Raw genomic sequence first — 72,089 nt, forward strand, 5'->3', positions numbered from 1 at the left:
AAATTCTTGTGCCACACTTTGTATCTTACAAATGAGAATATGCATATGAACTGTGAGTGGCGAATAGTTCAATTTCTAAGAACTAGTGAATATTCAGTTTTACTAATATTAATTGCTTATATTTTTATTGTCTAAGTCCTATGCCTTGATTTCCATGTTTTCAGACTCTCTGAAAGTTCCAAGCAGAGGTGCAGAAGTCTAACGGCAGATACATCTGATGTACGTTATTTTAAATAGTTTTCATTTTCCTAAGTAGGAATGGATCCCAAGACTAATTTTTATGTCTCCTTTTGTGGTTGAGTAGGCTGATAATGGGTATGGAGGAAGAAGTAGACAGTTGAAATAAGATCTAGGAGCAAGATCAATAGAGAGATCTATCCTTAAATATCCTGCACCAATTCTTTTTGTGATTTTATTTTATTTTATTTTCATCAGAGTACAGTTGATTTACAGTGCTGTGTCAATGTCTGCTGCAGAGCATATTGACCACGTCATACATATGTATACATTTTTTTCATGCCATCTTCCATCACGTTCTATCCCAAGAGACTGGATATGGTTCCCTAGGTTGTACAGCATGACCTTATTGCTTATCCATTCTAAATGTAAGAGTTTGGAACTATCAACCCCAAGCTCACAGTCCATCCCATTCCCTCTCCCTTCCCCTTGGCAACCACAAGTGTTCTCTATGTCTGTGAGTCTATTTCTGTTTTGTATATAGGATCATTTGTGCCTTATTTTATTTTATTTTATTTTATTATATTTTATTTTATATTTTGCTCTTTAAGGCCCACCTGTGGCATATGGATGTTCCGGGGCTGGGGTCTAATCAGAGTCACAGCTGCTGGCCTACACCATAGCAAAAACAGCACCAGATCTGAGCCATGTCTGTGACCTACACCACAGCTCATGGCAACTGTGGGGGAAGGGATTGAACATGCAAACTCATGGTTCCCATAGGATTCATTTCCCCTGTGCCACGATGGGAACTCTGATTTGTGCCATGCTTTAGATTTCAAATATAAGTGATATCAGATGGCATTTGTCTTTCTCTGTCTCTTTCTGTCACTCAAACATCTTTCCTATCATCCATACAGCAAACACTACCTACTGTGTTCTGCAGGAAAACTCCACAGAGAAGGGCTTTGTGAGCAGGGAGTTTCTGCCAGCTCTCACAGGGAAGACACATGACTGCTGAGGTTGGCAGGGGAAAGCCTGCTCAGATGTATTGTGTCTGGACTCAGTCTGTCCAGGATGACTGGCTTCAAACATGGCTTTAACTCGTACTAACCAATACCACAGTAAATGTTACATAAAATGCTGTGCCTTCCTCTTATTGAAATAATCATGGGATGTGGGTACTTACAGTTTGAGAGATGATGCAGATGTACTCAAACAAGAGACATAATACACAAACCACAGAGCCCGACACTCATCAACAGTACATGATGTTTTGTTTAATGCCATCCTCCTTCTCATCTTCATCATTGCTTTCATGAGCATTTGAATTGCTAAGAGGGAAGTTTAGAGGGGTTCTTGTTCTGCTATGGTGGGAGGGATGCCAGGCAGAGACAAAGCCAGTGAGGATGGATGCAGAAGTCTGAATGTGAATTCTCACACCCAAACCACAACCAAGAACAAAAATTTCAGAGGGCTCTGCTCCAAAATTCTGTACATCGATGACCCTTCATCTTTCTATCTCAACAATCCTTTTGGTCTCTTAGGAGGAAATCATGCTCCCAAGAGTCCCTCCATCAATCACTCTTTCCCCTCAGCACTTACTGGGCTTGGATGCATCTCTACTGGACCATGACCAAGGAGTAGAGATTCACTGCCCTCTCCTGCCTGGTGTGTGATGAAGGTTCAGGCTCTCTCCTCAGAACTGGCAAGAAGTCAGACTCAGGCTGGGAACCACCGATACAGATGCTCACAATGATGGAGACACGGGTCTAGAATCCATACTCTTAGAACTGGCAAACTGAAGAGATGGAAGCACTGGCCAATTATGTACAGTGGTGTGACCTGAGGTCTCAGTGCACAAAGCTCATAATTAGCCAGTTGGTCCATGTTGTCCCAGTCTCTGGAGACTTGTTTGTATTAATGGAAGAAGTAAAAAAGAGAAAACTGAACATGCCTGGAAGGTTCTTGGTCCCTAGTCTCTTCAGGAGGATGTTCACCCATACCTTTGTCTCCTTACATGTAACATGTTGCAGAATGTTAACATAATATTCAGATATTTCCCCCCAATGTAATCAGTCAATGTATGATTTTAATCCCTGTAAACCCATTGTATTCATCACAAAATCTATGCAGCACTGGGCCATCTACAGCAAGAATGTGATACCTTTTCAATTTTCTCAGCTAATATATGTCTCCAAGGATTACTTATTTTCATTACCTTAGTTCTTACTTGGAATGGCACTTTATATTGTGGAGATTTACGGGTGTGTGTGTGTGAGGGGGGTGTTTACTAATTTCAATGAGTCTTCACTTCTAAGTTTTCCTCTAATGGAATTAGGTTTCCCTATTAGGATACTCTTGATTTTTGCCTTTATTTGGTAACTGATATTTACTTAAATATTTCAGAGGGCCTTCCAGAATGTTGCAATCTAGCAGTCAGTCAGGGCTACAGACACCTGGAGGCTTGATTGGCAGAGGAGCACTTCTCCAGCTCACTCATGGGGCTATTGTTAGGATTCACAAGTACACAGAAAATTATCCAGAGAACTCCCATAGTTCCTTGACTCATGGGCCCCTGAGGGAATACCTCACCACATGGAAGCTGTGTTCTCTCAACAGAGAGAGGAAGAGAGAGAGAGGAGGAAAAAAGGTCAGATTTTTCTAAAACTCTAATCCCTCAAGTGACACATCCCAACATGTCTTCCACATTCTCATTGTCAAAATCAAGTCACTATGTACATCCATTAGTCAATGGGAGGGAGGTGTACAAGGCATGAAAAGCAGAATTGGGGATCCATAAGAACATCTCAGAATCTGCTCACCATAGAGGCCTCAAGTGCCCTAAGAAGTTTGTGCTCCAAGCATTTTAAGACTCAAGTCCATTTGCCTGCTTTCTAGCATATTCCCAACTTCATCCCACCACCATAATCTACATAAAATAATCTGGAGCTGCTCAAGCAAATGGGTAGATCTTCCCCTCCACTGGGTTCTTCTGCAGACCACCCCTCTACTGCTTCTGGTTGCTCAATTTCAAGTAGACCCCCTGATTTCTGACCAACTAGGAGAGCCCCTCCATCCACATCAGGCCAATCTGCAGCCATTCCAATGTCAAATTGAGCCAATGTTCCCAGGGTGGACTCCATTCTCCCTGGAATCTCTTTGCTTTAGGTTTCTTTGTGTTTTCAGCTCTTGAAGCCTTTCATAAAATATGGTTGGGGATTATGTGTTTTGTTTCATTTTTTTGCTGGTGGATAGAGCAGGAGGTATGTGGATAGTGTGGTGGTATAACCTTCTCAGTCTTATCCATGCAGCCTTCCCGACACAGTGACCTCTCTGCTGATGAATACAGAGATTGGTTTGGCATTAAGTGATAGGAAAAGCTAATGTACACCAAAGCAAATTGGATACGGAGCAAAGCATGTTATTTACCTGTGTGTGGATAAGTGATGGAGAGTATATTTAGGAGAGAACACATGGCAGGTAAGTAGAGGTAGATATGAGAGGGGAGACTGGGTATTGGGGCAACTAAAATAATTAGTCCACAGGGGGAAAAAACTATTATTAAACTGAAATGATGGCATAGTGATTTCAAGGGATAAGATTCTAGAGTCAATGACAAATGCCAATTTATAGGATATGAGACGAGGAAACCAGTGGTAGTTATACTTGTACCATAAAACATCCTTTAACCTCCTGTGCCTCGCCATGGACAAAACCTGTACCTCTGCAGAAACATAAGCTGCTGCAGTCAGATCCTTAACCCACTGCGCCATAGTTGTAACTCCCTACTGCTCCATTTGATCTCTTCCCAACAAGGAAGTTAATTTTAAATGAGCATCTTGGAATTTATGTTACCTGGTATTACTAACTGTGATCTTGAGTAGCATACAAATCATCTTTCTAACATCCTCATCTGTAGAATGAAGTTAACAAAAAATTTCAACTGATAGGGTGGTTGAGATGAGGTACATAAAATTACTTATTAGAACATTTTTTGAGGAGTATGTATGATCCCCTTTTTATGTGGAATCTAAATCATTGAACTCAAAAGGAACAGAGGGTATTTACTCCCATTTCATCAATTGTGAACATTGTGGAGATATATTACATGAATATTGTAGCACACCTAGCACTGATACTCAGGTGGATACTTTCTATTATAGTATTTTTGGATTTGCATTTTCCTATTTTCACTTGCTGTGAGAATTTTATGTTTTTATTCAATTTTTTGGCTTTCATTTTTTTTATGCTGTACAGCATGGTGACCCAGTTACACATTTATGTGTACATAAATTTTTTTCTCACATTATGTGGTCCATCATAAGTGACTAGATAGAGTTCCCAGTGCTACAGAACAAGATCCCATTGCTAATCCATCCTGAAGGCAATATTCTGCATCTATTTACCCCAAGCTCCCAGTCCCTCCCACTCCCTCCTCTTCCCCCTTGGCAACCACAAGTCTATTCTCCAAGTCCATGATTTTATTTTCTTTGGAAAGGTTTCTTTGTGCTGTATATAATATTCCAGATACAAGTGACATCATATGGTTTTCGTCTTTCTCTGACTTACTTCACTCAGGATGAAAGTCTCTAGTTCCATCCATGTTGCTGCAAATGGCATTATGTCATTCTTTTTTATGTCCAAGTAGTATTCCATTGTGTGTATATACCACATCTTCCTAAAACAGGATATATATATTTAGCAGAACATAAACTAGAAATTAAACCAAACACACACAGACAAAACAACATAACTACGGCTCTTTCCAAGATGCTTTGGCTATTACTTAGGTTTGCATAAGTTGATATGCATATATAACATTTCAGTACAGTTAATCATTTCTTATTGGGCTACATCTCTTCCTAAAAACTATTAGAAATTTTCCTCTGTCAAATGTATTATTTTCTTTCATAGCAAAGTCAAGTGTATTGTTTTCTTTAATATCAACATTTCTCACAAACAAATGGATATTTTTGGTTGATAACTGATTCACTTTGCTGTATACCTAAAGTTAACACAATATTGTAGGTCAAAAAGGCTCCAATAAAATTTTCTTTGTGTTTGACATCTACGTTCATTGTAGTGAAATGCCTACCTCAATAACTTAAATAGTGAAACTTGAAGTAAATTGAACTAGTCTTGCACAGCTTTCAGAGGGCCCAGACTACTACCATTAAAAATGAAGCCTAACAAATCTAAGCAGGAATGGACACTCATCTTGTGGAGCACAAACAGGAGCCCTCAGACTTAGTTCTTGTGACAGAATACAGAATGGCATGATAATCGGGCGAAGTCCTAAGCAGGCCATTTCTGGTAAAGGTATGAGCTCCCATTTGCTTGACCACATTACAATCCTAAATAATGGAAAAGAAGATAAATTCATTGTGATGATTTGGGTGATTTAATGATCCTCAGATATCATTAGAGCCACACAGCAACTGAAAATATGACATCACACCCTATTTCCCAGTGGCGTACCCAACACTAAGACGGAGTCTTAACAACAACATAAAATAATCTGGAGGTGCCCAAGCAAATGGGTAGGTCTTCCCCTCCACTGGGCACTCCTGCAGACCACCCCTCTACTGCTTCTGGTTGCTCAATTTCAAGTAGACCCCCTGATTTCTGACCAACTAGGAGAGCCCCTCCATCCACATCAGGCCAATCTGTAGCCATTCCAATGCCAAACTGAAGCAATGTTCCCAGGGTTTCTGATATATGCTAACTAGAGTGGACTCTATTCTCCCTGGAACCTATTTGCTTTAGGTTTCTTTGTGTTTTCAGCTCTTGAAGGCTTTCATAAAATATGGTTTGGGAGTACCTGTTTTTGTTTTGTTTTTTGCTAGTGAAGCGAGTGGGATGTATGTGGATAGTGGGGTGGTGTAACCTTCTCAGTCTTATCCATGCAGCCTTCCCGACACAGCAACCATTCTGCTGATGAATGCAGAGATTGGTTTGTCATTAAGCGATAGGAAAAGCTGAAATGTATACCAAAGCAAACTGGATATGGAGCAAAGCATGATATTTATGTGTGTGTAGATAATTACTGGACAGTATATTTAGGAGAGAACATGTGGCAGGTAAGTAGAGGTGGATATGAGAGGGGGGACTGGGTATTGGGGCACCTAAAATAATTAGTCCACAGGGGGAGAATGTATTATTCACCTGATATGATTTCATGGTGATTTTAAGGAATAAGATTCTAGAGTCAATAATGAATATGAATTTATGACATGGGATATGAAAACCAATGATAGTTATGTTTATACCATTAAAAAATCCTTTAACACATTGTGCCAGACTGGGGCTCAAACCTGTGCCTCTGCAGCTATCCAGGCCATTGCAGGTGGAGCCTTAACCCACTGCACCACAGTGGTAACTCCACTGCTCCATTTTATCTCCTTGTGATAATGAAGTTAATTTTAAGTGAGCATCTTGGAAACTGTGATCTTGATTATGATACGACATCTTTCTAACTTCCTCATCTATAGAATAGCATTGACAAAATTTTTAACTGATAGGCTGGCTGAGATGAGGTAACCAATACTACTTATTAGAACATTTTTGATTGCATATTTTGAGACTATTTTCTCCAATTCTGTATGTTGTCTTTTTTTTATGGTTTCCTTTGTTGTGCCAAAGCTTGTCAGTTTGATTATGTCCCATTGGTTTATTTTTGCTTTTATTTCTGTTGCCTTGGGAAATTGACCTAAGAAAACATTGTAAGGTTGATGGCATAGAATGTTTTGCCTAGGTTTTCTTCCATGAGTTTGATGATGTCTTGTCTTATGTTTGAGTCTTTAAGCCATTTTGAGTTTATTTCTGTGCATGGTGTGAGGGTGTGTTCTAGTTTCATTGATCTTCATGTGGCTGTCCAGTTTTCCCAGCATCACTTGCTGAAAAGACTGAGAATCTGGGGTTAAAGGATGCAAATTATTGCCTTTGGAATGCATTAGCAAGGAGATTCTGCTGTATAGCCTTGGGAATTATATCTACTCACTTATGATGGAGCATGATGGAGGATAATGTGAGAAAAAGAATATATATGTGTATGTGTGACTGGGTCACTTTGCTGTACAGTGGAAAATTTACAGAACACTGTAAACCAGACATAATGGAAAAAATAAAAAGCATTTTTTAAAAGTAACATTGTTTGAGGAGTATGTATGATCTCCCTAATATGTGGAATTTAAATTATGGAACTCTTCCTAAAAACTATTGGAATTTTCCTCAACCAAATGTATTGTTTTCTTTCATAACAAAGCTAAGTATATCTTTTTTTAATATCAAATTTTCTCCAAAAGGACTAGATGTATGTTTGTGTACAACTGATTCATATCACTGTACACCTGAAATTAACACAACATTGTAACTCAACTAGACTCCAATAAAATTTGCTTTATATTTGTCATCTCTGTAGTTGGTAGAGAAATGCCTACCTAAATAACCTAAAGACTGAATGCAAAGTAAATTAAGCTGATTTTGCACAGCTTTCAGAGGGACAAGACTACTCCTATGAAAATATTTTCTGACACGTAGAAATGCATGGACACTCATCCTGTGGGACACACAGGAACCCTCTCACTTTGTTCTTGTGACAGAATACAGGAAGTCATGGTAACCAAGTGAGGTCCTAATCCGGCTGCTTCTAGTAAAGGGTAGAGATCCCATTTGCTGACAGCATGGGTCTTTACAATCCTAAATTAATCGAAGTGATGAAAAATTCATTGTGATGACTTGTGTGACTTGATGATCCATCATTACAGCCACACAGCAACTAGAAGATGACATCACAACCTATTTTCCAGTGGTGTACCCAAACTAAGACAGAGCCTTGACCACCACCTTTTTCCCTTTGAACATTTTGCAAACTTCCAATTGCAGGTACATTACAAGTTATTACATACCTTGTAGGGTATGTAAGTATCAGTTAGGATTCAGTGAACAAAAGAGAAACCAATGAGTCATTTTAATGGAGAAAATTTAATATAGGAGTTGGTTAAAGGCAAAAAAGAACAAAGCATAACACAACTATCATAAGTGTAGGAAGAAGTTACTACACCTAAGGAATGAGGGTATAAAGGGAAAAGTTGAACACTTAGGTTGAGCATTTCAGGCAAAGAGACGTTTTCTGACCATTCTTGAATAAATGTAAGATGAACACAGGATGGAAAATAGAGCAGTAATTTCAAGAGCCCCATCCTAAAGCAAAGTATAGAAGTGTGGGTTCGGAACAGAAACAATGCCTTCACAAATAGCACATAAGCCAAGCTCTAATGGTATAGAGAGACACCTTATGTGAAGAATCATAAACAGAAGTAATGGTGATGGGGTTCCTGTTGTGGCACAGTAGGTTAAGTATCAGATGCCTCCTCTGTGAAGATGAAAGCTCAAACCCTCGCTGTGCTTAGTGGGTTAAGGATCCAGTGTTGCCGCAATCTACAGCACAGGTCACGAATATGGCTCAGATCCTGTGTGGCTGTGGCTGTGGTGTAGGCCTGAAGCTTCAGCTCTGGTTTGACCCATTACCCAGGGAATTTCCATATGCCACAGGTGTGGCAGCTTAAAAAATAAAGAAAGAAAAGAATTAATGGGGAAAATAAACTGCCCGTTGCTATAGTAGACTCTTCATATCTTCTGCCTTTGAGCTCTGATCTCTTTAGGATCTTCTTCTATGAGCAATTAGAAACCAAGCCATAGAGGTCAACTTGGAATGAAAGATGTTTCTTAGATCAGAAGTTCCCTACCTAGGCCATAAACTCTAACCACCTAGGTGCTTTAAAAAAAATCCTCATGCTCCAGACACAACCCATTCAATTATCAGGAAATCTGATGTTGAGATCCAGTTGTCAGCATTTTTAAGCATCCTGGAAGATTTCAATAAAAGCCAAGCTTGAGAAGCAGTGGCATGATTCTTCATACATATCCTGCATAAACAGTTTGGAAAAAAAGTTGTCAAAAATAATAGACATTTTCAATAATAAAAAGAGAGCTGGTCATCTTTTCAGGAAGCTTGGGTCAACATGATAAACTACAGACATCTCCATAGATACAATAAGAGTTAGCCATGCAGTAATTATGATATGGAAACATCCCAGAATACTCTCCTAGTCCCATGAAAGACATATCAAATGAAGCAATATTCAAATGTGAGGCAATGATAGGGATGAAGGCCATAAGAGCTACAAAAAGATGTAATGTGAGAGGAAGACTTTTCAGGTCTAGACATTGCATTTTGCTGCATGTTCCAATCTACATTCCAAATGGATGACACGAGTACTTAGATTAGGTAGTTGTGCTGAGGAACCTCCTCATGGCTCTTTTGATGTCTCTGTTCCTCAGGCTATAGATGAAGGGGTTCAGCATGGGGGTGACCACAGTGTACAACACTGAGGCCACTGCATCCTTCCTGGGAAAATGTGAGACAGCTGAGCTGAGATACACCCCAAGGCCTGTTCCATAAAATAAGCAAACACCTGCCAGGTGAGAGCCACAGGTGGAGAAGGCTTTAGACCTCCCACCTGATGAAGAGACTCTCAGAACGGAGGAAAGAATTCGAGTATAAGAGAAAATGATCCCTGAGACCTGAGTACCAGCATAAACGGCGCCAAAAAAATACATCACTATGTTATTGGTGAGAGTATCAGAACAGGCTAGCTTGAGGAGCAGAGAAGGGTCACAGAAGAAATTGGAAATTTCCACATCCTTGAAGCACGGAAGTTGTATCACAATCCAATTGTGCACCTGGGAGTCCAAAAGGCTGATGAAAAAAGACACCAAGAGTAAGAAACAACATAGGGGTGGGTTCATGATGACCGGGTAGTGCAGTGGGTGACAGATGGCCACAAACCTGTCATAGGCCATCACAGTCAGTAGAGTACTATCCATACATCCAAAAAGAGTAAAAATAGACATCTGAGTTAAGCAGCCTGCATAGGAGATGACTCTGCTGTGAGTTTGTATGTTCACAATCATCTTGGGGACAGTGGTAGAGATGAAGCCCATGTCAGTCAAGGACAGGTTGCAGAGGAAGAAGTACATGGGGGTGTGAAGGTGGGAGTCAGAGGTAACAGCCAGGATGATGAGCAGGTTCCCCAACATGGTGACCAGGTACATGGACAGGAACAGCCCAAGGAGGAGGGGCTGCAGTTCTGGATCATCTGAGAGGCCCAGGAGGAAAAATTCTGAAACCCTTGTTTGATTTATGGTTAGATCTCTGGTTCTGTGCAGCTTTTTTAAAAACAAAAACAACAAAAAAGAGGGTTGAAAATAAGGAAAGACGGGAGTTTCCTTAGTGGCTCAGTGGTTAACGAATCTGACTAGGAACCATGAGGTTGTGGGTTCGATCCCTGGCCTTGCTCAGTGGGTTAAGGATCCAGTGTTTGCCATGAACTGTGGTGTAGGTTGCAGATGCGGCTTGGATCTGGCCTTGCTGTGGCTATGGTGTAGGCCAGTGGCTACAGCTCTGATTAGATCCCTAGCCTAGGAAGCTTCATATGCTATAGGAGTGGCCCTAGAAAAGGCAAAAAAAGACAAAAAAAAAAAGAAGAAAAGAAGGAAATATGTAGCAGGCATGCAGCCCTCTTTCTATATTTTGGCTGCAAGCAATTCATTTCTAAGGTCATATACCCCAGGACTTTCAGTAATATTTCTCAGTGTGACAAATTTTATCTGCTTAGAACATTTTCCTCATTAGTTTCTGTGTTGTTTACTTATTTCTATTCACTCTTATTTTGCAAAACAGTACCAAAGGGTACAAGGGAGCAAGAAACTTAGACAATCAAATGGTGATCTAAATTAAATACAGCCTACTCCTTTAAAATAACGTGGAATGAGAAATTACCTTTCTCTTTAAGAAAAACATACTCTGAATTTAAAGAAATCAAGGCATAGTTACAGAGATATTATTTTATTCAAACACAATTCTAGGTATTTCCTTCATTTGGAATAATTACAAATCTCTATGAACGCAGAACCACATCCTCTGGATTCTAAATTAAAAATGAATATTCATAATCAGAAAACATTTTAGGAGTTCCTGCTGGGGCTCAGGGGTTCAAGAAGCCAACGTATGTCAAAGAGCATTCTGCCTATGTTTTCATCTAGCAGTTTTATGGTGTTAGGGCTTACATTTAGGTCTTTAATCCATTTTGATTTTTTGTATGGTGTTAAGGAATGTTCCAACTTCATTCGTTTACATGTAGCTCTCCAGTTTTCCCAGGACCACTTGTTGAAGAGACTGTCTTGCTGCAATTGTATGTTTTAGCCTTATTTGTTTAGTTAATCAGAGGTGCATGGGTTTATTTCTGAGTTCTCTATTCTGTTCCACTGATCTATGTGTATGTTTTTGTGCCAGCACCATACTGTTTTTATGACTGTAGCTGTGTAGTGTAGTCCTAAGTCAGGAAGCCTGATTCCTCCATTTCTATTTTCTCTTTTTCAAAATTTCTTTGGCTATTTGGGGTCTTATGCATATTTTCATATATATTTAAAATATTTTGTTCTAGATCAGTGAATAATGTCCTTGGATCTAGTTTGATCCACCCGCTAGAATAAGGTCAGTTAAAAACAAAAATAGGAGTTCCTGTCATGACTTAGTGGAAACAAATCTGACCAGTGTCCATGAGGATAGAGGTTCAATCCCTGAATCTGGTCAGTGGGTTAAGGATCCGGCATTCCCATTAGCTGTAGTGTAGGTTGCAGACACCCCCTGTATCTGGTATTGCTGTGGTTCTGGCTTAGGCCTGTGGCTACAGCTCTAATTCAACCCCTAGCCTTCATATGCTCTGGGTATGGCCATAAAAAGACCAAAAAAAATCCAAGACCTTATTAAACTAAAAAGATTTTGCACAGCAAAGGAAACTATTTTTAAAAATGAAGATACAACACACAAAATGGGAGAAAATCTTAGCAAATGATGTAACAGACAAGGGCCTAATCTCCAAAATATACAAATAGCTCATAAAATTCAACAATAAAAAAGCAACCAATCAAAAAAAGGTCAAAAGACCTAAATAGACATTTCTCAAAAGAAGACATACACTTAGCCAGTAGGCACATGAAAAATTGTTCAACATCATTAATTACTAGAGAAATGCAACTCAAAACTACTATAAGTTACCATCTCACACCAGTCATAATGGCCATTATCAACAAGTCAACAAATAACAAATGCTGGAGACAGTGTGGAGAAAAGGGATCCCTCCTTCACTGTCAGTGGGAATGTAAATGGGTACAACCACTACGGAAAACAGTATGTAGGTACCTCAGAAAACTAAATATAGAACTACCATATGGTCCAGGAATCCCACTTCTGGACATGTATCTGGACAAAACATTAATTCAAAAATATATATGCACCCCTATGTTCATTGTAGCGCTATTCACAATAGCCAAGACATGGAAACAACCTAAATGTCCACTGACAGATGAATGGATTAAGAAGATGTGGTACATATATAATGGAATACTACTCAAACATAAAAAGGACAAACTATTGCCATTTGCAGCAACATGGATGGATTTAGAGACTCTCACACTAAGTGAAGTAAGTCAGAAAGAGAAAAATACCGTAGGAGATCATTAATACGTGGAATCTAAAATACGTCATACATGATCCTATCTACAAAACAGAGACATATCAGAGACATGGAGAGCAGACTTGCTGTTGCCAGGAGGGAGGGTGCAGGAAGTGGGAGGGACTGGGAGTTTGGGGGTGGTAGATGCAAACTATGACATTTAGAATGGATAAGCAGTGAGGTCCTACTGTACAGCACAGGGAACTACATCCAATCTCTTGAGTTAGAACATGATGGAAAATAGTATTAGAAGAAATGTGTGTATCTGACTGGGTCACTTTGCTATAGAGCAGAAATTGAGAGAACATTGTAAACAAACTATACTTACATTAAAAAAAATTTAAAAAGAACCTGACATAATGTCTGTGAGAAAGAAGTTTCAGTCCCTGGACGCACTCACTTGGTTAAGGAGCCAGCATTGCCATGATATTTAGCATAGGTCACAGATGTGGCTCAGATCCATTGTTGCCATGACTGTGGCAAAGGCTGCAGCTGTAGCTCTAATTCAACCACTAGTACAGGAACTTCCATATACTGTAGGTGTGGCTGTAAAAAGAAAAGGAAAGAAAAAAAGGAAACATTTTATGCAATATTCAGAGATTTATCATTTTTGTTTTTTCTGTCTTCCCTCCTTCTTAAAATAAGTGATTACTCAAATATAAATGTTTTATTTCAAAGTTTACATAGTTTATACATCATATTTTTGGCTTTGGTGGACTTTGAATTTAGATAAGCTTGATTTAGTTAATTGCACAAAATCACATAGATTAATGACTATGAAAATGGTATCTTCAGAAATAGAGCTTCTGTCAATGATTAAATAATAATGAAATTTTAAAAACTCTTAAAAACTCATTTTATACAGGGTATTTGTTTCAAGACAATACCGTCTCAGTAAAATCTCTGGTGCTTGAGAATATTTTACTTATCTTGGGCTCTCTTCTCTAGTATCTGAATAATATCACTTCTCTGTTTTTTCTTTTTTTCCCCCAGTTTCTTGAAGTATGACTGAAAAAAACTGCATAATATTGTTCAACTGGAAGGTTTTTATAAAGACATACAGACATTGTGAATAATTATCACAGTCAAGTTAATTAACATATCCATCACCTACAGTTACTATTTACTCTGTGTGTGTGTGTGTGTGTGTGTGTGTGTGTGTGTGTGTGTGTGTATGGTGACAGTTAAGCAGAACTATCTATCAGATTTCAAAAATATAATACATAATTGTTAACTATTGTAATCCTACTCTAAATTAGATCCCCCAACTTATTCATTTTATAGCTGAAAGTTTGTGCCCTTTGACCAACATCTGCTCACTTGCTCCACCTCTTGACCCTCATAAATACAGATCTAATCCAGATGATCCCCTGAGTTCCATTTTCTTAGATTCTACACATAAGTGAGATCATACAGTATTTGTCTTTCTATGTTTGGCGTATTTTGATAAGTATAATTCTCTCCAGTACCATCCATGTTGTCACAAATGGCAGGAGTTCCTCCTTTTATTGCTGAATAATATTCCTTTGTCTAAATACATTTCCTTTATCCCCTCATCTGTCAACAGACATGTTGGTTGTTTCCATATTTTTGCAAGTTGAATAATGCTTTAAAAAACATTGGAGGGCAGACATTTCTCCTGATTTCATTTATTTGGGATATATCCTGAAGTGGAGTTGCTGCATCATGTGGTAGTTCTAGTTCAATTAGTAGCAATTTTTAATTTTTAAGAGACTTCCATTCTGTTTTCCATAATGGCTGTACCAATATTCATTCCCACCAATCAGGTGCAAGAGTTCCCTTTTCTCCAGAGCTTCACCAACATTTGTTGTCTCTTTTATATGTAATTGCCATCCTAACACATGAGAAGAGGTATTCGAAGGGGGTTTTGACTTGAGTTTCCTTATACTAATGATGTGGAGCTCATTTTCAGACCCATAACAGCCTTGTTTTCCTGATCATAAACCCTCCTGTTTACAGTTGAGGAGCTTAGCACTAGGGGAGGTCCCAGAGCCCAGAGTATTACCCAGCCTTCTCACATCTAGCTAGCAGGTTTGCATGTCAATCTTTCCTGATACAGGAATTGCAATTCCCTTACTTTTGCTACCTGATTGTAATTCAGTTTCATTATTTTGACATGTCACTCTATGATTTGATGGAGAAAAAACAAGAAAATAAATAATGTAAACACATCTAGGAAATTTCCTTACTATGAAATTAGGATAATAAATGAAGCTACCTAATAGAACTACTGAAAGAAAGTTTGACAAAATCATTAATATTGCTTAGACCAGTGGTTTTAAGTACCACTATGTTGATAATTCATGCATACTTATTTTAAAAATACACAGACAACACACCCTCAGCCTAGAACCAGTATCAGGATCCCTGCAGGTGACTTTCTCAGCCACACTAATGAGAATCTGGGCTTAATAATCACTGCCTTGGAATATTGCCCAACACTTAGAGAAAGCTCCATAAATATTACCTATAATTGCCCTCATAATATGCATGGTCACTTATTAAATATGAGCATTTAATAATACTTGTTTCAGTTCTCATATTTTATTGGGATGTGAAACACAACTGATACCATTTGGCTTTTCTTGGTGTCTCAGCTCAATCCCATCCCTCTGCATACCTGTCCCCAAAAAGCGACCAGTGACATGAAGTTGATGGGTATATTTCCTTGTCACTGTTTCCATGATGCCAATATTAATTTCTATATCTATAAAGAGAGTTCTTAAGATCGCACCTTAGCAGAATACCGCCCATATTTTCTCTAAAATGTATTTTCCCTCAACTTTGAGGTGAAGCCTCTTAGTTAAGTACAAACGAGTACTTCAAACATTTTTCCTGATGGCCATAATTGTGTAAGTCAAAACATCACTTTATTTAGTTTACAAATTTATGTTTATAGGTTTTAATATAGATTTAACATATTTAACCTATATACTTCACATACATTTACTGTAACTAAATAATCATGTTTTATTTATTAGTTAACTTACATATTTTATATTACTATTTATATCGGTTTCCTTTTACAACAGTCCTATGAAAATTCTTACACCAAACTTTGTATCATACAAATGAGAATATGTATACCAACTGTGAGTGGGGATTAGCTCAATTTCTAGGAATTGGTGAATATTCAGTTTTACTAGTATTAATTGCTTATATTTGTTTCAATCCAAAAATTACTTTCTATCAACCACATCAATTTTTACTAAGTGTCACTTAAAAAACTATTTCTGTTGTATCATTTTTTAAAACTTTTTTAAAAGTATAGTTGATTTACAGTGTGAATTTCTCCTATAGAGCACAGTGGCCCAGTCATACATATATATGTATATATATATATATACATTCTTTTTAGCATGCTATCTTCCACCAAGTTCTATCCCAAGAGATTGGATATAGTTCCCCATGCTGTACAGTAGAACCTCATTGCTTATCCATTCTAAATGTAATAGTTTGCATCTACTAAACCCAAGCTCACCATCCATCCCACTGCCTCCCCCATTCTCCTTGGCAACTGTAAATCTGTTCTCTTTATCCATGAGTCTGTTTCTGTTTTGTAGGTAGTTTCATTTGTGCCATATTTTAGATTCCACATGTAAGTCATAACATATGTTATTTGTCTCTCCCTTCCTGAAGTCTATCTTGTGATAATTTCATGACACCTACATGTGACATTTTCATCTTGCATGGGAAATTATTTCAAACTTGGGCTTTAAAACTGGACTGAAAAACTTGACTATTTATAAAAATTCCTGTAACCAATCTTGTTAGTGACACTATGGCCCCTGTAAATTACTGTCTCATTCTCAAAATTCACAGGTAGACTCACTGAACCAAAAGAGGATCAATCAATTCTTCTACCTTTATTTCACATCTGAGACCCAAGTAGGTTAGAAAAGACTCACTCTTGTCTACAGTGGAGGTGACTGAGAACTGGTACATAAATAAGCAGATCACGATTTGAGTCCTGGGTTTTTCACCCCCTATATGTGGAGTGTGTGTAAATCTCTCCTCATCTCTGGGCTTCTCTTCCTTCTTGGAAATAAAGAGTCTAATACTCACCACCAAACCAAGTGTGGAAACTATAAAGGGTTTGTAACTGGTAAATAGTGCATCATTTTTTAGAAAGAAAGTCAATCAACATTGAAATAATGTATTTATTCACTAAATACAATTCCTAAAATTTAATGATGTTTTGTAGATTACATTGCAGAGAGGTCGAATCCTTTCCTGTCTGAGGGCATTGGAGCATTGAATGACATGAAACCCTAAAATACATATCAGCCCATGAAATAAAATGTACTGTTCTCATATTTCATGACTCCTTTTTTCCTCATACTTATGAAAATTTCTGCAGTGGTTTTTCAATGACTGAATCCTGTAGGTGCTACTAAATGGGAAATAATAGGTCCAATAGAAAATCACATGGTCACAAACAAGCATGATTTTATCTTGTCCTCGTCTTATGGGACATTCTGAAGGGTGGAAACACCAGCATGAATGATCCACTGCTTGGAAGCCATAGGCAATTTACTTTATTTTTTATGAAAAATGGAAGGGTTTATTCAACACTTAACTGGCTTTTTAAAAATTTCTTTATATATTTTTTTCCTACTGTACAGCATGGTGACCCAGTTACATGTACATGTATACATTCTTTTTCTCACTATACATGTTCCATCATAATTGACTAGACAGAGTTCCCAGTGCTACACTAGCAGGATCCCATTGCTAATCCATCCTGAAGGCAACATTCTGCATCTATTTACCCCAAGATCCCAGTCCCTCCCACTCCCTCCCCTTCCCCCTTGGAAACCACAAGGCTGTTCTCCAAGTCCATGATTTTCTTTTCTGTGGAAAGATTCCTTTGTGCCATATGTCAGATTCCAGATATAAGGGATATCATATGGTATTTGTCTTTCTCTTTCTGGCTTTTTTTAAATCCTGGGTGCCTCCTCTGTGCCAACAAGAGGTAGGCTCTTGGGAATCAGAAATAAATGAGCCTCAGTTCTTTCTCTTCATATATGAAGAATGTATTAGTATAAACAAACCAAATGTATGGGATGTAAGGAAATAATAACATTAGATAAAGGGATATTTACATCTAGTAAGGTGAGAATTAGCCTCATCATTATTAGTTACAAAATATTAAGAATTTAAATTCTGCTTTATGCATCCATCACATAGTTACTGCAGAGAGGGCAACCATTATTTGTTTCATTCTAATTGAGTGGGTTTTTTATCAAAAAAATAAAAAGGAATTGACTCAGCTGACAATCCTAAACTGAGGATTCTAAGAAATTACCCGCTCACACACTAAGAACTACTGGAACGCCAAGGGTTCAAAATTAATTTTTTATTATGTAAATCCTATGACTTAATTTCATGGTTTTCAGACTCTCTGAAAGTTCCAAGCAGAAGTGCAGAGGTCTAACCACAGATACATCTGGTGTATATTATTTTAAATAGTTGTCATTTTCCTGAGTAGGAGTGGACTCCAAGACTCTGATTTTTATGTCTCCTTTTGTGGTTGATTTGGCTGATTATGGATATGGAGGAGGAAGTGGACAGTTGAAGTAAAATCCAGGAGCAAGATCGATAGAGAGATCTATCATCTATCTATATTTTTTTTATCATTTCTTTATATGTATATTTTTTCTACTGTTCAGCATTGTATCATCTATCCTTAAATGTCCTTCACCAGTTCTTTTTGTGATGTTATTTTATTTTATTTTCATCAGAGTATAGTTGACTTATAGTGCTGGGTCAATGTCTGCTGTAGGGCATATTGACCAAGTCATACATATGTATACATCTTTTTCATGCCATCTTCCATCATGTTCTATCCCAAGAGATTGGATATATTTCCCTAGGTTGTACAGCATGACCTTATTGCTTATCCATTCTAAATGTAATAGTTTGGAACTACCAACCCCAAACTCCCAGTTCATCCCATCCCTTCTCCCTTCCCCTTGGCAACCACAAGTCTCTTCTCTATGTCTGTGAGTTTGTTTACGTCTTGCAGATAGGTTCATTTGTGCCATATTTTATTTTACTTTATTATTATTATTATTGTTGTTGCTTTTTAGGGCCCCACCTGTGGCATATGGAGGTTCCCAGGCTAGGAGTCTAATCAGAGCCACAGCTGCTGGCCTACACCATAGCCACAGCAGTGCCAGATCTAAGCCATGTCTGTGACCTACACCACAGTTCACAGCAACACCAGATACTTAACCGACTGAGTGAGGGCAGGGATCAAACCTGCAACCTCATGGTTCCTAACTGGATTCATTTCCCCTGTGCTACAATGGGAAATCCAACTTGTGCCATATTTTAGATTCCAGATATAAATGATATCAGATGGCATTTATCTTCCTTGTCTCTTTCTGTCACTCAATCATTTTTCCTGTCATCCATACAGCAAGCACTACCTACTCCCCTCCACTGTGGTCTGCAAGAAAACTCCACAGAGAAGGGCTTCGTGAGCAGCGAGTTTCTGCCAGCTCTCACAGGGAAGACACATGACTGCTGAGGTTGGCAGGGGAAAGCCTGCTCAGATGCATTGTGTCTGGACTCAGTCTGTCCAGGATGACTGACTTCAAACATGGCTTTAACTCGTACTAACCAATACCACAGTAAATGTTACATAAAATGCTGTGCCTTCCTCTTATTGAAATAATCATGGGATGTGGGCACTTACAGTTTGAGAGAGATGATGCAGATGTAATCAAACAAGAGACATAATACACAAACCACAGAACCTGACACTCGTCAACAGTGCATCATGTTTGGGTTAATGCCATCCTTCTTCTCATCTTCATCATTGCTTTCATGAGCATTTGAATTGCTAAGAGGGAAGTTTAGAGAGGTTCATGTGCTGCTATGGTGGGAGGGATGCCAGGCAGAGACAAAGCCAGTGAGGATGGATGCAGAAGTCTGAATGTGAATTCTCACACCCAAACCACAACCAAGAACAAAAATTTCAGAGGTCTCTGCTCCAAAATTCTGTACATCAATGACCCTTCATCTTTCTATACCAACCATCATTTTAGCCTCCTAGGAGGAAATCATGCTTCCCAAGAAACCCTCCATCAATCACTCTTTCCCCTCAGCACTTACTGGGCTTGGATACATTTCTGGTGGACCATGACCAAGGAGTAGAGATTCACTGCCCTCTCCTGCCTGGTGTGTGATGAAGTTTCAGGATCTCTCTTCAGGACTGGCAAGAAGTCAGACTCAGGCTAGGAACTTCTGATGTAGGTGCCCACAAAGAATGGAGACACAGGTCTAGAATCCATACTCTTAGAACTGGCAAACTGAAGAGATGGAAGCACTGGCCAATTATGTACAGTGGTGTGACCTGAGGTCTCAGTGCACAAAGCTCATAATTAGCCAGTTGGTCCATGTTGTCCCAGTCTCTGGAGACTTGCTAGTATTCATCAAAAAAGAAAAAAAAAAAGAGAAAACTGAACATTCCTGGAATGTTCTTGGTCCCTAGTCTCTTCAGGAGGATGTTCACCTATACCTTTGGCTCCTTACATGTAACACGTTGCAGAATGTTAACATAATACTCAGATATTTCCCCCCAGTGTAACCAGTCAATGTATGATTTTAATCCCAGCAAACCCATTGTATTCATCACAAAATCTATGCAGCACTGGGCCATCTACAGCAAGAATGTTATACCTTTTCAATTTTCTCAGCTAATATTTGTCTCAAAAGATTACTTATTTTAATTACCTTAGTTCTTACTTAGCATGGCAATTTATATTTTAGAGATTTATGGTGTTGTGTGTGTGTGTGCATGTGTGTGTTTTGTAATTTCAATGAGTCTTCATTTCTAAGATTTCCTCTAATGGAATTATGTTGCCGTATTAGAATACCCCTGATTTTTACTTGTTATTTGCTTACTGATATTTATTTAAATATTTCAGAGGGCCTCCCAGGAGGTTGCAATCAAGCAGTTGGTCAGGGTTACAGACACCTGAAGGCCTGATTAGCAAAGGAGCACTTTTCAAGCTCACTACAGGGCTGTGGTTAGGATTCCCATGTACACAGCATATTATCCAGAGAAATCCCACAGTTCCTTGATCCATGGGCCTCTGAGGGAATACCTCACCATATGGAAGCTGTGTTCTCTCAACAGAGAGAGGAAGATAAGAGAAGGAGAAAAAAAGGTCATATTTTTTAAAACTCTAATCCCTGAAGTGACATATCCCAACATGTCTTCCATATGTCATTGTCAAAATCAAGTCACTATGTATATCTCATTGTCAATGGGAAGGAAGTGTACAAGGCATGAAAAGCAGAATTGGGGATCCATAAGAACATCTCAGAAATCGCCCACCACAGAGGCCTCATGTGCCCTAAGAAGTTTGTTCTCCAAGCACTTCAAGACTCAAGTCCATTTGCCTGCTTTCTAGCATACTCCCCAATTCATTCCACCACCATAATCTACATAAAATAATCTGGGGATGCCCAAGCAAATGGGTAGATCTTCCCTTCCACTGGGCACTCCTGCAGACCCCCTCCCCTCTACTGCTTCTGGTTGTTCAATTTCAAGTAGACCCCCTGATTTCTGACCAACTAGGAGAGCCCCTCCATCCACATCAGGCCAATCTGCAGCCATTCCAATGCCAAATTGAAGCAATGTTCCCAGGGTTTCTGATATATACTAACTAGAGTGGACTCATTACTCCCTGGAACCTATTTGCTTTATGTTTCTTTGTGTTTTCAGCTCTTAAAGGCTTTAATAAAATATAGTTTGGGATAATTTTTATTCTAGTGAAGAAAGTGGGATATATGTGGTTAGTGGGGTGGTGTAAACTTCTTATCTTATAAGGGATGGAGGGTATATTTAGGAAATAACACATGGCAGGTAAGTAGAGGTGGATATGAGAGGGGGAGACATGGTGTTGGGGCACCTAAAATAATTAGTCCACAGGGGAACTAGGTTTGCATAAGTAGATATGCATATATAATATTTCAGTAAAGTTAATCATTTCTTATTGGGCTACATCTTTTCCTAAAAACTACTTGAAATTTTCCTCTGTCAAATGCATTATTTTCTTTCATAGCAAAGTCAAGTATTTTGTTTTCTTTAACATCAAAGTATATCAAAAAGAAATAGATATATTCTGTTCATAACTGATTCACTTTGCTGTATACCTAAAATTAACACAGCACTGTAAGTCAAAAATGATCCAATGAAATTTTCTTTGTGTTTGTCATCTACATGCATTGTAGTGAAATGCCTATTTGATAACTTAAAGAAAGAAATGCAAAGTAAACTAAACTAGTTTTGCACAGCTTTCAGAGGGCCCAGACTACTACCATTAAAAATGAAGTCTGAAAAATCTAAGAAGGGGTGGACACTCATCTCGTGGAACACAACAGAAGCCCTCAGACTTAGTTCTTGTGACAGAATACAGAAAGGCATGATAATTGGGTGAATCTTAAGCAGGTCTTTTCTGCTAAGTGTAAGAACACCCATTTGCTTGACAAAATTATGATCCTAAATAATGGAAAAGAAGATAAATTCATTGTGATGATTTGGGTGATATAATGATCCTCAGATATAGTTACAGCCACACAGCAATTGGAAATATGACATCACACCCTATTTCCCAGTGGCGTACCCAATACTAAGATGGAGTCTTAACAACCACCTTTCTTCCCAGTGCAATTTTGCAATCTCCCAATTGTAGGTACCTTACAACATGTTATATACCCTTGTGCTGCATCATCAATCAGGATTCCTTCAAGAAAAGAGAAACCAATTAGTCATTTTAATGGAGAAAATATAATACAAGAGTTTGTTAAAGAGTTATTGAGAGATTGAAAGAAAAAAAAAAAGAAAGAAAGAATAACACAGCTATCATAAGTGAATGAAGAAGCTACTATACCAAAGGCATGGGTGTATAAAGGGGACAGTTGAGCATTTAGGAAAACATTTAGGGCAAAGAGAATTTACTGACCACTCTTGAATATATAAAAGACAACCATAAGATGGAAAACAGCATTAATTCTAAGAGTCTCATCCTAAAGCAAAGTATAGAAATATGAGTTTGGAGCAGAAATAATCCCTTCAAAAATAGCACATAGGCCAAGTTCTGTGGTGTAGAGAGACACAATACATGAGGAATCTTTATCAGAAATAATGAGGATAGAGTTCCTGTTGTGGCTCAACAGGTTGAGTACCCAATGTTTTCTCTGTGACAAGATGGGTTTGAACCCTTCCCTTGCTTGTTGGTTAAGGATCCAGCATTTCTGCAAGTTGCAGCATAGGTCACGATGTGGCTCAGATCCATTGTTGCTGTGGCTGTGGTGCAGGCCTGCAGCTGCAGCTCTGATTTGACTCCTAGCCTAGGAAATTCTACATGCCACAGGTGTGGTAGAGAAAGAAAGACAGACAGACATAACGAAGGAAAGAACAAAAGGAAGAAAGAAAGAAAGAAAGAAAGAAAGAAAGAAAGAAAGAAAGAAAGAAAGAAAGAAGGAAAGAAGAAAAGAAAGGGAGAAAGAGAGAGTGATAGAGAGAGAAAGAGAGAGAAAGAAAGAAAGGAAAGAAAGAAAGAAAGAAAGAAAGAAAGAAAGAAAGAAAGAAAGAAAGAAAGAAAGAGAGAAAGAAAGAAAGAAAGAAAGAGAAAGAAAGAAAGAAAGAAAGAAAGAAAGAAAGAAAGAAAGAAAGAAAGAAAGAAAGAGAGAGAGAGAGAAAGAAAGAAAGAAAGAAAGAAAGAAAGAAAGAGGAAATATATTGAGTGTGGCTACTGTAGGCTCTTCATATCTTCCCCCTTTGAGCTCTGATCTCTTTAGGATCTTCCTCCATGAGTAGTTAGGACCAAAGTCAGACAGGTCACCTTGGAATGAAAGATCTGACTTATCAGAAATTCTCCACCTAGGCCACACACTCTAACCACCTAGGTGCCTTAAAAAATCTTCATGTTCAGGACACAACCCAGCCTAATTATCAGAATAGGTGGTGTGAGACCCAGATGTCAATATTTTTAAGCATCCTGGATGATTTTGATAAAAGCCAAGGTTGAGAAGCAGTGGAATGCATCTTCATACATATCCTGAATAAACAGATTGGAAAAAGGGTGGTGGAAAATAAAAGACATTTTCAAGTAAATCATACATAGAGACATATGACAATGAAGATATAACAATCCAAAACCTATGGGACATGGCAAAAGCAGTTCTTAGAGAGAAGTTTATTCAATACAATCTTATCTCAGGAAAGAAGAAATAACTCAAATAAAAACCTAAACTTACACCTTAAAGATATAGAGAAGGAAGAACAGATGACATACAAAATTAGTAGAAGGAAAAAAAATCATAAAGATTAGAGCCAAAATTAATAACATAGAGACAAAGAAAACAATTGAGAAGATCAATGAAACCAAAAGTTGGTTCCTTGAAAGATCAACAAAATTGAAAAAACTTTAGCCAGACTCATCAAGAAAGAAAGGGAGAGGGTTCAATTCAGTAAATTTAGAAATGAAAAAGGAGAAGTTACTACCGACACTCCAGAAATACAAAGGATCGTGAGAACATATTATGAGAAACTGTATGCCAATAAAATGGACAAGCTCCAAGAATTGGACAGATTCTTACAAAGGTACAAGCTACCAAGACTGAACCAGGAAGAGATAGAAAATATGAATAGACCAATCACAGGTGCTGAAATTGAACATATGATTAGAAAACTTGCAAAAAGCAAAAGTCCAGGACCAGATGGCCTCACAGCTGAGTTCTTTCCAACTTGAGGGAGAAGAGATAACACATCTTCTTCTGAAACTTTTCCAGAAAAACAGAGGAAGGAACATCCCCAAACTCATTCTGTGAAGCCGCAATTACCCTGATACCAAACCCAGACAAAGATACCACACAAAAAAGAAAATTATAGGCCAATTTCTTTGATGACACAAAAAGTTTGGCTAAATGAGTCCAAAAACATATAAAACAGATCATACACCATGACCAATTTGATTCATCCCAGATTCACAAGGATGGTTCAACATACACAAATCAATCAATGTCATACACCACATTAACAAAAGAAAAGTTGAAAACCACTTGATCATCTCAATAGATGCAGAAAAGCATCTGGCAAAGTCTAACATCCATTCATAATAAAAACTCTTACCAAAGTGGGTATAGAAGGAACCTGTCTTAACATAATAAAAGCAATTTATGACAAACCCACAACAAGTATAATACTCAATGGAGAAAAGCTGAAAGCCATCCCACTAAAGACAATGATACCCACTATCAACACTTTTATCCAACATAGTACTGGAAGTCCTAGCCACAGATATCAGACAAACAACATAAATAAAATATATGCAAATTGGAAGAGGAGAGGTAAAATTGTCTCTGTATGCAGATGACATCATGATATACATAGAAAACTCTAAGGACTCCAAACAAAAACTACTCAAACTGATCAATGAATTCAGCAAAGAAGCAGGATACAAGATTAACATTCAGAAATCAGTTGCATTTCTATATACTAACAATGAAATATTAGAAAAGGTGTAAAAACCACAATACCTTTTAAAACCACACCCCCAAAAATTAAACAACTGGGAATAAACCTAACAAAAGAGGTGAAAGACTCATATGCTGAGTACTATAAAACATTAATCAAGGAAATTTAAGAGGATTCAAAGAAATGGAAAGATATTCTATGCTTCTGGGTTGGAAGAATTAATATCATAAAAATGGCCATGCTGCCCAAAGCAGTCTATAGGTTCAATGCAATCCCTATCAAGTTACCCATGACGTATTTCCCAGAACTAGAACAAACTATCCAAAAATTTATATGGAACCATAAAAGACCCAGAATTGCCAAAGCAAACCTGAGGAACAAAAGCCAAGCAGAAGGCATAACTCTCTCAGACTTTAGGCAATATTAAAAAGCCACAGGCATCAAGACAGTGTGGTACTGGTACCAAAACAGACAGACAGACCAATGGAACAGAATAAGGAACCTAGAAATAAACCCAGACACCTACAGTCAATTAATCTTTGACAAAGGAGGCAAGAACACAAAATGGGAAAAAGATAGTCTATTCAGCAGGAATTGCTGGGAAACATGGAAAAACTACATGCAAATCAATGAAACTAGAACACACTCTCACACCATGCACCAAAATAAACTCAAAAAGGCTGAAAGACTTAAATATAAGACAAGACCCCACCAAACTCCTGGAAGAGAATATAGGCAAAACATTCTCTGACATCAACCTTACAAATGTTTTCTTAGGACAGTCTCCAAAAGCAACAGAAATCAAAGCAAAAATGAACCAATGGAACCTAAACAAACTGACAAGGTTTTGCACAGCAAAGGAAACCATATAAAATACAAAAAGACAACATGTGGAATGGGAGAAATAGTTTCTAATGATGCAACTGACAAGGGATTAATCTCTAAAATACACAAGCAACTTATAAGATTCAACAGCAAAAAAAACCCTACACACAAATTGAAACATGGGCAGAAGACCTGAAAAGACATTTCTCCAAAGAAGACATACAGATGGCCAGCAGGCACAAGAAAATGTGCTCAACAACACTAATTATTAGAGGAATGCAAATCAAAAGTCTAATCAGCTACCACCTTACACTAGTCAAAAGTCCAACATTAACAAGTCAATATAAAACAAATGCTGGAGAATACACAGAGAAAAGGAAATTTTCCTTCACTGTTGATGGAAATGTAAAATTTCAGGTCTAGATGTTGCATTTTGCCACATGTTCCAATCTACACTCCAAATGGATGACACAAATATTAAGAATAGATTGTTTTGCTGAGGAACCTCCTCATGGCCCTTTGGATGTCTCTGTTCCTCAGGCTATAGATGAAGGGGTTCAGCATGGGGGTGACCACAGTGTACAACACTGAGGCCACTGCATCCTTCCTGGGAGAATGTGAGACAGCTGAGCTGAGATACACCCCAAGGCCTGTTCCATAAAATAAACAAACACCTGCCAGATGAGAGCCACAAGTGGAGAAGGCTTTATACCTCCCACCTGATGAGGGGATTCTCAGAATGGAGGAAATGATTTTATAGTAAGAGAAAAAGATCCCTGAGACTGGAATCCCACCAAAAATGGCACCAACAAAATACATGATTAAGTTATGGGTGAGAGTGTCAGAACAGGCAAGGTTGAGGAGTAGAGAAGGGTCACAGAAGAAATTAGAAATGTCCACATCCTTGAAGCAGGGAATTTGTATCACAATCCAATTGTGCACCTGGGAGTCCAAAAGGCTGACCAAAAAAGACACCAAAAGTAAGAAGCAACATAGGGGTGGGTTCATGATGACCGTGTAGTGCAGTGGGTGACAGATGGCCACAAACCTGTCATAGGCCATTGCTGTCAGAAGTGTACAATCCATACCCCCCAAAAGAATAAAAACAGACATCTGAATTAAGCAGCCTGTATAGGAGATGACTGTGCTGTGAGTGTGGATGTTCACAATCATCTTGGGGACAGTGGTGGAGATGAAACCCATGTCAACCAAGGACAGGATGGAGAGGAAGAAGTACATGGGGGTGTGGAGGTGGGAGTCGGAGGTGACAGCCAGGATGATGAGCAGGTTCCCCAACATGGTGACCAGGTACATGGACAGGAACAGGACAAAGAGGAAGGGCTGCAGTTCTGGGTCATCTGAGAGTCCCAGGAGGAAGAATTTGGAGACACTTGTTAGATTTCCACTTCTATATAGTTTGGACACCTTTTTTTTTAGAGAAAAGAGGGTCAAAATTAGGGAAATTAGTAGATGGGCATGCAGCACTTTGTTCATGTTTCAGATTCAAGCAATTCACTTCTAAGTTCATATCCCCCCAGGATCTGTAGCAGTATTTCTCAGTGTGACAATTTCTATCTGCTTAGAATTGTTTCCTTACTGGTTGTCATTTATTTGCCTTTTTCTACACACACTTACTTTATAGAAATTTACTAAACAGTAACAGAAGAGAGGGAATATATAAATACATGATCATGGTAATATAGACTACTTATTTAGAAAAAAATACAGAATAAGAAATGCACTATCCCCTCTAAGAATAAAGTAAAGTTCCACATTGAACTAATTACAACAGTTAAATAAAACATTTTTCAAATACATTCTCGATATTTCTTTTATTTACAATATTTGTAAATACTCTCTGAAATGTGGATTTATGTAAACTGCATTCTAAATTAAATTTGAATGTTTGTAATCAGATTTTTTGTGATAGTTATCTTCAGGAGTTGAGTCATTTTTTTATTTTCTGTCTTCCCCCTTTCATGAAATTAATGATTGTTCAAATATCAGGGTTGTGTTTTAAATGTCATTTAATATATTCTTCATAACTCTAGCTCTGCTGGAATTAAAAAATCAACCAGCATCATTTCATTAAGTGCACATAATCATACAGCCTTGATGAAGAAGAAGATCACATTGTTAACAGAGCTTCTCTCAATGATTAAACAATAATGACATTTAAGGAACACTCTCTGAGTTTTTTTATTTTAGATGAAGTTGTTTGTTGCAACTCAATTCAATCTCAGTAAAACATCCCCCACATGGGACCATGCTAATATTTGTACTCTCTTCTGAAGTGGCCTGACAACATTAGTTCACTGGTTTTCCTTTTATCCAGTTTATTAAGGTATGATTGACAAAATTGCATATTTGGGTTATACAACAAGAAGGTTTCTTTAAATTAGATAATATGATAATTTCTCACACAAAGACACATGCTGTATGCTAGACAATCAGGACTCATTCATTTATAACAGAAATTCTATACCCTTTGACCAACAACTCTCCATTTCCCCCAACCCTACCCCTTACAACTACAGTTCTAATTGATGGTTTTATGAATTGGATTTTCTTAGGTTCCACCCCTAAGGAAAAATCACATATTATTTTTCTTTCCATGCCTGATCTATTTTAATAAGCATAATGTCCTCCAGTTACATTCATATTGTCACAAAAGGCAGGATTTCCTTCTTTTTACTGCTGAATAACATTCTATTGTCTCTGTATACACAGCACATTTTCTTTATCCATTTCTGGGTCTGTAGATCAGTTTTTTGCATATTCTTACTATTGTGAAAAATTACAATGAACTTAGGAGTACAGATATCTCTTTGAGGTACTGATTTCTTTTCCTTTGGACATTTTCCCTGCAGTGGTATTGCTGGATGATAGAATAGCTCTATTCCAATCAATAGCAATGTTTTTGTTTTTTGTTTTTTGCTTTTTTATTTTTGCTTTTTAGGGCCACACCCATGGTATATGGAGGTTCCCAGGCTAGGGGTCAAATCAGAGCTGTAGCCTCTGGCCTGCACCAAGGACACAGCAAAGCCAGATCTGAGCTGCATCTGTGACCTACACACAGCTCACAGCAACACCAGATCCTTAACCCACTGAGAGAAGCCAGGGATCAAATATGCATCTTCATGGATACTAGTCATATTTGTTTATGCTGAGCCATGATGGGAACTCCTCAATTAATAACGGTTTTTAATTTTTGAGGAACCTCCATTCTCTTTTCCATAATGGCTGTACCAATATTCACTTCCACCAACCAAGTACTAAGGTTCCCTTTTCTCCACATCCTCAGCAACACTTGCTGTTGTTTGGATTTTTGTTAATAGCCATCACAATAGATATGAAGTGATATTTGATTGAGGTTTTGTCCAGCATTCCTGATATTAGTGATGTTGAATACATCTTCATATACCTGGTAGTCTTGTTTTCCTGATGATAAACCCTCTTACTTACAGTTGAGGGGTTTAACACCGGGGGAGGTCCAACAGCCTGCCTAAGACCCAGGCTTCTCATGTTTAGCTAATAGATTTTTACATCAATCCCTCCAAATAAAGGGACTGCAATTCTATTCTGCTACCTGAAGGTAATTCAGTTTCATTATTTTGGCATGTTGCTCTATGGTTTAATTGAAAAGACATTAAATATAAATAATATAAACACATCTGGGTAGTTTCTATACTATGAAATTATCATAATTAATCCAACCTTAGAGGACGGTAAAAGTTTGAAAAATCCTTAATATTGCTTAGACAACTGGTTTTTAGTTCTGGCTGATCACTATATTTACTGTTGGAGGCTTGTCAGATATGCATGTATACAGACCATAGTGAATCAAAGAAACTAGATGGCGCTTGAAGAATGATGCTAATCATGGCTTTCCTAGACCCCTGGGGGAAAGGGAGTGAGACAGGAAATGTACATCTACAAGTGGCTGCTTGAAAGCAAGTTGCCAAATACTCCAGATGTGGCTGATGGAAAGCCATTGACATTCTTGTTCTCATGACCAGAACCCTAAGGGAGTTGAAGGAAAGGGCGTAATAGCCTAAAGCATAAACAATATAATCTTTCTCTGGAGGGTTAATCTTTTATAGCATCTATGAATACAAAGGGTCTGTGCCTTGCATATCTGTAGCCTTGGTCAGTAACATTGTAAATGACACATGTGATTCTGTATATAGAAGGAAGTAGAAAATAGCAAAAATCTTGACTTGGCTCAGAGGGTTGCTATTGCCTCTCGAAGGCAGTAGCCCCCTGATCCTCACTCTATTTCTTTGTCTCTTCTTTCTTAAATCTGCAGCACAGCTGACTTTGGGACCTGAGTTGATGAGCAGGTCTTGTCAATTTACATATGCTTTTTTTTTCTTTTTTGGCCACGCTGTGGCTTATGGTGTTCACAGGCCAGGCATCAAATCCAAGCCACGGTTGTCACTTATACCATAACTGCGGCAACAACACCACATCCTTAACCCACCTTGCCAGCCAGGGATCAGACTTGCATCCCATCATTCCAGAGACAACACTGTTCTCATTGTGCCAAAGCAGGAACTCCTACATGTGCTTATTTTAAAATACACAAATACCCCAGCCTCAGCCTAGAACCAATATCTGGATCTCTACACATGAGTTTCCTAGTTACCCAAATGTGCAGCTGGGATTGAGAAAAAAATGTCTTCTCAAATATTGCTCAACACTTAGAAAATGCTCCATTAATATTATTTATTGCTCTTATCAATACTCACCTCCTATTTTTTTAAGTTCTATGTAATTTATGTACATTTTATTTAAAAAAATTTTTTATTATAGTTGATTTAGAATGTTCTTTCATGGAGTTCCTGTCATGGCACAGTGGTTAATGAATCTGACTAGGAACCACGAGGTTGCAGGTTCAATCCCTGGCCTTGTTCAGTGGGTTAAGGATCCAGCATTGCTGTGAGCTGTGGTGTAGGTTACAGATGTGGCTCAGATCCCTCATTGCTGTGGTTCTGGTGTAGGCCAGTGGCTACAAGTCTGATTAGACCCTAGCCTGGGAATCTCCATATGCCACGGGGCAGTCTAGAAAAGGCAAAAAGACAAAAACCAAAAAACAAAAAAACCACAATGTTCCTTCAATTTCTGCTGTTCAGCACAGTGACCCAGTCATACATATATGCACATTCTTTTTTTATACTACCTTCCATCATGTTCAAACCTGAGAAATTAGACAGAGTTCCTGTGCTATAGAACCCCATTGCTTATCCATTTCAAATCTTATTTTTTAAATATAAATATTTAACACTATTTGCTTCAGATCTCACATTTTATACAGATTTGAAATAATACCGATAGAATTTGCCTTTTATGGCACCTCAGCTCCATCCCATTCTGAAATCCAGGAGGAGCCTATCGTACCCTCCCAAGGACAAAAGCCTTTCTGTGTCCTCCATTTCCTGTTTGTAGGGAAAATGTTTCAGCCTCCTAGACAGTCCCTGAGATCCAAAGACAGTGACTAATTAGGGGAATAAGGACATCAAGAAAGAAGCAGAAGGTCCCTGAGTCATATTGTGTCTTTCTTTTTGCCCTCACTTCCCTAATCAGTCACTGTTTGAATCACAAAGAAAGACTTGTGGTTGCTATGGGGGAAAGGGAGGGAGCCGGCTGGATGGGGAGTTTGGGGTTGGTAGATGTAAACTATTACATTTAGAATGGATAAGCAATGAGATCCTACTGTACAGCACAGGGAACTAAACCCAGTCTCTTGGGATAGACCATGATGGAGGATAATGAGAAAAAGAATGTATGTATAAGTGTGACTGAATCACTATGCTGCACAGCAGAAATTGACACAACACTATAAATCGACTATCCTCTAATACATTTTTTTAATTAAAAAGAAAGAAACTATAGTTCAGCAATGTGGCCTGAGCCAGGTTCCTACTTGGGTGAAGTACATAACAATCTGATACCTGGCTCTGAGTTCTTCTACAGAACTAGGGCCCCCAAGCAGATGGAGGATACTAATTTCAGGCTGAGTTCCAGTCCCAGACTGGTTCGACTAGAAGATTGATGATTGTTTCCTCATCACAAACCAATCAGAGGGAGGTCACACACCTTGCAGTCCCCACCACCTAAATTTTGCCTATAAAATTTTTCCTTTAAACCCCCTGGGGAGTTCATGATTTTGAGCTAGAGTCACTGGTTATTCTCCTTTCTTTGCCCTGCAATAAACCTTTCTCACCTCCAAATTCAGTCCTTTTGGTGTGTTTGACCTCACTGCATGTCACGTACAAGAGCTTGGGTTCAACATCAAATTCTCTGCATCCTTGTCTCCCTGAAGCAAACAATGTCATTAAGTTGATGGATCTCCTTTCTTTTAATGTTTCCATAACATCAATATTGATTTACATTATCAATAACCAACTTTCTTAAAAGCTTATTTAGGAGTTCCCATTATGGCTCAGCAGTAATGAACCCAAAAACTATTCATGAGATTGAAGGTTCAATCCCTGACCTTGCTCCTGGGTTAAGGGTCCTGTTTTGGCATGAGTTGCACTGAAGACTGCAGATGTGGCTCAGACCCGCATTTCTGTGGCTGTGACATGCCAGCAACTACAGCTATAGCCTTTATTCAAGCCCTAGCCTAGGGACTTCCATATACCTCAGGTGCAGCCCTAAAAAGACAAAGGAAAAAAAAAGCCTGCTTAAACATGATGCTGTTTATGGTGCCTCTAAATATACTTGTCTACCAAAACACTGGGATTAGGTCTTTGTAAAGTACATACTACATGAAATATTTTACTGATGTGCAGTATTACAAAAGGGAATATATCATTTTATTTGGTTGATAAATTTATATATATATATTTTATAAGAATTTGATGAATTATAAATGTGTATTTAAAAGATATTTAGGGAGCTCCCATCATGGTGCAGTGGTTAGTGAATCCAACTAGAAACCATGAGGTTGCGGGTTTGATCCCTGCCTTTGCTCAATGGGTTAAGGATCTGGCATTGCTGTGAGCTGTGGTGTAGGTCACAGAGGCAGCTCGGATCCCACGTTGCTATGGCTCTGGCGTAGGCTGGTGGCTACAGCTCTGATTAGACCCCTAGCCTGGGAACATCCCATATGCTGCGGGAGCAGCCCAAGAAATGGCAAAAAGACAAAAAAAAAAGATATTTAAATGCAATAATATATAAGTTAATATATTTTATTTATATATTAAAAATAGTTGTTTTACATTATATAATGTATATTAATATCATTATTTATGTCATTCTCTTCTTAAAACCAATCCTATGAAAATTCTTGCATCTCTCTCTATATCACACAAATTATAGTTTTTATGGAATGTGTGAGTGGGATTAGGTGCTCAGTTTCTAAATCAGTCCATTTTTATTTTATTAGTGTTAACCATCTATATTTGGTTTGGGCTTTTTTCCTTTTTTTCTTTTTTTTTTTGCCACTTCCATGTCATGCAAAAGTTCCCAGGACAGGAGCCTCACCCAGGTTACAGCAACAACCCAAGCCACAGCAGTGACAATGCCAGTTTCTTAACACACTGTACCACTAGGGAACTCTAATTGCCCATATTTGTCCCAATACAAAGATCATTTTCTATCAATTACATCTCCTTTTATGTATTGTTATCATTTGAAAATACACTTGATGTCTGTTTTGTGATGATCATTTCATGATATCTGCACATGATATTTTCATCTTGCATAGAAAGTCTTCTCAATCCTTGATGTAAAAACTGAAAAATGCATGAGTATTCATAGAAAACCCCGCAATCCAATTGGTAGTCCCTTCATGGCCCCTGTAAAGTGCTGCCTCATTCTCATAATTCACACAGGTAGCCTCACTGAACCAGAAGAGGAGTAGTGAATTCTTTTCCCTTCATTTCACATCAGAGAGCAAAGTAGGCTTGAAAAGATCAACGTATTAGCTACACTGGAGGTGACTGAGAGCTGGTGCAGGGATAAGCAGACCATGGTTTGAGTCCCGGGTTTTCACTCCCCATATGTGGAGTCTGTGTAAATCTCTCCTCATCTCTGGGCTTTTCTTCCTTCTTGGAGGTGGAGAGTCTACTCCCACATTTAGACTATGTACAGAACCTAAGGGAAGCCTGGAACTTGATGAATATTTGCTTATATTTTATAAAGAATTCCAATCATTATTGCCATGGCATGGTTAGCAATGAAATACAACCTGAAATATTTAATGACATTTTAAGGATTATATGGCAGAGTGACTGAAGCCTTTCTGGTTTTGTTTCAGGGCACTGGAGCATGGATGATATGAAATCCTAAAACGAGCCTCAGCCCATGTATTAAGACCTACAATCCACTTTTTTTGACTCTTGTTCCCCCATGTTTATGAAAATCTGTGATGTTTTTTCAATCATTGAAAGCTGCAGATGTTATTAAATGGAAAATAATAGGTACCATAGAAAACCCATGACATAAACATATACAAGCACAATTTTATATTGTCTCTGGTCTCAATGGGACAGTCCTGAAAAGGATGAAAACACTGGCAGAAATGGTTCACTGTGCTGAAGCCAAGTTGCCCACATTTTGTTTCTATGGAAAAAAATGGAAGATTTTATTCAATACTTAACTGGATTTTTTTTAATTCTTGTGTGAACAAGTTATAGGCTCTGAGAAATCATAAACAAATGAGCCTCAGTCATTTCCCTTCATATATCAATAAGGTACTTGTAGAAACAAAAAAGAAAATATCCTGTCAGGGATGTAGGAGAAACATAACATCAGGTCACCAGTTATTCAAGTCAAATGGCATGAAAATGAGCCTTATTGGTACCCAACCCCATGACAGGCCCATAAATTCTGAGAGTTGTTGGAGCAAGGAATAGGGCCTTTATTCAGAAATCTAGCAGACCGAGAAAATGGTAGAGTGGTGTGGCCACAAACCATCTTGCCTCAGTGAGAATTCAGGCTCCTTTTATAGAGAGGAAAGGGAGAGGGAGGAGCCAATGGTCATTCACTAACTGTCACCTCTTCGGGGGAAGGGCTCACTGAAACACTGACTGGTGGCTGAGCAGGACCACTAAATGTTGCTCACTTAAAGCAGATTTCTCCTTTGATTTTTTAAAATTAATTTATTCTTAATTTATTCATAATTTATTTTTAGTGATAATTTATTATCATTAGTAACAAAATATCTAAAATTTATTTTGTTGTTTTGTATACATTCATCTCACAGTTATAGATAGCATAGAAGGCATCTATTATTTATTCTGTCCTCATTCACAGAAGTTGTATCACCAAGTAGTAATCACAGTTGACAATCTCAAGCTCAGGTGTACTAAGAACTTGTCCTCAAATACACTCATAAGTGTAGCAAACAGGATTCAAAATGAACTTGTCAGTCTCAAAGTCCCCTACACTAAAATTCACTCTTTCCAGACATTATGAAAGTTTTAAGCAGAGATATTGAGATCTAACCACCTATGTGTCTGAAGTACATTTTTAAACTCTTTTCAGTATCCTAGGTAGGAGTCAACCCTCAGGCTCTGATTTTATGTCTCCTTATGTGATTGAATATGCTGAATAAAAGTATGGAGGAGAAAGTGGAGCGCTGAAATGAAAAACAGAAACAAAATCAAAGGAGAAGCAATGCCAAGTAGTTATGTTGTGAGCCACATGGGAATATAATATACAGCACAAATGAACATTTCCACAGAAAAGAAAATCATGGACCTGGAGAATAGACTTGTGGCCGACCCCGGGGAGAGGGAGGGAGTGGGAGGTATCAGGAGTTTGGGGTTATCACATACAACTTGGAATGCATTTACAATGAGATCCTGCTGAGTAGCATTGAGAACTATGTCTAGATACTTATATTGTAACAGAACAAAGGTGGAAAAAAATGTATACATGTAAGTGTATTTTGGCCCCCATGCTGTACATTGGAAAAAATAAATTCATTAATTTTAAAAAATCAAAGGAGAAATCTGCTTTAAATTATCATTTTTTTTTCTTTTTACTGCTGCATCTGTGGCATATGGAAGTTCCTGGGCCAGGGGTCAAATCAGAGCTGCAGCTGCCAGCCTATGATATAGCCACAGCAGTGCCAGATCTGAGCTGCCTCTGGACATTCACTGCTGCTTGTAGCAATGCCGGATCCTTGACACACCAAGTGGGGCCAGGGATTGAACCCACATCTCCACAAAGACATCGGGTCCTTAACCCACTGAGCCACAATAGAACTCCAAATCATCCTTCTTCTTAATTTATTCTTAATTTGTTCTTAATTCTTTCTGTGACTTTGACTGTGGTCTCAGCCACCCTTCCTACAGTTGGAAGAGAAAGTGCTATATACTTCCCTCCACTGTGTCCTGCAAAAAACTCCCAAAGGAAGACAATAGTGAAGAGCAAGTCTCTGGCTCTGATTTTATGTCTCCTTATGTGACAGGAAGGTGACAGGACATTTGGGTTCGTGGGGGAAGACTGCCCAGATGCCCTGTGTGTAGAGTCAGTCTGCACAGAATGACTGGCTTCAACCTTTCTAACTCATGACCTGGCATAAATTAGATAAAACGCTATGAACTTTCCCTTAATATAGTAATGATAACAATGTGTGCTCTTATAATCTGGGAGAGTTATGTACATGAAATCAAACAAGAGACAGAAGACACATATTTCAGAGCTTGGCATTAGGGAGCTTTCAACAAGAGTGCATGATGTTATGGTTAATGTCTTCCTCATCCTCATCATTGCTTTCATGAGCATTTGAAGTGCTAAGGAGGAAGTTTAGAGATGCCTGTGCTGCTACAGTTGGGGAGATGCCAGCCAGAGCCAGAACCAGTGAGAGTGGATGTGGAACTCTGAATGAGTTTTCACACTCCATCTAGAGCCAAGAACATAAACTTTAGAGGCTCTGACTGAAAATGCTGTATATTATTGCCCCTCATGTATCTAACCCAACCGCCGTGTTTGTCCTCTTAAGGAGGAAATCATGCTTCCAGCCATCCCTCCATCAGTCACTCTCATCCCTCAGCACTTACTGGGCTGGGCTGCATCTCTTCTGGACCATGACCAAGGAGCACAGAGTCACTGCCCATCTCTTGCCTGGTGTATGATCAAGTCTCAGGGTCCCTCAGGGTTCCTTCCCCTGGCAGGAAGGCAGATTCAGGCTGGAACCTTCTGACACAGGTTTCTACAAAGGATGTGGACATAAATATGGAGCCATATCTTTAGAACTAGGAACTAAAAGGCTAGAGGCACTGGCCAATTATTTACAATGATATGTCCTTAGGGCTCAGTGCTCAAACCTTATTATTAGCCCATTGGCCCATGTGGTCCTAGTCTCTGGAGACTTGCTAGTATTGACGGAAGAAGAAAAGAGAAAAATGAAATACTTGGAATGTTCTCCTCTCCTCAGGAGGAAGTTCAACTGTACTCCTTGTTTCTTACTTCCAAGTTGTAAGATCTTCAACATAAAGTTCTATCTTTTCTTCGTTTAATCACTCACTGTGTGATTTTAACATCTGTAAATCCATTGTGTTAAGCATGAAATCTATATAGCCTTAGATCTTCTATACCAAGGATGTGATGCTCTTTCCATTTTCTCATTTGTCTCTAAGGATAACTTATTTTCATTACCTTAGCCTTGCTTTCTTTGGCATTTTATGTGATGTGATGGAGACTTTCTGGCTGTTTTTCATTATTGTTGAAGTGATTAATTGACATATTTGAAACTATTGATTTTCACTTGTTATTTGGTAACTGACATGTATTTAAATATTTCAGAAGTCCTCCAGAAGGTTGCAGCTAAGTTTTCACCCCAGGCCTTTGGGCATCTCAGGTTTGATTAGTAGAGAACCACATTCAAGCTCACTCATGGGGCTGTGGGTAGGATTCAAATGTACACAGAATGTCATCCAGAGAACTCCCATGGTTCCTTGACATGTGTCCCCTAATGGGACAGCTCAATACATGGAAGTTAGGTTCTGTAATTCGGAGCACCTGAGAGGCAGCAAGAAGAAAGAAAGATTTTTAAAACTTTGTCCCAGAAGTGACTTCCCAACATCTTCCACATTCTCACTGTTGGAAGGGAGTCACTATGTCTGTCTTATGCTCAATGGATGGGAATTACACAAGGACATGAAAACTAGGAGTTAGCGTTATTGGGAGAATTTTATATACTGCCCACCATATCTTCCCCTTACTCCATAAGGACTTTGTGCTCCAGGCACATCAAGATTCAGGTTCTGACCATCTGCTTTCCAAGATGCTCTCAAATTCATTGCACACCATGATCTCATCAAAGATTCCCTGGAGACAGGCTAGCAATGGGTAGACGTACCCCTCCACTGGATACCCCTACAGACCTCACTCTACTGCTTCTGGTCATACAGTCTCGAGTAGACCTTCTTGTTTCTGAGACAATAGGAGAGCCTCTCCCCACATCAGGCTAATCGGTAGCCATCCCAATGACAAATTTAACAAATGCCCAGGTTTCTGTTTTCTGCTAGTTAGAGAAGTATCAAGCCACTCCAGAATATATTCCTTTGCACTTCTTCAAGTGCTTAACTCTTGGCTATTTGACCAAAATATGATTTTGACTTACCCTTTCTTCCTTTTGGAAGATAGCAGTGCAGTGCAATTTTCCTAATAATATATACACTAGCTTCCTGACTTAGAGATATCTCTGTTGAGGATTTCAGCTCTTGGTTTATATTCAAGTGACATGAGAAAACTTTAATATATACCAAATTAAATTGGATATGGAAGAATAGATATTATTTACTGTGTGGGGATAAGTGATGGAAGGTATATTTAGGGACAAGCACATGGCCTACATGCAGAGGTGGCTATTAGAGGGAGAGACAGGGTTTTGATGCATTTAAAATAATTGGTCCATAGCAAAGAGAAGTAGAATGTGAAGTCTACATGTTTAGTTTTTCAACATATGCTCCACAGATATTGAGATTAGATTGTTTGGCCAAGGAACCTCCTCACGGCCCTTTTGATATCTCTGCTTTGATGTTCTGCAGACTGTAGATGAAAGGGTTCAGCATGGGGTTGACCACAGTGTATAACACGGAGGCCACTGCATCCTTCCTGGGAGAATGTGAGATGGCTGAACTGAGGTACACCCCAAGGCCTGTTCCATAAAATAAGCAAACACCTGCCAGGTGAGACCCGCAGGTGGAGAAGGTTTTGTACCTCCCACCTGATGAGGGGACTCTCAGAATGGAGGAAAGAATTTTACAGTAAGAGAAAAAGATTGCTGAAAAAGGAATAGCAGCAAAAATGGCACCAACAAAATATGCGATAATGGTATTGATGAGGGTATCAGAACAGGCTAGCTTGAGGAGTAGAGAAGGATCACAGAAGAAATTAGAAATTTCCACATCCTTGAAGCAGGTAATTCGTAACACAATCCAATTGTGCACCTGGGAGTCCAAAAGGCTGATGAAAAAAGACACTAAAACTAAGAAGCAACAGAAGCATGGGTTCATGATGACCACGTAGTGCAGTGGGTGACTGATGGCCACAAACCTGTCATAGGCCATCAGAGACAGAAGCATATCATCCATACTTCCAAAAATGATGAAAATAGACATCTGTGTCAGGCATCCTGCATAGGAGATGACTCTGCTGTGAGTTTGGATGTCCAAAATCATTTTGGGGACAGTGGTGGAGACGAAACCCATGTCAGCCAAGGACAGGTTGGAGAGGAAGAAGTACATGGGGGTGTGAAGGTGGAAGTCAGAGACAACAGCCAGCATGAGGAGCACGTTCCCCAACATGGTGACCAGGTACATGGACAGGAACAGGACAAAGAGGAAGGGATGCAGGTCTGGATCCTCTGAGAAGCCCAGGAGGAAGAATTCTGAGGCACTTGTTAGATTTCCAGGTCTATGTCTTGGACACCTTTTTTAAAAGAAAAGACAGGTTAGTAGGTGGAAAGTATTGTATTTGGGGGATGGATAAGCAATGAGGTCCTGCTGTATAGCACAGGGAACTATATCCAATCACTTGTGATGGAACATGATAGAAAATATTATAAGAAAAATAATATATATATATACATATATATGTATGTATATATGTATAACCAGGTCATTTTGCTATAGAGCAGAAATTTACATAACATTGTAAATCAACTACCACAAAAAAAATTCAAGAAAAGAGGGTTGGGAAAAAAGGAAATAAAAAGCTCGGCACCCAGCACTGGCACACAGTGCATATTCTGGATGCAAGCAATTCATGTGTAAGGTCATACACCTTAGTACCTTCAGCAGTATTTCTCAGTGTGACACATTCTACTGGTTTAGATCTGATTCCTCAATGGTTTTGATTTTTCACCTCTTTCTATACACACTGGTTTTGTAGAAACTAGAGTAGACAGCAACAGAGGAGCAAGAATATTAGAGCTATAAATGGTGGCATCACAGTAAATACAGCCTACATCTTTACATAAAAAAGTATAGAACAAGAAACATCCTTCCTCCTTTAGGAAAAAATATAATTTGAATTTTAAATAATAAATCATACTTTATTCAAATACAACTTTAGCAATTGCCTTCACTTAAAATTTTATAAACACACTGTAAGAGGTAGAGCTGTGTCATCTGGATTCTAAATTAAAGTTGAATATATTTTTATATGATAGTTATATTCATGAGTTTTATCCTTCTTCAGTTGTCTGTCTTCCCTCCTTCATAAAATAAGTGATTATGCAAATAGTCAGAGTTGTCTTTTTAAAGTTATTTATTATCTTTGGATCTTTGGCTTTGAGATGCTTCCAATTTGGGTAAATAGGGGTAGGGTAAGTACATAAAATTGTACTGCCTTGATGACTAAGAAGAAGGCATTGGTGTATAGAGCATCTGTCCATGATTAAACAATGAAATTCATGGAGTTTCCACTGTGGCTCAGGGGGTTAAGGACCTGATGTTGTCTCCATGAGGATGTGAGTTCCATCACTGGCCTTACTCAGTGGATTAAGGACCCCACATTGCCACAAGCTGCAGTGTAGGTCACAGCTGTGGCTTGGATCTGGTGTTGTTGTGGCTGTGGCATAGGTCACAGCTGTGGCTCCAATTCAACCCCTTGCCTGGGAACTTCCATATGACACAGGGGAGACTGTAAAAGAAAAAAAATACAAAAAAGAAATTTAAGAAAAACTCTTAATGTGTTTCATTTTATACAATATGATTTGCATCGACTCCATATAATCTTAGTGAAATATCTGGTGTGAGGCTTTGCTTTATGGACTCTATCCTGTAGTAGTCTGATAACACTCTTTCCTCGGTTTTCCCTTTTTTTTCCAGTTTATTGAAATATGGTTGGGAAAACTGCATATGTTTAAGTTGTAAAATGTAAAGTTTTTCAAAGTGGTGATTGAATACACATATACAGTTGAATTATTACCACAATCAAGTTAATTAGCATATCTGCCACCTCACATGATTACTACCACTAGATGAGAACAATTAAGTAGATCTCCTCTCGGATTTTTTAGTATACAGTAAAATGCTATTAACTATAATCACCATGCTGTGTATCAGATCCTCAATATACAACTGAAACATATTCATCTTATAACTGAAAGTACCTTTTGACCAAAATTGACATTTTAATGTCTGCACTCCCCCACCCTTACCCCTTCCTTACAACTTTGGTTCTATTCTCTGGTTCTATAAGTTTGATTTTCTTAGATTCCACACACTGGTGAGATCATACATTTTTGTCCTTGTTTCTGATGTAAATCAATTAGCATAAAGTGTTCCAGATACAGCCATGTTGTCAGAAATGGCAGGACTTCTTTCTTTTTACGGACTGAATAATATTCCACAGTATATGTGTGTGTATATAACTTCCTTATTATGTAAGGGAAGAAAACATCTCATTCAAGGTATATGTTTATATATTTTAATATAAATTTTAAAAACATATTTAACATATATTTAAAATGTAAGGGGACTTCCTGTGTGGCTCACAACATAACTACTTGGTGTTGCTTCTGCAGTGACTGTGGCTCAAGCCCTAGCCTGGGAACTTCCATATGCTGCAGGTGCAGCCAGAATAAAAATAAAAAATAAATACATAAAAATAAAATAAAATGTAAGGATACAAAATGTAAAATATTTTAATTATATTGAATGTTAATTTTATATGATTTATATTATTATTTATGTCAGTTTCTTCTTACAATAATCTTATGAAAACTCTAACACCTCTCTCCACACAAGTATGAATCTGTATATATATATGATTTGGGATAAGTTCAATTTTCTATCAATCAGTGTGTGTTCAGTTTTACTAATATTAATTGCCTATATTTATCTCAATATAAAAATCAACTATATCCTCTGTTCTTAAGGTATCATTTGAAAATATCCTTGAATTCTGTCTTGTGATAATCATTCCATGATATCTCTATAAGATATGTGCATCTTGTATGGAAAATCCTTTCAAACTTAGATTTCAATGCTGGGCTGAATGTAAGTATTCCCAGAAAACCCTATAATCCACCATGATGGTGCCATTATGGCCCCTGTAAACTACTGCCTCTTTCCTGTAATTCACAAGGGGTCTCACTGAACCATAAGAGGATAAATCAATCCTTCTACATTCATTTCAAAATTAGGACCAAAGTAGTTTAGAAAAAAGATTCTAATTAGCTACACTGGAGGTGACTGAGAGCTGGTGCAGGAAGAAACACATCAACATTTGAGTCCTGGGTCTTTCATCCCCTCTATGAAGAGTGTGCATAAATCTCTCCTCCTCTCTAGGATTCTTTTCCTTCTTGGAAATGGGGAGTCTAATGCTCACCTCTACGCTGTGTATGGTATCTAAGGGAATTTTGGAACAAAATAAATGTTTGGTCATTTTTAATAAAGAATTTCAATCATTATTGGGATAGTGAGTTTAGTAATGAAATACAATCTTAAATATTTAGTAATGTTTTGTGGATTATATAGCAGACAGGTCAAAACCTTTCCTGTCTTAGGGCACGGGGGCATGGATGACATGAAATCCTAAAATGTTTCTCAGCTCAGGCAGTAAGATGCATTATCCTCTTATTTTCTGACCACTCCCCCCCACACTAGTTATAGAAATCTCTACAATGGCTCTTGCTATTAAGTGAAAAATAATAGGTCCCATGGAAAATTTATGACCTCACCACAAAGAAGCTTTATTTGATTTTGTGTCTAGTTCTGTATAACTTTCCTGAATAGAAACACAATGGCATGAATGGGCCACTGTTTAGAAGCTCTATTGCCAACACCTTCTCTCTATAAAAAATAGAAGCGTTTTTTTTTTTTCCTATACTTATCTGGTAATTTTTTATTCTCAATGCCTCATTTGTGCCAATAAATTATAGGGTCTGGAAAATCAAAAATGAATGGGACTCAGTCATTTCTCTTCACATGTGAAGAATGTATTTGTAGAAACAAAAACGAAATGTCCTATCAGGGCTGTAGGGAAACCATAACATCAGGTTACCAGGTGTTTAAGTCAAATGACATGAGAATTAACCTTACCATTGGTAACAAAATATCTAAAATTTATTTTTCCTTCCTTTATGCATCCATCATATATGCACTGCATAAAGAGCATCCATTGCTTATTTCATCCTAATTCAGTGGATTTATATTGACTAGGAATCACTCAGCTGAAAATCCTAAGTCTCAGAGAAACTAAAAAATTGCCCCATAACACACTAACAATAAATGATGAACACAGAATTCAAATATAAGTTGCCAGTCTGGGTCCCACGCACAAAGTTTCACTGTTTCCAGACATTCTGAATGTTTTAAGCAGTGTGACAGGGGTCTAAGCACAGACGTATCTGAAGTATGTTTTTTAAATGTTCAATGTTTAAGAACATTACTTAACTTTAGTTTATTTTTTATTTTTAAAAATTTTTGTTTATTTATTTATTTTGGGAGGATAACACCAGATCTGAGCCGTGTCTGTGACCTACACCACAGCTCATGGCAATGCCGTGTCCCTGGACCACTAAGCGAGGCCAGGGATAGAACCCGAATCCTCACTACTAGTCAGATTTGTTTCTGCTGAGCCACGATAGGAACTCCCAAAATTTAGTTGTTAAAATAAGTACATCATTGTTTATTTTTTCTTTTTACAGACACACCTGCAGCATATGGAAGTTCCCAGGCAAGGAATCTAATCAGAACTGCAGCTGCCAGACCGTCATCACAGCCACAGCAATGCTGGGTCTGAGCTGCATCTGCAACTTACACCTACAGCTTGCGGCAACCCTGGATCCCTAACCCACTGAGCAAGGCCAGGCATTGAACCTGTATCCTCATGGACAGTATATCTGGTTCATAACCCCCTGAGCCACAATAGGAATTCCCTAAATTGAGTACATTGTTTCAAATGGGGTTCAGTGTTTGTTTGGACTCTGAGACTTTATGTCTCCCTTTTTGATTGAGTAGGCTGAGTATAAAATGGGGGAGACACTGGACAGTTGAAACATAATGCAGGAGTAGGGTCAAGATGAGATCTGCCCTGATTTATCCTATGATCTCAGCCACACTTCCTATAGTCCATGCAGAAAGTGCTAGGTTCTGTCCTCCAGGGTGACCTCCTGAAAACTCCAAAGGAAAGGGCATAGTAATCAGAGAGTCTCTAGCTGGCATGACAGGGAAGTGACATGATGTTTGGGTTGGGGGGAAGTGACAAGATGTTTGGCCTGTCCAGGTTCTCTGTGTCTGGAGTCAGTCTGCCCAGAATGACTGGCTTCAAACCTGGGTTCAATCCTTTCTAACACATGACCTGGCACAAGTTACATCAAATCCTGTGCTCCTTTCCTCTTAGTAAAATAAAAATGAAGTTCCCATTGTGGCTCTGCCAGTTAAGGACCTGACATAGTCTCTGTGAGGATGTGGTTTGATCTCTGGCCTCACTCAGTGGGTTAAGGATCCAGCATTGCCACAGACTGGAGCATAGGTTGCAGATGTGGCTCGGATCTAGTGTTGCTGTGTCTGTGGTATAGATCTGCAGCTGCAGCTCTGATTCAACCCCCAGCCCAGGGGCTTCTATATGCTGCAGGTACAGCTGTAAAATAAATAAATAAAAGAAAATATATAGTTTGAGAACAGTTATGTGCAGTGAAAGCAAACAAGATTCATAAAATATACCTCTGAGCTTGGCACTTAGGAAGCCCTCAACAACAGTAGATGATGTTATTATAGTTAACATCATCCTCATCATTGCTTTCATGATCCCTTGAAATGCTTAGGGAGAAGTTTAGGGAGACCCCTTTGCTGCTATGTTTGGGGAAGTACTAGCCAGAGCCAGTGGGATGGAAGCAGACCTCAGAATGGGAGCACTCACACCTGCCAGAAATAATAATATAATTGTCCTAGGTCTTGGAACTGAAATTTTGTATATTGCTGTCCTGGTTTCTGTCTATCTCAGCTTGCTGAGGAGGAAATCATGCTCCTAACCATCCCTCCATCAATCACTCTCTCCCCTCAGCACTTACTGGGCTGGGCTGCATCTCAGCTGGACCATGACCAAGGAGTACAGATTCACTGCCCTCTCCTGTGTGGTGTGGGCTGAAGTCTCATGGTCCCTCCTCAGGACTGGCAGGAAGACAGACTCTGGCTGGGACCTTCTGGTGCAGGTGCCCATGAAGGGAGGAGACAACAGGTGTGGAGCCACACTGTTAAAACTGGGAAACTAATGGGTGTGAAGCTCTGGCCAGATATTTACAATGGTGTGACCTTAAGGCTTAAGGCACGAAGCTCATAATTAGCCAATTGGTCCATGTTGCATCATTCTCTGGACTTTCTAATATTAATGGAAGAGAAAAAAGAAAAAAAGTGAATGTCCTTGGGAGGTTCGGAGTCCTTCCTCTCCTCAGAAGGAAATTCAATTCTATGCCTTAGCTTTTACTTCCAAGTTATGATCTTAACATAAAATTCAAATCTTTTTTGCCAGTGTAACCCCTCAGTGGTGATTTGATAACTGTAACTCTATTGTGTCAAGCTTGAGATCTATGCAGCTTTAGGTTTTCTATACCAGAATGTGATACTATTTTTATTGTCTCAGTTAATTATGTGTCTCTAAAGATAACTTCTTTTCTTTTTTTGGCCATGCCCACAGTGTGAAGAAGTTCCAGGGCCAGGGATTGAACCCGTGCTGCAGTTGCAACCTGAGCCATAACAGTGGCAACGCAGACTCCTTAACCAAGTATACCACCAGGGAACTAAGGGTGACTTCTTATTTTCCTTTCCTTAGCCCTTACTTGAGTTGGCATTTGATATGATGGAGATTTACAGGGATTTTGCTGTTTTGAATGCATCTTCAGTTCTAACGGTTTTCCCTAATTGAATTATGCTGGCATATGAGAAAATGATTGACTTTTACATATTCACTTGGTAAATGACATTTTATTTCACTATCTCAGAGGGCCTTCCAGAAAGTTGTGATCAAGGTGTCTGCTCAAGCCTTGACTGGTAGGGACCCACTTCTGAAACTGTCTCCATGCCCCGAGTCCTTCTGCTTTCAAATAAAAGCCTTTTCCCTTTAGCTTCCCAGGCATCCCCTCAGTCTCAAAAGGCTGACTCAAGAGTTACTGTTTAGGACTTAATGTAATAGCTAAAAACTAGATAAAACAGTCTCTTTGATGTTATGTCCTGCCTTCAGCCATGAACGTACTCCAAGTGGGTTTTCACAAATGATTTCTTCCTTGCTTAATGCTTTCTTTTACTAAGGGTTACTTTATAGTGAGGATTATGTTGGAAGGCAGCTATGCTCACCACTATACCACCAACATTACTTAGTGAGAGTTATATTGAACCTGGTGTTTTCCTTACCTTTGAAACACTCCCTGTAACACCCCCTTCCTTTGGGAACAATCTTCACTGAAGAGAGAAGGTCAGGGTGCAATAATCCCAGAGACCATCAGAAATTGTCACCAGACCACCTGACTCTGGCCTTGATGACTTTGAAATGATCTCTGAAATGAGAAGAATGCAGGCATCCCAATCCTTATCAACAGCCCTGTTTTTTGTTTTTTGGATTTTTTGTTTTTGGTTTTTTTTTGAGCTACACCATAAAATCGCTTTCTCTCTCCTCTCAAGGGAGGACACAGTTTTGAGGGCCTTAGCCTGCTGTGGCCTCCATTGCCTGGAAAAGCAATAAAGGTTTTCACCCAAAACTCTATCTCTGAGACTTAACTGGTGACCATGTACAAAAACTGGTTGCTACTCCACTTCCAAGGTCTCTCACAAGGCTGCTAGGAGGATTCACATGTTCACAGGCTATTGTCCAGAGAATTCGCACATCTCATTGACACATGAGCCTCCTGGTAAGGCAGTTGGGGGTCCATGATGGTGAGCAACTGAGAGAGTGAGAGAGAAGCAGCAAGAATAAAGCCAGATTTCTTTTCACTCTGTTCCCTGAAGTGACTTCCCAATATTTCTTCCAGATCATCATTGTTGGAAGGGAGTCACTATATCCAGCTCACACTTAATGACAGGAAAATATACAAGGCATGAAAACCAGGAGTTGGGATCTGAAAGAGCATCTCACATAGTGCCCACCACACAGGTCTCATCTGCTATAAGAACTTTGTGCTCCAAGCACTTGGAGTCTCAAGTCAAGTGCATCTGCTTTTCAGCATAGGCACAAATTCACCTAACCACTATCCATGTTCTCCACACAAATTCCCTGGAGACACAACAGCAAATAGGCAGACCTTCCTCTCCATTTGAAACTGACAACACATATGACTTTAACACAGCCATTGCACAGGGTGGGACTTGAACACACGTGCCAGGATTTGAACCCATCCTAAACCCAGATAGGGGCATGATCTCAAGGGGTTTAAATGAGATTTACTTACCTGGTATCTGGACTTACTGAGGTTCAAGTTCTTTGTGCCCCAGCCCAGAAGGAATTCAGTGAGAGACAAAGTGACAGGCAAGAAATAGATTTATTAAGATAAGATGCTTGTGAGAGATGCAAGCAGGTAGGCAAGAAAGCTCTGCCCCAAGGATTAGGTGGGCTGCATTTTTATAATTCAAGGGGAGTGGGGAGTGGAAAAAGACCACCTCTTCCTCTTTCTTCAAGTACTAGCTTCTCCTTCATAGCCAGTAAGAGAATATTTGATCATATAAGGTCAAACTAGTACTGTCAAGGTGCTTATTCAAATCAGCAGAAGGGTGGTCCTTCAACTCCTGACCTTGGTCCTAAGGGTAATGACCTGAGGCATATCTCCTGCTTTTACTTGTGGTAAGCATGCTTCATTCTGCTGACTTTCTTGAGTGATTAGTAATTTACAGTGATCTCTCAAAGTTCCCTAGTTTTCCCTCTCCATCAGTCGTCCCCTTTTGGGACATCTGCAACTACTGTGTAATTAACCTAGTCATTTCACTAGTTTCTAGTGAATAAATTATCCCTATCACAATGAGTACTTCTTCAGACTTCACTCTACTGCTCTGGTTGTACAGTGTCAAGTAGACCCCCTGGTTTCTGATGAACTTGAGAGCCCCATCCATCAACATCAGGGTGCCATTCCATGGACAAATTGAACAAATATCCCCAGTGTTTCTGATTTTTGCTAACTAGAGAAGAATCAACTCACTTCATAGTAGATTTCCTTTAGATGTCTCTGTATCCTCAGCTCTCGAAGACTTTTTTATTTTGTCTTTTTAGGGCCACATCCATGGCATATGGAAGTTCCCAGGCTACAGTTCCAATCAGAGATGTAGCTTCCAGCCTAGGCCACAGCCACAGCAGTGCTGGATCTGAGCTGCATCTGAGACCTACACCACATCACATGGCAATGCCAGATCCTTAAGCCACTGAGTGAGGCCAGGGATCAAACCCGCATCCTTTTTTGTTAACCACTGAGCCACAGTGGGAACTCTAGCTCTTGAGGACTTTTAAATGTGGTTTTGGCTTATTTGTTTCTTTCTAGTGAATAAAGTGAGATATATTTAGATGGTGGTGTGGTGTAACCATCCTAATTTTAACTACACAGCCTTTGACTTGGAGGTCTCTGTGCTGACAAACCCAGCTCTTGAGTTGTCATTCAATGATATGAAGAAAACTTGAGCATAAACCAAATCAAATTGGTTATGTAGGAAAAGATGTTATTTACCCGTATGTGGAAAAGCGGCAGAGGATGTTTTTAGGGGAGAGAACATGGCAGTTACAAATAGGAGAGGGAGAGACTGGGTGTTGAGGCATTTAAAGTAATTAGCCTGGAGCAAAACATATTGTGAAACTGATGTTATCATAGCGAATAGAAGGAGGAGAAACTCTGGTAAATTATAAAATGAATTTAGGATGTTCCCATTGTGGGTCATGGGTAATGAATCCAACTAGTATTGTAACAAGCAGGACTCTGTGAGGACTTTCCAGAGTGAACACCCCCACCCATGTCTTCCACCAGCCTTTTTATCTATAGAAAAACTTCAGTCAAAGAAACAATTTAATCAGAAAGTGAAAAGAAATAAAGAGAAGAAAGAAAACCATGATATTAATTCAGGCATTCACAAAATCAAAGACCTTCAGTTCTCAAAGCCTATAAATAATAGTCTCAGCATGTCCTTGCCACTGTTTCACAGGTGCTAAAGCCCCCACCAGGTAGAAGAAGTCACCTGTATGCTGCCCACAAGCATGTAGTCCCCAGACTAGCTGGAACCAGAAGGTTGATGACACTGACTCTCAGTTACCTCAACACCCGCCAATCAGGAAACTGACCTTAGGCTGACCATGCCCTGCTCCTCAAACAGTATCAGACTCCTCACTACCCCCTCCAAAGGGGGGTGTGGGTACAGTCTTTGAGGCACTAGCCTTCTGTGTTTTCCTCTTTGCCTGGCAATTAAAGCTATTTTTTCTGTTTCTTCCAACTCTGTCTCTGCATTTCTATTTGGCATCACTGTACAGAGGCAGCCAATATTTCAGCAACAGCATCCATGAAGCTGTGGGTTCAATCCCAGGCCATGCTCAGTGGCTTAAGGATCTGGCATTGCTGTGAGCTGTTTTGTAGGCCAAAAGCTGCAGCTTGGATTCGACCCCTAGCCTGAGAACTTCCATGGGCCATGGCTGTGACCCCCAAAAAGGAAAAAAAGAAAAAGAAGATGAATTTATATGATATGATATATGAAAACCAAAGATATGTCTGTGCCATGAATTGTAACATATGCTGGTTTTTTTCCCCCCAATTCCCCCTCCCATGTTGAATATCCTTGTCTTAATGGTTTGGAGATAATGGAGGTAGGTATTGGGATGGTTTAAGGTATTTGAAGAGTAGCAAATTTATATTAAACTGAAGTCATAGTGAAACCAAACTCCTCCTCTGGTGGGACGCAAATCTAGGAAAGATCAGTTGGGGACTCAAACCCACAGGCTGTGACTTGAACACAATGGCTTGTTTGTTAGTTTGTTTGTTTGTTTTTTTGCTTTTTTGTGGCTGCCCCAGTAGCAAATGGAAGTTTCCAGGCAATTGTTGCCAAAATATCAGCTGTCTCTGTACACCAATGCTAAATAGAAATGCAGAGACAGAGTTGGAAGAAACAGAAAAAGTAGCTTTAATTGCCAGGCAAAGAGGAAAACACAGAAGGCTAGTGCCTCAAAGATTGTGCCCACACCCCCCTTTGGAGGGGGTAGTGAGGAGTCTGATACTGTTTGAGGAGCAGGGCATGGTCAGCCTAAGGTCAGTTTCCTGATTGGCGGGTGTTGAGGTAACTGAGAGTCAGTGTCACCAACCTTCTGGTTCCAGCTAGTCTGGGGACTACATGCTTGTGGGCAGCATACAGGTGACTTCTTCTACTTGGTGGGGGCTTTAGCACCTGTGAAACAGTGGCAAGGACGTGGCTTAGACTATTATTTATAGGCTTTGAGAACTGAAGGTCTTTGATTTTGTGAATGCCTGAATTAATATCATGGTTTTCTTTCTTCTCTTTATTTCTTTTCACTTTCTGATTAAATTGTTTCTTTGACTAAAGTTTTTCTATAGATAAAAAGGCCAAGTGGGGGGCACGAGTGGGGGTCTACTTGGAAAGTTCTCATGGGTCCTGTTTTGTTACACTAGGGGTTGAATCAGAACTGCAGCCCCAGCCTTACCGCAGTAACAGCAACACAAGATCCAAGCCACATCTGCCACCTTCACTACAGCTCATGGCACTCCTGGCTTCTTAACACACAGAGTGAAGCCAGGGAACCCAGATTGTCATGGATACTAGTCAGGTTCATATCAATGAGCCACAACAGGAAATCCCACACTACCTTATTATTTTCATGTTTTATTTTATTTTATTTTTGCCTTTCCAAGGCTGCATCCATGGAATACGGAAGTTCCCTGGTTAGGAGTAAAATCGGAGCTGCAGCTGCCGGCCTATGCCACAGCCACAGTAACTGCCAGATCCAAGCTGCATCTGTGACCTACACTGCAGCTTGCAGCAAACCCAGATCCCTAACCCACTGAGCAGGGCCAGAAATCAAACCAGCATCCTCACAGATATTAGTTGGGTTTGTTATCAACTACCCTGAAGGGCATTCCCTGTCTTTAATTGAAACCACTCACCTCATGTCAGGCCTTAGTGAAGCCAAGTCCTTCTGTCTTGGCACAGAAAGGATCCAGCCAGAGGCAAAGTGGCAGGCAAAGAATGAGTTCATCAGCACAGAATGCTTGTGAAAAAGGCAAACAGGGCAGGTGAGAAGGTTCTGCCCCAGGATCCATAGGACTTTATTTTTAGATACAAAAGAAAAGTGGGGAGGGGAGAAGACCACCTCTTCTTCTTTCTTGTGCAGATGTCAAGGCTTACATCATTGGTTCCCTTTTGACCCTATGTGATTAACTAGGATTGTCATGGCTCTGTGGATATAAGTAACAGGGTGGTGTTACATACTAAAATATGGTAATTCATCTCAGGTTTCATTCTAACACCCCCCTTTCCCTAGCTTTTCCCCTTCACCTATATTTCTGTCTTGCTACATGCAAAAATATTACTCTTGGAGGACAATTAACTCCTTGACTTCATATAAGAAGAATGAGACCCTGTTTCTAGTGTCTTGTGTTTTAACTGTCAGTCTTTGTGGCTTGAGGGTGCCTGGTGCTTAGACACACCAGGTATTCCATCAGTATAGAGTAGATTGTTGCTAGGTTATTGGATTCTTTTCTTGGATGGCCACTTGATTATGGCAGTTTCCCAAACTCCCTTAAAATTCCCTTCCTGTCTTTAAAGCCCTAGTGGGAATTTTAAACTGATTATTGAATAATCCTCCTCTATCCCTATCAATAGCATAGTGCATAGAGGGGATCAGATATTAGGGCCACCACCAAAAGTAGTGTAGGAGACATGGAGTATCTGAAATATAGATGTTGGTGTTTATGTAGTAATTTAGTGATTTGCTTTATGCTTTTCTCAATTCTCCTCATATGTGAGTATTCTTGAAAGAACTAGGAATCTTTTCACGCTCAGGGTTTGATGTGCGATTGAGAAATTTCTATCCTCATTTTTTTAATCCCTTTATTATTTATAGAAATTTTCAAACTTCAGATTTTATTATATAAGTCTTAACCCTGTCATGACTGTTAGAGAAAGATCCCCCATAGGGGTTCTGAGGATAAACAAAAAGAAACCATACACTTTTTTCTCTCTCTAGGAATTCATAGAGATGACTAGAGAAGCAAGAGTTCCTGGGGAAAATAAAAACATTGAATGTATAAATGTTAAATTGCAAAACCAGACAAAGATACCACCAAAAAAAAAAACTATTGGCCAATATCTTTGATGAATATGGTTGCAAAAATTCTCAACAAAATTTTAGCCGTCCAAATCCAACAACATATCAAAAAGATCCTACATCCCAGATTCACAAGGATGGTTCAATAAATGCAAATCAATCAAATGCCATACACCACATTAACAAAAGAAAAGTCAAAAACCATATGATCATTTCAATAGATGCAGAAAAAGCATTTGACAAAGTCCAACATCCATTTGTGAGAAAAACTCTCACCAAAGTGGGTATAGAGGGAACAAACCTTAACATAATCAAAGCCATTATGAAAAACCCACAGTAACTGTAATACTCAGTGGAGAAAAGCTGAAAGCCTTCTCACTAAAATCTGGAGCAAGACAGGGATGCCCACTCTCACCACTGTTATTCAACATGGTATTGGAAGTCCTAGCCACAGAAATTGCACAAACAAAAGAAATAAAGGGAATACAAATAGGAGGAGAAGTGATAAAACTGTCACTGTATGCAGATGACATGATACTTTACATAGAAAACCATAAGGACTCAACCCAAAAACTACTTGAACTGATCAACAAATTCAGCAAGTAGCAGGATACAAGATTAACTTTCAGAAATCAGTCATGTTTCTGTATACTAACAATGAGATATTAGAAAAGGAATACAGAAATAAAGTACCCTTTAAAATTGCACCCCAAAAAATCAAATATCTGGGAATATACCTGACCAAGGAGGTAAAAGACTGATATGCCAAGAAATACAAAACATTAATCCAGGAAATTAAAGAAGATGTAAAGAGATGGACAAATATCCCATGCTCCTGGGTTGGAAAAATTAATATTGTAAAAATGGCCATACTACCCAAAGCAATCTACAGATTCAATGCAATCCCTATCAAATGACCCATGACATTTTTCACAGAACTGGAACAAACAATCCAAAACTTTTTACGGAACCACAAAAAAAAAAAAAAAAAAAAAAAAAGAATCACCAAAGCAATCCTGAGGAACAAAAACAAAGTAGGACATATAATTCTCCCAGACTTCAGGCAACATTACAAAGCCACAGTCATCAAGACAGTGTGGTACTGGTATCAAAACAGATATACAGACCAATGGAACGGAACAGTGAACCCAGAAATAAACACAGACAATAATGGTCAATCTTTGACAAAGGAGACAAGAACATAAAATGGGAAAAATACTGTCTATTCAGCAAGCATTGCTGGGAAACCTGGACAGCTGCATGCAAATCGATGAAACTTGAATGCACCCTCACACTATGCATGAAAATAAACTCAAAATGGCTGAAAGACCTACATATAAGACAAGACACCATCAAACTCCTGGAGGAAAACATAGGCAAAACACTCTCTGACATCAACATCATGAATGTTTTCTCAGGTCAGTGTCCCAAAGCAAAATGAAATAAGAGCAAAAACAAACCAATGGGACCTCATCAAACTGAAAAGCTTTTGCATGGCAAAGGAAACCCAAAAGAAAACAAAAAGACAACTTAAAGAATGGGAGAAAGTAGTTTCAAATGATGCAACTGACAAGGGCTTAACCTCTAGAAAATACGAACAAGTTATACAACTCAACAGCAAAAAAGCCAACAACCCAATGGAAAAATGGGCAAAAGACCCGAACAGACATTTCTCCAAGGAAGATGTACAGATGGCCAACAAGCACATGAAAAAATGCTCCACATCACTGATTATTAGAGAAATGCAAATCAAAACTACCGTGAGATACCACCTCACACCAGTCAGAATGGCCTATCATTAATAAGTCCACAAATAACAAATGCTGGAGGGGCTGTGGAGAAAAGGGAACCCTCATGCACTCTTGGTGGGAATGTAAGCTGGTACAGCCACTATGGAGAACTGTATGGAGGTACCTTAGAAATCTATACATAGGAGTTCCCTTTGTGGCGCAGTGGTTAACGAATCCGACTAGGAGCCATGAGGTTGTGGGTTCAATCCCTGCCCTTGCTCAGTGGGTTAACGATCCTGTGTTGCCATGAGCTGTGGTGTAGGTCGCAGTCGCCGCTCGGATCTGGCATTGCTGTGGCTCTGGCATAGGCTGGCGACTAGAGTTCTGATTGGACCTCTAGCCTGGGAACCTCCATATGCCTCGGGAGCAGCCCAAGAAAAGGCAAAAAAAAAAAAAAAAAGAAAAAATAAATCTATACATAGAACTACCATATGACCCAGAAATCCCACTCTTGGGTATATATCTGGACAAAGGGTTCCTTAAAAAGCAACATGTACCTGCATGTTGATTGCAGCACTATTCACAATAGCCAAGAGCTGGAAACAACCCAAATGTCCATCAACAGAAGACTGGATTAGGAAGGTGTGGTATATGTGCACAATGGAATATTACTCAGCCATAAAAAAGAACAAAATAATACCCCTTTTTATTTTTTAGACACTTCTTATTTATTATACTTAGGTACATAATTTAATGTTAAAAAGCAGAGATGCACCTAATATCTGCCTTCACTGTGTTACATTTGACTCTGCAGATAATTGTGTTCAGTCCTTGCCATCAATCTGGTCAAGGTCACACTGTATAAACATAAAAAAGTGTAGTCAGGAGAGTTCACATTGTGGCTCTGTGGTAATGAACCCGACTAGTAACTATGAGGATGCAGGCTCGATCCTTGCCCTTGCTCAGTGGGTGAAGGATCCAGCATTATGGTGAGTTGCAGTGTAGGTAGCAGAAGATGGCTTGGTTCTGGCATTGCTATGGCTGTGGCATAGCTGGCAGATGCAGCTCTCAATCAACCCCTAGCCTGAGAATTTCTATATGCTGTTGGTGTAGTCCTAAAAAAAAAAAAAAAGACAAAAAAAGGAGTAGTGTCAGGACCTTCCACAAAATGGCAAAGAGAAGGACATAGACCTCACTTCCCCCACTCCCCACAACCAAGCACATCCAAAATATATCTCCATGTGGAACAGTTCTAACAGAAACCCAAATGAAAACTGGTAGATCTATTATACCAGCAGAGCTACAAGAAAGAGCCACATGACTGGGTCGGAGGAAGAAAACAGAGGTGTCTGGATGGGACCAGCATCTCTGGGAGGGTGCTGTGAAAAAGAAAATGTTCCCTCACCTTATGAAACCCCTAAGAACCCCCTCTGCTGCCTGGGACCATCTGCAAGGACAGATAGTAGAGTAGGAAGGACTTGGACTCTGCTCTTCAGGAGTGTGTGAGTGTTGGATTGCCAGCAATCAGGGCAGAGATAGACAAACATTGACAGCTGCCATATTACAGCAGTTCCCAATCCAAAATCCTAGCCAGCTGGTGTACCCTAGCAGGGCCCTGTGGGGGTCCTGGGCACACAAGCCTTTCTGTGTCCTCCATTTCTTCTTTTTAGGGAATAATCTTCAGCCTCCATAATCTTCCTTGAGTTCCAAAGGGCAGTTGCCAATCAGCTCTGATCCCACATTGCTGTGGCTGTGGCATACTCCAGCAGGTACAGTTCTGATTTAACCTTTAGGCTGGGATCTACAATAAACCATGGGTGTAGCCCTAAAAAGCCAAAAAAAGAGAGACGGTAACAAAGATGTTAAAGTAATTAAGAAAGATTCACTAGAGATGTAGGTCACTGTAACAAGGAACTAGAAACAAAAAAGGAACCAATAAAAATTAGACAATTCAAGGGCTGTGATAAAAATAAGGCTAAAAGCAATGAATACCATATTAAATAATGCAGAATAATGGATAAGTTATCTAGAAGATATAATAATGGAAATAACCCAATCAGAATAGCAGGCAGAAAGATAAATTTAAAAAAAAAAGAAAGAAAGCAATATAAGAGATCTATGGGATAATATAAAGCATGCCAACCTATGCATAACAGGAGTTCCAGAAAGGGAACAGAGAGAAAAGAGGCTCAAAAATGCATTTGACAAATCTACAAATAACAAGTGCTGATGAGGATGCGGAGAAAAAGAACACTCCTACACACTTGGTGGTCATGTAAATTGGTACAACCCCTATGGAAAACAGGTATAGAGGTTCCTCAGGAAGCTAAAGAGAGAACTACCATATGATCCAACAATCCAACTCCTGGGCATATATCCAGACAAAACTAAAACTCAAAAAGATATACGTACCCCTATATTCATAGAATCATTTTTCGTAATAGCCAAGACATGGAAGCAACCTAAATGTCCTCACTGACAGACAAATAGATTAAGAAGTTGTCAGACTTCCTATCGTGGCTCAGTGGAAAGAAATCTGACTAGGAACCATGAGGTGGCAGGTTCGACCCCTAGCCTTGCTCAGTGGGTTAAGGATCCAACATTTCCTTGAGCTAAGTTGGAGATGTATTCGGATATGGCATTGCTGTGACTCTGGCATAGGTTGGCGGCTACAGCTAAAATTGGACCCCTAGCTTGGGAATCTCCATATGCCACAGGTGCAGTCTTTAAGAAGAAAAAAAAAAAAAGAGATGTGGTATATATATATACAAGGGAATACTACTCAGCCATGAAAAAGAACAAATTAATGCCATTTGCAGCAACATGTTTGCAACTAGAGATTCTCAGTAAAGTAAGTCTGGAAAAGAAAGACAAAGACAACATGATACTACTTATATGTGGAATCTAGAATATGACACAAATGAACCTATCTACAAAACAGAATGAGACTCACAGGTATAGAGAACAGACTTGTGGTTGCTAAGGTGGGGTGGAGTGGGATGCACTGGCTGTTTTGGGTTAGTAGATGCCAACTACTATATTTAGAATATAAAATGAGGCCCTATTGTATAGTACAGAGAACTACATTCAGTCACTTGGGATAGCCCATGATGGAGGATAATATAAGAAAGAGAATGTATATATATAGGTATGACTGGTAACTTTGCTGTACAACAGAAATTGGCACATTGTAAATCAATTATACTTTAATAATTATACTTTAATAATTTAATACTTCAATACTTTAATACTTTAATAATTATACTTTAGTAATTTAATAAACATACTTAATGTATTTGAAGAAATTATAGCTGAAAACTCCCAAAACTAAAGAAAGAAACAGATATCCAGGTCTAGGAAGCATAGAGCATCCTAAACAAAATGAACCTAAAGACACCCACAGTAAGACACATCATGATAAAAATGGCAAAAGTTAAAGGTAAAAAGATGAATCTAAAGGCAGAAAGAGAAAAACAAAGTTACAAGGGAACTTCTATAAGGCTATCAGCTGATTTCTCTACGGAAACATCACAGACCAGAACAGAGAGGAATGATGTATTCAAAGACCTGAAAGGAAATTACCTGAAACCTAGGATACTCTACCTAACAAGATTATCAATTCAAATATAAGGAAAGAAAGAATTTCTCAGAAAAGGGAAAACTGAAAGAATACAGCAAAACTAAACATCACCTATGAGAAATATTGAAAATTCTTCTCTAAATAGAAAAGAAGCAAGAATTATAGAAAATGGAAAAACATTAGGAAAGGCAAATATATAAAAACATTGAGGGAGTTCCCGTCGTGGCGCAGTGGTTAACGAATCCGACTAGGAACTATGAGGTTGCGTGTTTGGTCCCTGCCCTTGCTCAGTGGGTTAACCATCCGGCATTGCCGTGAGCTGTGGTGTAGGTTTCAGACACGGCTCGGATCCTGCGTTACTGTGGCTCTGGCGTAGGCCGGTGGCTACAGCTCCGATTCAGCCCCTAGCCTGGGAACCTCCATATGCCGTGGGGAGCGGCCCAAGAAATAGCAACAACAACAACAACGACAATAACAACAACAACAAAAAGACAAAAAAAAAAAAAAAAAAAAAAAACATTGAGGATCACTTTAAAAATACAATACATAGATTAAGAACAATCAAAAACTTTTGTAAACATGATTATAACTGCAAAAAGATAAACATGAAAATGTAAAATAGACATCAAAATCACAAAACGTTGGGGAGGGGAATAAAAAATGTAGATCATTTAGAATATGTTTAAACTTATATGACTATCAGTCTAAAGCAATTACATAAAGTTATGGGTTAACATACTGGAAAATCAGGATAACCACAAATCAAAAACCTACAATAGAGTCTCAAAAAGCCAAAAAGAAAGGGAAAATCATGAAACCACAAAAGGAAATACAAAAAGAAGAAAGAAATAAAGAATAATTACCAAATCAACTTGAAAACAAGGTTTAGAATGGTAATAAACCCTTATTTATCAATGATTACTTTAAATGTCAACAGACAAATTGCTCATATCCAAAGACAGAGAGTGGAAGATTGGATTAAAGAACAAGAACCTTTGGTGTTCCCATTGTGGCTCAGCAGAAATGAATCTGTCTTGTATCCATGAGGACACAGGTTCAATCTCAAGCCTTATTCAGAGGGTTAAGATTCTGGCATTGCTGTGAGCTGCAGTGTAGGTTGCAGAGGCAGCTCAGATGCCAAGTTGCTATGACTGTGGTATAGGCAGGTGGCTTCAGCTCTGATTTGACCACTACCCTGGGAAACTCCATATGCCACAGACCACAGATGCAGCTATTAAAAAGAAAAAAAAAAAAGAACCAAGAACCTACAAAGAACCCACAATATGCTGCCTCAGAGACTCACTTTAGAGTGAAAGACACACATGGATTTGAACATGAGGGGATGGAAAAATATATTTCACGCCAACGGAAAAGACATGAAAGCATGGGTAGCAATACTCATATCAGACAAAATAGACTTGAAAACAACATCTGTAAAGAAAAAAAGAAAGTCTTTATATAACGATAAGGGAATCAGTTCAAAAAGACTATATTACACTTGTTAATATGTATGCAAACAAAAAGGAAATAACTAAATATATAAAACAAATACTAGAAAATATAAAGGGAGAAATTGACAGGTTTACAATAACAATAGAAGACTTTAATACCACAATGACATCAATGGACTGGTCATCCAGAAAGAAAATTGATAAGGCAGCAGAGATTTTAGATGACACAATAGAACAGTTGGATTTAATTGATATCTGCAACACATTACATTTGGAAAAACAGAAGAAACATTCTTTTGAAGCATACATGGAACATTCTCTACAATAGATCACATACTAGGACACAAAGAAGTAATGTCAGGCATCCAGGATGAAGCACACTTAATGTTCAATTCAATTATTGGAAATATATCAACCTCAGAGTAAGTGAAAAGAAGGATATCTACATTTACTGCTTTCTTATTACGTACAAACATTACCTGTTTATTCCTAGGATATTTAGGTCCTATATCATTAAAAATAAAGAATTGGAATGAGTGAGAGTTAAAAGAAAATACTAAACTTGTCCACAAAACTAAAAACACAAAATATCTTCCAAAAAAAAAGATGTCAATTTTAAGTATATGAAAAGAGAGTTGTTCCTCTTTCCAGGATCTTTTGCCCATCAATGATAAACTACAATATAACCATAGATATAGTAGGAGTAAGTCACACAGTAATGAAGATATACAAATGATCCCAGTTCTCCCCAAGTTTCATTAAGAAGTACAAAAAGAAGCAATACTCATGTGCAAAGCAAGAAGAGGTGTGAAGGCCATAGGAGCTACAAAGATGATGTGATAAAAGAGGAAAGGTTTGCAGGTCTACATGTTTAGTTTTTCTGCATTTTCCAACATACACTCCAAATGGGTGGCACAGGTACCGAGATTAGATTGCTTGGCTGAGCAACCTCCTCATGGCCCTTTTGATGTCTCTGTTCTTCAGACTGTAGATAAAGGGGTTCAGCATGGGGGTGACCACAGTGTACATCACCGAGGCCACTGCATCCTTCCTGAGAGAATGTGAGATGGTTGAGCTGAGATACACCCCAAAACCTGTTCCATAAAATAAGCAAACAACTGCCAGGTGAGAGCCACAGGTGGAGAAGGCCTTCTACTTCTGACCTAATGAAGGCACTCTCAGAATGGAGGAAAGAATTTTACAGTAAGAGAAAAAGATTCCTGATATAGGGAGAAAACCAAAAATGGCACCAACAAAATACACAATAATGTTATTGGTGAAGATATCAGAACAGGCAAGGTTGAGGAGTTGAGAAGGGTCACAGAAGAAATTAGGAATTTTCACATCCTTGAAGCAGGTAAGTCGTAACACAATCCAACTGTGCACCTGGGAGTCCAAAAGGCTGACCAAAAAAGACATCAAAACTAAGAAGCAGCAGAGGCGTGGATGCATGATGACCAGGTAGTGCAGTGGATGACAGATGGCCACAAACCTGTCATAGGCCATCAGAGACAGAAGCATATCATCCATACTTCCGAAAAGGACGAAAGTAGACATCTGTGTCAGGCAGCCAGCAAAAGAGATGACTCTGCTGTGAGTTTGGATGTTCCCAATCATCTTGGGGATGGTGGCAGAGACAAAACCCATGTCAGCCAAGGACAAGCTGGAGAGGAAGAAGTACATGGGGGTGTGAAGGTGGGAGTCAGAGGCGACAGTCAGGATGATGAGTAGGTTCCCCAACATGGTGACCAGGTACATGGACAGAAATAGCCCAAGGAAGAAGGGCTGCAGTTCTGGATCATCTGAGAGTCCCAGGAGGAAGAATTCTGAAACACTTGTTAGATTTTGCTGTTCCATGAGGCTTGGATGCTGTGGGGAAAAGAAGATTGGAAAAAATAAGATAAGTAAATGTCATCAAGTACTGTGTATGTTTTGGGGATATAAGCAATTCTTTTGTATTGTCACTTTACAATACACTTTAGTACCTTCAATAATATTTTCTCAGTGTGACAAATTCTATCTGCTTGAACTGTTCCCTCATTGGTTTCTGTTTAGTCACCTCATTCTATATACACTTATCTTATAGAAACTGGAATGAAGGGTAATGAGAAGCAAGACTGTTGGAGATAACAGAGTCAAGATCAGAGTTTTCCTATGGTGCAGCATGTTAGGGATCCAGGGTTTTACTGTAGTGGATTGGGTTGCTGCTATGGTGTGGGTTCAATCCCTGGCCCAGGAACTTCCACATGCCATGGGTGCAGCTAGAGAGAGAGAGAGAGAGAGAGAGAGAGAGAGAGAGAGAGAGAGAGAGAGAGAGAGAGAGAAAATAGAGCCATGATCTCAGTAAAATATAGCCTACTCTTTAGTAAAAATATAGAATGAGGTGTTCTCGTTGTGGCTCAGTGGTAACAAATCTGACTAGTACCCATGAGGACATGGGCTCTATTCCTGGCCTAGGTCAGTGGGTTAAGGATCTGGCATTGTGGTGAGCTCTGGTATACGTCACAGACACAGCTCAGATCTTGTGTTGCTGTGGCTGTGGTCTAGTATGGCAGCTGCAGCTCCAATTAAACCTCTAGCCTGGGACCTTCCATATGCTACTAGTGTGGCCCTAAGAAGTCAAAAATAGAGAAAAAAATATATAGAATGATAAATTCCCTTCCTTCTTTAATAAAAATATATAATTCAAAATTAATGATATTAGGACATGGTTATATATAAACCTCATATTATTCTAATACAATTCCATATATGTCCTTTAGCTAGAATATTTATAAATACTCTATAAAGCACAATACTGTGGAGCTCCCTTGTGGCACAAACAGATTAAAGGTCAGGCTTTGTCACTGTTGCGGCTTGGGTTGCTTTTGTGATGTGGGTTCAGTCCCTGACCCAGGAGTTTCCACATACTGCAGGTGCAGCCAATTAAAAAAAAAAACACAACACTGTGTAAACTGTAATCTAAGTTAAAGTTGAATGTTAAGAATCAGAAAATATTTTTGGCCAGGCCCACAGCACATGAAAATTCTCAGGTCAGGGACTGAACCTGTGCCACCGCAGTGACAACACTAGATCCTTAATTCACTGAGCCATCAGGGAACTCTAGAAAACAAATTTTATGTGCTAATTATCTTCACGAGTTTTATCATTCTTGAGTTTTCTTTATTCCCTCCATAAAAATAAGTTTCTCAAATATGAGGGGTGTCTTTTATGAGACTGAGGCTCTACCTACTGAAAGGGCTTTTAAAAGTCATTTGGTATATACTTCATATCTTTGGCTTTTCTGGACTTCAAATTTTGATAAATAATCACCTAATCATAAAGCATTGATGACTACCAAAATTGTGTTAATATACAGAATTTTGTTTTCTTTTTAGAGCCATAACTGCAGAATATGGAATTTCCCAGGCTAGGGGTCAAATCAGAGCCACAGCTGCCACAGCAGGACTGGATCCAAGCTGCATCTGTGACCTATGCCTCAGCCTTCAGCAACACTGGACCCTTAACCCACTGAGCGAGGCTGGGGTCGAACCTGCATCCTCATGGCTGCTAGTTGTGTTCTTAACCCATTGAGCTACAATGGGAACTACAGAATTTCTGTCAATAATTAAACAATAATAAATTTTAAGTAATACCCTTGAAACATTTTGTTTTATATGAGTTTTTTCAACCAAGTAAAATCTCAGTAAAACATCCAGTGTGTGAGACCACTTCTCATTTTTTAGACTCTATTCTGTAGTGGCAAAATAAGAAGTGATCTCACACATTAGATGTAATTCTTCTTCATTATTTTGGGTTAAATTCCAGTTTATTGAAATATAATTGAGAAAATTACATATTTGTGTTGTAAAACATGTAGGTTTTTTGTTTTGTTTTGTTTTTGTCTTTTGTCTTTCTAGGGCTGCACCTGCAGCATATAGAGCCTCCCAGGCTAGGGATCCAATCAGAGCTATAGCCACCAGCCTACACCACAGCCACAGCAACGTAGGATGCAAGCTGTCTCTGCAAACTACACCACAGCTCACGGCAACCCCAGATCTCTAATCCACTGAGTGAGGCCAGGGATCGAACCTGAGACCTCATGGTTCCTAGCTGGATTCTTTTCCGCTGTGCCACAATGGGAACTCCCATGTAGATTTTTTAAGATGTACAAAATGATGATTTAATGCACATAGACATTGTGAAAGCTTATTATAATCAAGTTAATTAACATATCCATCAGATCACATTGTTATTATTTGTATTTCTATGTTGGGAGGAAATTCTTAACCAGATCTCTCTCAGCAGATTTCAAGAATACAATACAGAATCATTAACTATTGCCACTATGCTTTCTATTAGATCATCAGAACTTATTCATCTTATACCTGAAAGTTTGTATCCATTGAACAACAACAACTCCCCTCTACCTCTACCCCTTTCCCTTTATAACTACAGTTTTAATCTGTGATTCTCTGATTTCGATTTACTTAGATTCCATGCATAAGTGAGATCATATGTTATTTCCATGTCTGGTCTATTTCAATAAGCATGACATCCTCCAGTTCCATCTATGTTGTCACAAATGGAAGGATCTCTTTCTTTTATGACTGGATAATAATACATTGAATATTTTATGTACACACACACACACACACACACAGCACATCTTTTTTATGCACTCATCTGCCACCAGACACTTGGGATATTTCATGTTGTCACTATTATGAATAATATTGCAGTGAGCATGGGAGTGCAGTGATCTCTGAGGTACTGTTTATTTTTTTCCCTCTGGACATGCAATCTGAGGTGGGGTCGTTTGAAGATACAGGAGATCTATTTTAATTAGTAGCCATTTCTAATTTTTTAGGAAACTCCATCTGTTTTTGGTAAAGGATGTGCCAATAATCGTTCCCATCAACCAAGTGCAAGGGTTTCCTTTCGTCCACATCCTCCAGAACACGTATTATCATTGGTTTTCTTGACAGTAACCATCCTAACAGATGAGAGGTGGTATTTGACTGGAGTTTTGACTTTCATTTCCTAAGATTAGTGATGGTGAGTGCTGGTTCATATACCTGGTGGTCTTGTTTTCATGGTCATAAACCCTTTATTTACAGTTGGGGAGCTCAGCATGAGGGATGGTCCCAGAGCCAGGTCAGGACCCATCCACTTGTATCTAGCTAACAGATTTTCATGTCCAACCCTCCTGATAGAGATGGCAATTCCTTTGCTTCTACTACCTGAAGGCAATTCTGGATCATTATTTTGGCATGTCACACTAGGATTTAATTGGGAAAACTTCAAAGTAGAGGAATGTAAACACACCTGGACAGTTCCATTATCTGTTTGATTGTGATAATAACAGAACTACCTAGAACAACCATTGTAGAAAGTTTTAAAAAAATCATTTTTATTGCTCAGACTAGTGATTTTCAGTTCCAGTTGGTCAATATATTTTCGAGAGGTTGTTTTAAAATACACAGCTACCCCAGCCTCAGCCTAGAAACAATTTTAGGAAATCTACATTTGAGATTCTTGGCCATCCTAATGTGCAGCTGGGGTTGAGACACGCTGCTTTGAATATTGACTAACACTTGAAAAATGTTCCAATAATATTACTTATTATTACTATCATCAGTACCCACTACCTATTCAACTTTTTTTGGTATCTCAGCTCCATCCCATTCCTCTGCACACCTGTACCCCAAAGGCAACCAATGTCATAATGTGGATGGGTGTATTGTCTTGTCAATGATGCCATGATATCATTAATGATTTATGAATCCATAAATAGCTTTCTTAGGGTTTAAGGACCTGATATCTTTGTGAGGATGCAGTTTCCATCCTGGGCCTCGCTCAGTGGGTTAAGGATACACCCCACCTGCAGTTCTGATTGGACCCCTGGTCCAGGAACTTCAATATGCCACAGGTGCAGCCATAAAAAGAAAAAATTTACCTTAACAATATACTATACATGGTGCCTCTAGAAATGTGTTCAGTTACCACAACCTGGTGGTGAAGTCTTTTTGTAACGTACATAAAACTACTAAATCTTGTTGCTGATGCACATTATTATATAAATGAAGTCATTATTTTATTAGTATATAACCTATTTATATATTTTAATATAAATTTAACAAATATAAACATATATTTCACGTATGTTCTAAATGTAATAATATATAATTTAATGTATTTTATTTATGTATTAAGTAAATACTTATTTTAAATGACATTTTATATGTTATAGTATTATTTACAATAGTTTCTTCTTACAACATTCCTATGAAAATTCTTTCACCTCTCTCCATACCATACATACGAGAATTTGTATATAATATGTGAGTGGAGATTATTCATTAAAATTTCTAACAATTGGTGCATGTTCAATTTTACTTATATTAATTGCCTATATTTGTTTCAATACAAAAATCACTTGATAGAAACTGCATCCTCTTTTATTAAGGTATCATTCGAAAACATCCATGAAGTCTGTCTTGTGATATTTTCATGATAGTTGCACATGACATCTTCATTTTGTATAGGAACTCTTTTCAACTGCAGATTCCAAAGCTGGACAGAAAAACATGAGTGTTCGTAGAAAACCCCGCAATCCACAATGTAGTCCCATCATGGACCCTGTAAAATATTGCTGCATTCTTAGAATTCACAGTTGCCCTCACTGAACCAAAAGATGATGAATCAACTCTTCGACCTTTATTTCACATCTGGGACCAAAGTTGGTTTGAAAAGAAACACTTTTGGAAGTTTCCTTGTGGCACAGCAGGTTAAGGTGTTGTTACTGAAGCAGCTCAGGTCACTGCTGGGGCCCAGGTTCAATCCCTAGCCCAGGAATTTCTGCACGCTGCAGGTGCAACCAAAAGAAAGAAAGCAAGGAAGAAAGGAAGAAAGAAAGAAAGGGAAGGAAGGAGGAAAAAGAAAAAGAAAGTGAAATGCATTTTATCTGCAGTGGAAGTGACAGAGAACTGTACAGGAAAAAGCACTTCAACTTTAGAGTCCTGGGTCTTTCACCCCCCATCCAAAAAAAAGGTGGAAATGTGGAAGACTTTCCTGTCTTGGAGCACTGGAGCATGGACTGACATGAAACACTAAAATGTGTCTCAGCCCATACAGCAAGAGGTACGGTCCCCTTCTTTTCTGACTCTTTCCCCCCATTTTATGATAATCTCTTGAGAGGTTTCTCAATCACTTAATGCTGCAGATTCTATTACATGGAAAATAATAGGTACCATAGAAAGTCCATGCTGTAGTTACAAATAAGCACTATTTTATCTTGTCCCTAGTCCTATGGGACATTCCTGAAAAGGATGAAAACACTGACATGCATGATCCAGTGGATGGAAGGAAGCCCTATTGCCCACACTTTGTTTCTATGAAAATGGAAGGGTCTATTCAACACTATAACTAGGTTTTTAAAATTCTTGGTGCCTCCTCTCTGCCAACAAGGTGTAAGCTCTGGGGAATCAGAAATAGGTGAGCCCTGAGTTTGGAAGATAATATGAGAAAAATTATATATTATAATTTACATATTTATATATTAATGTATTCATATAAAACATAAATTAAACAGAAAGAAAGAAAGAGGGAGTGTTAGGACGATTACTCCCTCCTCAAGAGAATAAACATAATTGTGGCAGAAAGTCGAGAGGGTACCAATATACAACATTTCATAATAAATCCCTATGAAATTTATATTCTTGGTTCTGGTTGGGGTGTGAGAAATATATATATATATGTATATATATGTACACGCACACACACACACACACACACACACCCCTGGGTCACTTTGCTGTACAGCAGAAATTGGAAGAACACTGTAAATCAACTATACTAATTTTTAAAAATTAATAATAAAAAAGAATCTTTTAAAACTTTCAATTTATAAAAAAAGAGAAAGAAATAGGTGACCCTTGGTCATTTCTCTTCAATATGAAGATGTACTTATGTAAATAAATTAAAAAAAGTCCTCTCATGGATGTAGGAAAGCCATAATACCAGATCACCAGACATTCAAATCTAATAATATAAGAATTAGCCTTGTCATTGTTACCAACAAAATATATGAAATTTATTTTGCACTTACTTTATGCATCCATCACATAGTTATTGCATAGAGGACAAACATTATTTGCTTAGTCCTAATTAAGGGGAGTTTTATCAATGAGGCATCAACTCAGTTGACAATCCTAACTCCCAGAGAGACCAAGAAATTGCCCAAAGAATAAGGAAAGCACACAGGATTCAAAATGAAGTTGTCAGTCTCTGAGTCTCACACATTAAATTTCACTATTTCCAGGTTTTCCGAATGTTTTAGGCAGAGGTACAGAGGGCTAATCACAAATACATTTGAGATATATTGTTTTCAATGTTTTCATTTTCTTGAGCAGGAGTGAACACAATGATTCTGACTTATGTCTTCTTTTTGATTGAGTGGGCTGATTATGAGTATGGACGAGGAAGTGAACACTCAAAGTAAAGTCCAGGAGCAAGATCAGCAGAGAGATCTACCCTTAAATTTCCAGTGCCAATTCTTTCTGTGACTTTGCCTGTATCTCATGCAACTTTCCTGTAGCTGATGCGGAAAATGTTCCCTATTGCCCTCCACTATATGCTCCAGAAAACTCCAAAGGGAAGGGCATCCTGAGCAATGAGTCTCTTCCAGGACTGACCTGGGGGTGACATGACTCTGGGTGGGCAGGGGGAAGTCTGCCCAGATACCCTGTGTCTGCAGTTAGTCTGCCCAGAAAGACTGGCTTCAAACATGGATTCAACCTTTTCTAACTCATGACCTGGCACAAGTTACAGCAAATGCTGTGCTCCTTTCCTCTTATTAAAAAGAATAACAATGATGTGTGCCCTTGTAGTTTGGGAGAGGTTATACACATGAAATGAAACAAGTTACATAAAACACATATTCTAGAGCATAACATTTAGGAATCACTCAGAAACAGAATATGATGCTATAGTTGATGCCATCTTCCCCATTTTCATCATTCCTTCATGATCACTTGACATTCTCAGGGGGAGTTTTAGAAAGACCCAGGGGCTGCTCTGGTGGGAGATGCCAGCCAGAGGCAGAGCCAGTGAGGGTGCATGCCAAACTCAGAATGAGATTTCTCACACCCCAACCAGAACGAAGAACATAAATTTCATAGGGATTTATTATGAAATATTGTGATATTGGTACCCTCTCGGCTTTCTGCCACAATTATCATGTTTATTCTCTTGAGGAGGGAGTAATCATCCTAACGCTCCCTCTTTTTTTCTTTCTTTCTTATTTATCTTTTCTTTTTAAAAATCTTATTATAGTTGATTTACAATGTTCTGTCAATTCTGCTGTACAGCAAAGTGACCCATTTATACATATTTATACATTCCTTTTCCTCATATTATCCTCCATCATGTTCCATCACAAGCTGTTGGATATAGTTCCCTGTGCTATACACCAGGATCTCATTGCTTGTCCATTCCAAATGCAATAATGTGCATCTACTAGCCACAAACTCCCAGTGCATTCCACTCCCCCAACCTTGGCAGCCACCTAAGAGTCCCTCTTTCAATCACGGGCTTACTCAGTACTTACTGGGCTGGACTGATTCTATGCTGGACCATGAACAAAGAGTATGCCTGGTGTGTGATGAAGTCTCAGGATTTGCAGGAAGACATCAGGCTGGGAACTTCAAATGCAGGTGCCCACAAATGGAAGAGACACAGATAAAGAACCACACTATTAGAACTGGCAAACTAATGGGCAGGCAGCAGCAATTATGCACAGTGGTGTGACCTGAGGGCTCAGTGCACAAAACTCAGAATTAGCCAATGAGCCCATGTGGTCCCAGTCTCTGGAGACTTGCTAATATTAATGGGTGTGGAAAAATATAAGAAAGGTGAAGGTCCTTGGAAGGGTCTCTGTTCTTCCTCTTTTCAGGAGGCAATTCCACTGTATTCCTTAGTTCTTACTTCCAATTTGCAGGATCTTAATATAAAATTATGATGTGTATACCCGACTCACTTTACTGTACACCTGAAACTAACACAACATTGTAAATCAAGTATACTCCAATGTAAAATTAATATTAAATTAAACTGAAAAAACTTCATGCTTTAAAAAATCAAAGCATTCAGGGTGTGAGTTTGATATCTATAAATCTATTGTATTAAGCATGAAATCTTTACAGCTTTAGGTCTTCTATATGAAGGATATGATACTCTTTCCATTTTCTCATTTGAGTCTAAGGATAACTTCTTATTTTCATTTCCTTAGCCCTTGCTCAGTTTGGCCTTTTATATGGTGGATATTTTCAAGGTTTTTGTTTGTTTGTTTACATATTTGAAAGACTTCTCTAAGTTTTTGCTCTAAATGAATTATAGTGGTGCTCTAGAATACTATTGAATTTTACATATTAACTTTCTAACAGATACTTCACTAAATATTTCAGAGAACACCTCAGAAGGTTGCAATCGAGGTGTCAGCCAGTGCTGTAGGAATCGAAATTCCAATTAGGACCACGTCCGAGATGACTCTTGGTAGGATTCACATGTAAACAGGCTATTGTCCAGAATTACCATGGTTCATTGACACATGGGCCTCTTGATGGTCACAACATGGCAGTTGGGTTTTATCAACCTAAGCAACGCAAGAGCAAGAGAGAGGCAAGATGAAGAAAGCCAGCTTTATTGTCTGCTCAATTCTAATTCCCAGAAATGACACCCCAATATTTCTTCCACATTCTTATTGTTGGAAACAAGTCGCTATGTCCATCTCACACTCAGTTAGAGGGAAGTACACAAGAGCATGAAAACCAGGAGTTGGAATTATTGAGAGCATCTCAGATGCTGTCACTCACACAGGCATCATCATTTATCAGAACTTTGACTCCCAGCACTTTGAGACTCAGGTCCTGTTCATTTGCTAATTCATAATCTCAAATTCATTGCACCACCTGATCTCAATAAAAATTCCCTGGTGACAATCTAGAAATGTATGGAACAGTATCTCCATTTGATGAAGACCGCAGTCCATTGCTCCTTTTCACCCAGTCCTAAAAAAAAACCCTGGTTTCTGAAACAGTAGGAGAGTGCCTCTTCCCACCTCAGGCCACATGACACAGCAATTCCACTTCTGGGTATTTGTCCAAAGGAGATAGATGTCATAACTATCAGGAAAAGATAGCTCAATTGGCATATTCATTACAGCAACTTTCACAATAGCCAAGAAAAAAGAAGAAGAAGGAAACAACCTAGTGTCCATTGATGATGAATGATGATGATGAAAGACAAAGAAATGTGATATACTTAAAATTAAAAAATATAGCAGAAATTAGCATAACACTGTAAATCTACTATACTCTAATAAAAATAAAATTTTAAAGATCAACTTAAAAATTAAAAAAAGAAATTAAGAGCAAAATCAGTAAGATAAAAAGCAATCAATGCAAGAATTAAAAAAATAACGCAACTTTGTAAGTCAACTATATATTCAAATAAAATTTTTTGAAAAAAGAAATGTGACATACTAGTAGTACACAAAATGGAATATTATACAGCAATAGGAAAGAAGGAATTCCTGCCACTTGGTAGAATGTGGATGAAATTGAGAACATTACGTTAAGTGAAATTAAGTCAGACAGAGAAAGACAACAAATGTAGGACCTGGTTTATGCAGATTCTGAGAATACTGAACTCATAGAAACAGAGTAGAATGGTGGTTGCCTGGGGCTGAGAGGTGGTAAGAATGAGAATAGAGGTTTGAGTGACAGATGAGGAAATTGCAGGGATTTAATGTACATCATGGTGACAATGGCTAACACTACAGTGTTGCATACTTGAAACTGCTGTGAGAGTAGAGTTATTTTTCTTACCCTAACAAAAACACACAAAAAATATGGTAATTAGCTGAGGTAAAGGAGGTGTTAATTAATCCTGAGGTAAAGGAGGTGTTAATTAACTTTGGTAAACATTTCACAAAACATGATAGTGTACACATTAAAGTTATGTAGAAAGTTATGATGTCAATTATGTCTCAATAATGCCAGAATAAAAAAACAACAACAAAAAAACAATATATATATATTTGCTTACAAACAATGTGCATCTACCTCGAGAATAAGGTCTGCTGTTCTGTTCATCACAGTTCCAGAACTGGTAATAGAATGGGGTACTATCCAGAAGAGGGGACTTCAAATGATTTGGTCAGAAAAAGCTGCCCTGTATAACAAGTTGAAATGTAGGTGAAAGTTACCCCATTTGCTAGTCATCTGGGAAAATTTTTTTTTTATTTTAACATTATTGAGATATTCACACTCCAAAAAATTCACCCATCTAATGTATACAATTCAATAGTTTTTAGTATATTCACAGAGTTGTACAAGTATCACCACGATCCAATTCTAGAACATTTTCATCACTCCAAAAAGAATCCATGAAATTTTTAGAGTTACACTAGCATCTAAAAGAGAACAGCTTGAAGGTCCCACTGTGGTGCAGTGAGTTAAGGACCTGGCACTGCCACCATGG

The 72,089-nt window shown here is 38.8% G+C and overlaps 2 protein-coding genes and 2 pseudogenes across 2 annotated transcripts; all 4 read right to left on the reverse strand.

Annotated features, from left to right (window-relative positions):
• Window positions 1-9,465: 9,465 nt before the first annotated feature.
• On the reverse strand, window positions 9,466-10,407 carry LOC110259176 (olfactory receptor 7E24-like). The gene has a single exon (XM_021082505.2). The coding sequence runs from the start codon at window positions 10,294-10,296 to the stop codon at window positions 9,466-9,468; it is 831 nt and encodes a 276-aa protein (XP_020938164.2). The 5' UTR covers window positions 10,297-10,407.
• Window positions 10,408-26,577: 16,170 nt separating this feature from the next.
• On the reverse strand, window positions 26,578-27,524 carry LOC110258463 (olfactory receptor 7E178-like). The gene has a single exon (XM_085015279.1). It carries the CDS (start codon window positions 27,412-27,414, stop codon window positions 26,578-26,580), a length of 837 nt encoding a protein of 278 aa, XP_084871405.1. The 5' UTR covers window positions 27,415-27,524.
• Window positions 27,525-39,045: 11,521 nt separating this feature from the next.
• LOC146405488 (olfactory receptor 7E24-like) lies at window positions 39,046-41,806 on the reverse strand (annotated as a pseudogene).
• An 18,688-nt stretch (window positions 41,807-60,494) lies between these two features.
• On the reverse strand, window positions 60,495-61,451 carry LOC110259760 (olfactory receptor 7E24-like; annotated as a pseudogene).
• Between the last annotated feature and the right edge of the window lie 10,638 nt (window positions 61,452-72,089).

This window comes from Sus scrofa, chromosome 2 (assembly GCF_054392235.1).
Source record: "Sus scrofa isolate SSC_HxYL_T2T_F1_AM1 chromosome 2, Sscrofa_HxYL_maternal_Yorkshire_Landrace_v2.0, whole genome shotgun sequence".
NCBI classification, from domain to species: Eukaryota; Metazoa; Chordata; class Mammalia; order Artiodactyla; family Suidae; genus Sus; species Sus scrofa.

Bases quoted from the DNA above. Each gene is read 5' to 3' on its own strand.
- LOC110258463 (XM_085015279.1), bottom strand. From the start codon at position 27,414: ATGTACCTGGTCACCATGTTGGGGAACCTGCTCATCATCCTGGCTGTC.
- LOC110259176 (XM_021082505.2), bottom strand. From the start codon at position 10,296: ATGTACCTGGTCACCATGTTGGGGAACCTGCTCATCATCCTGGCTGTT.